This window comes from Ovis aries, chromosome 9 (assembly GCF_016772045.2).
Source record: "Ovis aries strain OAR_USU_Benz2616 breed Rambouillet chromosome 9, ARS-UI_Ramb_v3.0, whole genome shotgun sequence".
NCBI lineage: Eukaryota > Metazoa > Chordata > Mammalia > Artiodactyla > Bovidae > Ovis > Ovis aries.
The window spans coordinates 36,868,212-36,940,300 of NC_056062.1; the positions used below are offsets into that span (position 1 = coordinate 36,868,212).

At 41.6% G+C, this 72,089-nt stretch overlaps 1 protein-coding gene across 1 annotated transcript; it reads right to left on the bottom strand.

Annotated features, from left to right (window-relative positions):
• Positions 1-4,302: 4,302 nt before the first annotated feature.
• BPNT2 (3'(2'), 5'-bisphosphate nucleotidase 2) lies at positions 4,303-24,713 on the bottom strand. The gene is made up of 5 exons (XM_004011964.5): positions 24,073-24,713; positions 15,050-15,212; positions 13,890-13,985; positions 11,451-11,612; positions 4,303-10,164 (listed from the first exon to the last, which is right to left on the bottom strand). Exons 1-5 carry the CDS (start codon positions 24,457-24,459, stop codon positions 9,893-9,895), a joined length of 1,080 nt encoding a protein of 359 aa, XP_004012013.3. The 5' UTR covers positions 24,460-24,713; the 3' UTR covers positions 4,303-9,892.
• Between the last annotated feature and the right edge of the window lie 47,376 nt (positions 24,714-72,089).

Genomic DNA, 72,089 nt, shown 5'->3' on the forward strand with positions numbered 1-72,089 from the left:
AGCTTTCCTTCCAAGAAGCAAGTGTCTTTTAATTTCACGGCTGCAGTCACCATCCACAGTGATTTTAGAGCCCAAGAAAATAAAATCTGTCACTGTTTCCACTTTTCCCCTTTCTATTTGCCATGAAGTGGTGGGTCCAGATGCCATGATCTTAGTTTTAGTGTTTTAGTAGTTATTTGAGAGATGGGATAATCAACTACGATTAGAATCCCTCCAAATAGCACTTACGCTTGTCGTATATGATTAACACACATTACCTAAAGCTTGTGGAGTTCTTTTTTGGTAGAGTAGGAAGTGGTCCTTTGAGAGTTATTGTTATTTTCATAAAGTCCCAAACAGAATCACTTCTAGTTATTGTTGCATATCAATATTTAGATCATGCACCTCATGTAAGCACCTGAAAACAGGCTTCCCAGGTGGCACTAGTGGTAAAGAACCCGCCTGCCACTGCGGGAGACATGGGAGACCTGGAGTCAGTCCCTGGGTCGGGAAGATCCCACGGAGGGGGAAACGGCACCCTACTCGTTTTCTTGCCTGGGAAATCCCATGGACAGAGGAGCCTGGTGGGCTACAGTCCATGGGATGGCAAAAAGTCAAACGTGACTGAGTGACTGAGCACACTTCAGTTATTTGCTGTCTTAAACGTCTTTTCTTATATCCAGTGCATTCCAGCCTTTATTAATTTCTTTCTCCATTTAACTCAGAGACTTTTTCCCCAAAAAGTAGACCTTCAAAGTTCTTGACTTACTCAGAGATTTTTTTCCCAGGACTTCAGGACTTAACTGCTGGAATTATTAAACATTGTCTCTGAGTGAAGAGAAGACGAAAAATAGTGTTCTGGGCAAAAATAAATTTATTCTTCTCTGGCTGAAAACACTTTTTATTTCCTTTACAAGTGATGGAGCTCAAGCACAAATTTGATTGTTACTCTGCTTATTACCATATAAATAGCTTTTAAATTCAATATACCACTCAAATTCATGCAAATTTTAGAGAGGGGAGGTTCTTCCAGAAACAAAAGACTACAGTATAAAATTTCTTACATTTCACTGATGAAATAAATTATGTGCATCATAGTAGTCCTGACATTTTGATTAGGCTATATATAGCTAATCTCCAAAGTACATATTAATTCTCAAAACAGTGATCATCAATTTTAATTCATTATAACTCTCTTGATCATTTATAGTGTTAAGGGAAAAATAATGAAGAGACTACTATATCTGTACATGATGCTTTGCTGTCTCATAATTTCCTGATGTTTTATAACAACCAAATGATAAAATATTGATATCCAACAAAATAACTAAAAATAATTTAAATGGTATATCTTCCAGAAATTGTGTGCCTTCTTACACTAACTTAAAATTGTTATAAAAGTTCTTTTGTTGCTCACGATACTTATTTTCTTTAAATCAAAAGGTTCTAAAACACGCAAAGAATCAGGAAAATAATACTTATAATTAGAAGAAAAAATAAACCAGTGGAAAAGACCCAGAAGTGACAGTGTTGATGGAATTATCAGATAAAACTTTAAAAGAGACATTATGTTCGAAAATGATACATGAGTAAAATGAGGAGACAGATGGAAACTGTAAAAAATAACCATCAGGGAACTTTAGAGCTAAAAATCACACAGAATAAAAAATTCTCTGGGTAGACTTAACAATGGATTAGATACTGCAGGAGTAATAACTCTTGCAAGGGCAATAACTGCAAAGGCAACAGAAATGAAATGGGAGAAGGACTTCCCTGGTGGTCCAGTGGCTAAAACTCTACTCAACACAGGGAGCCTGGATTCGACCCCTGGTCAGAGAACTAGATCCCACATGCCACAGCCAAAGAACTTATATGCAATAACTAAGACCCAGTGCAACCAAATTAACTAATTAAAAAAGAGAGAGACAGAAATGAAATGGGAGACATGACAATATGTGGAAATTGAAGCACAGGGAGAAAAAGACTGAAAAAATAATGAACAGAATCTGTGTGGTCCTGGGCAATAGTAAACAATCTAATGTAATAGTTGTTTAGTCGCTAAGTCATGTTTTGTGACCCTGTGGACTGTAGCCCTCCAGACTCCTCTGTTCATCAGATTTCCCAGGTGAGAAAAGTAATTGCAACCTCCAGGAGACTGTAGCCCCCTTCTTGGAGGGCTGAATATGATTTGAAGAAATAATGAGCATAAATTTTTCAAAAGCATCCCATCACACATCCAAGAATTAGACCATTACACCTTATACAGGATAAAGAGAAAGACCCCACCAAGTCACATCACCATCAAACGAAATACAATTCCATGATGGAGAAAGCATGTCTTTTTTTTTTTTTTTTTTTCATGGAAAAAGCAGATTGCATATAGATTCAAACATGCTGAATCTCAGTGAAAGATAGGCATTTTGAAGTATCAGTCCAGAATCTAGGAAAGATTCAAACTGGGGGTTCGTCAGTCTGTATGCAGTGGAGAAAGATGTAGAATAAAACCTCCACCCCTCCACGATCCACTGAGATTCTCCCCGTCCACCTCCATTTTTCCCTTGAAAAACTGCCATGGCTGAGCAGAATCTTCAGGGTTGGTCTCAGAACAAGAGTCCCTTCTCCCCAGCTTGCTAGTTTTTCGGATCAAAGCAGCTTTCCCTTTTACTGACACTTGCCTCTTGAACGACTGATTTTTGAGTGGTGAGCATCTGAACCTAAGTTCAGTAACAGGCATAGCAACAGAAATACCAGAAATGACCTGTAACACTCCACGAAATGAAAATGTGCTGTGAAGATCACTAGCAACCATGAAAGCACCTGATGTTTTTTGGTTAGATGTCTTCAATTTGAAGTGGATGCCAGGGATTTACATTTCATTTCTACAGTGATTTAACCAAAAAAAGAAAAAAAGAAAATGAGGGGGAGGAGTGTTGCTAGATAAACAAAGCACACCCTTCATTCACTGTCCTTTCCTGAGCCAACCACTTACAATATTAAATGCAATTATTAAGGTATATTGACAGAATATCTAATATGAACTCAATACTACAAATGTCTGTGTAAAATCACGTGTCTCAGAATTCTAAAAAGTGTCTAGAAGTCTTTTGTTCCTTTCAGTATTCAAACAGGTATTGTCTTCCTCTTATATATAATTGTAGCCTAGTGAGACCAGCTGGGCGTGGAAGGAGTGGTAGAGAACTCCCAAACAGGCACCACTCAGAAATTCCCAGCTGCGATGGGGCTTACCCATTGGAGAGCAAGCCCAGACATCGCCCAGACCCTGCAGCTTCTGCACTCAGCTTTGTCAGATGGGAAAAGCCAATCTGCAGATCTAATATTTTTTTCAAGAAATCCTAGGGAAACTTAACAAGCAAAATTTCCAAAAAATCATACTTTTGAGAAAAGTCATGCTTTTCAGAAAAACATAAAAGCATTTTGAAGGTGTTGATTTTTTTAAGTGCAGCTATAGAAATTAAAATAATGTAACAAAAAGCAGCTAGAGAGTCAAGCAGTTTGCCAGTGATGGAATGAAGGGGCCTGCCCTCCCTCAAGCCTGATTTAATAATTTCTTTCTTCCAAAGAAACCGGATTAAAAACAAACATCTCAAAGCGGGTGGATTACATCATTTTATCACTGACAAGACTTGAGGAAAACAAGCATCCTGGTTATCTTTCTCATTAGATTTTTCCTATTACTACATTTCTACCATTTTGTTCTTCTTTAGCTCTTTCTATCCTCCCTTCACCTTACTTAAAAAAATCTTAACATAATTGAGAGTTTTGCCAGAGGTATGTTTGTCATGTACACCCATTTTCAAATAGATGATTTTTTGGCAAATGGTGACACAGAAGAGATTGTCACATAAAATTAAGCACTCAGACAGAAAGCAGGAGAGTTGTTACCAGGAGTGGGGGATGGTGTGTGCCTGTCAGTGGGTAGAGGTTTCTATTTGGGATGAACAGGTTCTTCAAATGGATAGTGATGATAGTTGTGTGTGTTAGTCGCTCAGTCATGTCTGACTCTGCGATCCCCTGGACTGTAGCCCACTAGGCTCCTCTGTCCCTGGAATTTTCCAGGCAAGAATACTGGAGTGGGTTGCCATTCCTTTCTCCAGGGGATCTTCCTGACCCAGGGATCGAACCTGCATCTCCTGCATTGAGGGCAGATTCTTTACCATCTGAGCCACTAGGGATTGTAAATGTAAACACTACTCATTGTACACTTTAAAACGGTTGAAATGGTAAATCCGTTATATATATATTTTACCACAGTCAAAACTTTTTAAAAGACGAGAAAAAAAAAAGTAAAAGCAGCACACCATCTTTCAGACAGGACCAATTTATTCAGAAAATTCAAATTTCAGTTTGGCAAAGGATATCCAGGGACAGAGTTTGGGATAATCATTTCATTCAGAGGCAGCTACATTTTCTAGAGCTAACTGGCCATGGGGTAGTATTGGAAGGCAAGAAAACAAAACTTTAAAAAATAACTTAGGGTGTGTGGGTGATAAACACAAATATCTGCAGAGGAAACCAACCAACCAAGCAGCTTACACAACTGAGGCATGAGAAACACTGATGCTAATAGAAATCCTTTATTCCATTTAGTTTGACACACATGAAGCACCTAATTTTTTCCAGATACTGGGCTAGCTGCTGGGGTCGAGGTGGAAATAAAAAAATCATCAAGATGTAATCCCTGTTCTTAAAAAGTTTACAACAACCCATGTAAAAATGAGGGCAACAAGGAAGGTACCAGAAAACTGCTCAAAAAAACTGGGAGGAGGAGGGCTTACCTCTACTTCTCAGTAGAGGCTGAAGCCAGGACCCTCTTAAATTAGGTGATGTGGGTGAGGCAGAGGTTGCATGCTGAGTAAGGAGAACTCTGGCGTTGAAGCATGTCTTGGCAACAGGAATGGTCTCGCTCCTCCCCAGCCTTCCATGTGTGAGGGAAAGGGGTATTCAAAGGTAGGCAGTTTTATTTTAACCCCTCTCATCATTAGCCCCCTATAAGAGATTGATAAGGAAGTGAAAAAGTATTTAAGAAAAAAACAACACATCCAATTTGGAAGAGACAGGACATAGACAAGATATACCATTTCATTGTTATAATGTAAACTCAACTGCTTATCCAGTAACTTAAGTAAAACCACTGAAGGGGGGGAAAAATCCCTCTGGCAGCACCACAGTTCATTATGGAAGAATGCTGTCTCTCCTGTTAAGACTATGAAGCTAGCTTTGGCTACTGCCAACAGTGGATGCAAGAGTACAAGGGACACTGAAGTCCATATTTTACACATAAATTAACGCCAATAAACAACTCCACCATAACTGAACACAGATGATGAAGACGGCTTGGAAGAGATAATTTGGGAAGAGAGGTGAAGTCTCTGAAGGCTAGCTGATCTAAAAATGACTTGGGATGCTGTATCTCCTACTTAATACAAGAGGAGCAAGTGAGTAACAGTCAACTATGTGTATAACATACATCCTCAAAAGAATTCTAATACAACATACTACTAACCGAACATCACAGTTTCTGCTTTTGCAATTTACACAAATTACCTGAATGTTAATAATTTAGGGAACCCTTACAAACACAGTATACACGTTATGATATTATGCATCACCCTTAACTTATGAAAGTTTGATTTTATATTATCTCAAAGGAAAACTAGTATTTATAAATCTCATTTTCCCACATAATTCATTACTCATTTTAAAAAATAATTTTTAAAAAAGTGGCTTTCGTCTAAGTCTTTATCAATGCTAAATTAGAATGCAAACACCTGCCTAGCTTTGATAAAATTAAAAACAAGCAAGAAAACAAGTTTTATGACCAGCACCTCCTAAAACCAAAATCCTCCTTTTGAAGCATAAAGTTCAATTCTTCTTGCCTTCTTAGTAAATGTTAATCCAAACCCTCCCCAATCTAGGAACTGTTCTGGTTGGTTACATCACAAACATACAGTATTTTTTTAACATTAAGAAATTTCTGATGTGGTATGAAAAATAAACAGCTAGCTTTTAAAATCAAAGTGACTCGGAGTTCTAGAACAAATATAATAGCACACTAAAACAGTTTAAAAGTAAAATTAAAAATTAAAATCTATCATGGTCTTATTAATTCAAATTAAAAACCAAAGGATTATGTATCATTTCAGACATATACATCAAGATGCCAGTTCTTATAAAAAAGTACTTCAGTTGTAAATGCTAGATTATGTAAAAATAACTTTATATCAATTTTATTCAACTTTAATGATTTTCCCCAACTCTAATATTAAAAACATGAAAAGAACTTAAATTTTAATGGCAAAAGTTACTGTTTTCCCCATCTACTAAAAAAAATTTGTTTTCCCTTATTAACATACAATGCCCTATTGTTAAGGCACAACTTTTTTTTAGAATAAAAGTGAAACCATCAATTTATTTTATACAACAGTTACAAGGCAGACGTTTTTAGGCATATGCTAAAAACAAATAAGTCTTAAATTAAACCAAATCATTGCTTCTATTCACAACCAATCGACACACAGCCAAGGTGAGTGAGTGGTTGTGGCTAGATTCTAAACAGTTCCCGTTTTAAACCTGCTTAAGATTGTCTCCAGAAAGCTATTTTCAAGCTGTTGTCAAGGAGAGGCAAGTCGGGTACTTTCTTTTCTGAGGAATAGGGAGGGGGTGGCATGCCAGCTTTCTTTACTTACGTTGGGCAATGGAAGACAATCATCACCTGCAAAGCCTGAGTCAAATCCGATTTCTGAATTAGACACCCTGAGACAGGGCAAGGGCTTGCCTGGCACCCCCCTTCCCCCAGGCCTTTCCTCCTCCCACTCTTTCCTCAGCCACCGCCAGGACTCAATCTGCACAATATTGAAAGGAAGCACCCAGCAAACAGGAAGAATCTGCTTTAACTGCTACTTAAAGCACACAAACCACATGAAGCTTGTTACTTCATTATATGGCCATAAACAACTCAATATTTAGAATCAAAGGAAAACACTAAAATTGGGGAAAGGGGACAACTGAATAACAAAGATAAATAGGACCCGTCTTGTAGGTCCTTACGATCCCAACTGAAGCAGGGATCAATTATGAAAACTAATAGAGATAGCAAGCTTTCTCCAGCAGGTAACGCGCTTGTATTTTCTGCACTTTCATTCTTTGAAGGACGGGTCAGAAAGGCTTAAGACAGAAGCCTTGGGTTATTCTTGACAGTTACTCTGTGGTTTTAAAGGTGACTTTCCTTTACTTTTTGAGGAGTCTTTGAAAAGTAATAGTCAACTTGGGCTCTGTCAGTATTAATCTCTCCCACTGGAATTCTAGTCTCAGTTCTGCCCTAAGATTTCAGCAGCCAATCACAGAGACACAGGTCTATGAGAGAATTTCAGGGTTAAGTGTTGGGGAAGGGTATATTGGTTAACAAAGAGAAGCAGAAATAAGATAACATATATTAACAAGTTAGGGAGACATGGAACAAGGTGGAGAGAAAAAGGGGCAGAGGAAGGCGACAGCTGATGGATCTTAAGGTTATTGGTGCTATTTTTACTAACTGATGCAGAAAACTCAATTTTAATGGAAAACTGTCCTCTAAATAAGGGCAAAGACGAGGGAAAGGGAGATCAGGTGTTGGGTAGGTGAGAGTCACTAAGAGTAAACATTTTAGAAATACTTGTATTTATGGGAGATATCATCTGTCTCACACAAGGTTTTCTCACTGGTGTGTCCTGGCACAATGTCCTACATAAATAAAATAAATACTGTTCTTTGAACTTACATTAGTTCTGTAATGTATACTGACTTTTAGAAACAAAACGTTTTAAAATGAACTTCTTATAAAAGCACTTAAAACCATTAGTACTATGCTATACTCAACAAATCGCAAAAATAATGCATTTGTCAGCCAGCATCCTAGTTTTTGCACGTGACACAAGCTCTCCACAAAGTCATTATCTATGTGTGGCTTAATAAAATTAAAAACTAAGGCCAAAACACCATGCCTGCTAATATGAACTAGTCCCATTTCCTAATACGCTAGTCTCTTTCCCCGAAGTTTGACACATCACAATTAGAACACACACTTATACCACAGGACTCTGGAAATAGCATATGCTTCTGCCATCTCTCCTGAGGAAAAAGATTTCTTCATCTCATTGCAAAGTAAAAAGATGAAGCCTCTAAAACTTGGCTCAGAATTCCTAAAAGTCCTGGTTAAATACCAGGTATTTCAACTACTAAAACTTGTAATGAATTCTGATGAATAAAACCCTAGCTATTGAGGCCCACTGCCCTGCAGGACTAAAGACTGGGTAAAGGTAATGTGTGTGTCACACTCGGGCCAATTCCCCAACGAGGAGTGAGGACCTCAGACAGCATAATCTGCAAGCCTAAAGTTGTAAGCACATTCCACCAGGTGAGGACGCCTGCCCTGCCTTCGGTCAAGTTTATCTCCAAGACAAGAAAATAAACGGAAAATTGATCAAGGGTTAAAAACTGATCTAGGGTTAAAGAGAGAGAGAGAGAGAGAAGAAGAAAAAAGGAAGCCATGAAACCCTAAGAAATCCCTCTCCTTATCAGTGTGTTATGGAACAAAATCATGGCAAGGTCATGTGAAATGATGGTACTGTTGAGGTGAAGTTTCTGATCACGCTGAGAGAAATCAAGACATCGCAATGAGAGATGGCTCACAAAACAAAGCTTGAATTACAGTGATACTGCAAATATGTCACAACCTTTTCCAATCAGATTGTGCACACCTGAATAGGAAAAAAATTCATCAAAAAGTTCAATCTTCATTTTTTTAACCCAAAGGGAAATACAAAGTATCTCAGGTTACTACTTTGAGAGCTTGGTTAGATTAGATCCATTTATTAATGGCAAAAGCCACCTTAACTCACTCTTGATAATGAGGGAATCTCTACAGACACGGCAAATTTTTTAAAAAGTACTAAAACAAGGTTTTTAAAAATAATGAAGGCTGGTTCAATTCATGTAACTTCAAATAACTTTCAGTTAATAACAGAATAACATTATATTTTCATAATGCCTTATAGCATATTTTACCCCTAATGAGAAAAAGTACCAAAATTCTAACGTTAAACCCTGAAACCTTAATCTAAACCTCAGACGTTAAAGATTAAATGCGGGTCAGGAGGGAAAGGACAGAACCATGCGCCATCCACAGGGCAAGTGAAACTGATCAGCAAGATGGCAGAAATGTTGAACCCATAGGTACAAACACACGTCTCTTTATAAAAACAAACCAAAACAAAACAGAATATACACACACACAGAAATTACAATGCAACCGTCATATTCTCTACTAGCTGGTGAACCTGTTATTAAAATTTCAAAGAAAAAAAAATTTGAGCTTTTTCTATTTTAATCCATAAGAAATATTCAGTAACAGAGAATCTGTTGCATATTAATGAATTTGCAGCTTCTTGTGCTTTCTATCTGAATTGGGGGAAAAACCCCCAATTATTTTATTTTCAATGAGATACAACTGTATAGTAGTATTAAATACCTACATAAAACAATCCTTTCTTCAGCCCAATTCTATATGAAAGTATTAACAAACTGAAGATTCATGATACTGTGTGAAAATGGTGACTCATAACAATGTAGACTCAGCTATAGATTTTAATTCACAAATATATATATATGCGCCTTGTGTATGACAACCGTACGAAAATAGTCTCAAAAATAAAGACAATACTTGAGACATGAAGCAACCCATTCTCCCTGATCCTGCATCCTATTACAGGGAAAAGAAGTCTCAGATGCTTCATAAATACTTTACAAAGTTCGGGATGGCCTAAACCATGCATAGTCTCCACTGCTACTTTGAAGCCTCAGCACGTCAGGCCGACCGTTCAGCTCTGGGGGGGCTGTGACCTGTCGTCATCTTGGCTTACTTATGTCCTGTCTTCTCCAGATCCGGGAGCTTTCTGACCAGAGCCTGGTGGTTCATCCTGATGCTGGCCAGGAGCCCCCCTTCAATGCCGTCAGAACCAGTATAGCTAATTTCTTCACCACTCAGGGTGGTCATGTGCCCCCCGAGGGCTTTCAAGATGGCGTTGCCAGCACAGATATCCCACTTTTTGATGTATGTCACATGGATATATAGGTCAGCTTTTTCTTGACTCTTATCAGGCACATCCAAGAGTGCTAAAACTTTATAACCTGCAAGATAAACACAGGATTTAGGTTATTATCTGGAAGAGAGGAAGAAAGGCTCGTACTGTCTTGAGGATGTTGTTGACACCAGCACAGGGTATGCAGGAGCTCTCTACACTACCTCTGCAGCTGCTAAGTCTAAACTTATTTTTAAAAGTAGTTTTTTTAAAGTCACAGTACAGATGTTAAACCCAAATGATCAAAACATACCGTAAAGTATGCAAAGTAGTTTATTAATAAGCTATTCTCAAGTATAAATAAACATACACCTATACTTTTTAAAATTTAAATCTACTTTGTGGTTGGCTTCTGAGGTGATACCTTCAATATGAGCTGTTTGCTATGGACTATACACTGAAGCTAAACACCCCCAGGTCTCCCTGGAGTGTCTAGGAAGAATGGATTAGAAAGGAGAAAGCACAAGATAATGTTACTACCCTAAGTCTTTTGTGTAATGAGGCAGAATTTTAAAAATAAAATAATAAAACAAACTCAGAAGAAACTGGGTCAAAAACCTATTTTATCCTATTCCTATTGGGAATTTTGCATATCACCTTTCCTGATCAACCTGACAGTCTATAAAAAAAAACAATGAAACCATGTTTAGAAAAACATGTATAGGTCAGCAGTAAACTAAAACTGTTAGGCTTAAAAGTTAAAAGCATTACTTTTCTATTACTGTGCTGAAAAAGGTTTTCAAACACAAATGTTTCCTACTATGTTTCGCAATTTATTTGAATTAGAACACTTCTGTCATAGCAAACAGCATTCAAAACAGAGTGGGCTAATCCAGGTATGGCCTGGTTTCACACAGCCCTAAAGCTATGGGTGTTTTCTGTATTTTTCAAGAGTGGCTAAAAAAAAAATCTAGTAACAGCAGCCATTAGCCGTTCTAATAACATTAAACGATGGCTCCTGCCAGCCCCTGCTCGATACAGGGTTGTGATGGCTGGATCCTTCTTTCCCTCCTTGCGATGGTTACAGCTATACTAACAGCACAATCACTTCAAAGTCAGATCACATACAACAACCACTGGTGTCAGGAAAAGACCTGCATATATTCCAGGATCAGAAACCACTGCTGTGAGACTGTTTCCATTGTGAGACTGTACCCAGGAGGCAGGTGTGCCCGAAATCCCGCTCTCGAAATAACCAAGTAGGAGACCAAGCCTGTCCTAAAAGCCCCAGTGTCCACTCCCACTTCTTCCCAAGGACCGGATACCAATGAGCCTCCTGACGTGGGCATGGCCACGCAGGGCACAGGGTAGGGCCCACACGGAGCAGGAACATACCAGCACCACCCGCTGGGATGATCGTAGTCTGGTTTCCGAAAGTCTGAAGAGCAACCTGTTTGACCATTCCTGAATGTGAGCGAGACACGACAATCCTTGGGGTCTTCTCATTGTAAGAAGTGCGGGCTTTCACATTTGCCCCACCGTCTACCATCGCCCAGGCTGGAAAGCAAATGTAATAGCCAGTAATGGCACCAAGGCTTTTTAAAACCAACATACCAGGGGTGACTGGAAAACAATTCTTCCCAAGAATTCTTTTATCTCCAAACAGGGAGCTTTGGTTTTCGGAGTACAAGGGTCATATGTTTATTTTTTACAAGAGGCCATATTCAGAACTACAAGGGGCGATGCAACCCAGCCCAACCAGAAAAGCGACTAGCAGGTCCTTGCTGAGGAACATCCCGGCTCCAGAGCTCCCTGCAGGGCCACTGTGGGGTCTTCACTGGCCCACACTGAAATTCAACTTCCCCACCTCCTGCCCTCCCTCCCACAAATCTGACTCCAAGAGCTTTCTCCAGTAAACATCCTGCAGATAATAATCACAAGAAAATAATAATCAGAAGAACCCAAAGGGCAGGATCTTCCGTGATAAGTGACCTGATCTCAACGAGTCAACGTCATGGGGAAAAAGGGGACTGGAGGCTGATCTAACTTAACATAAGTGACCTAACAATCAAAAGAAATGCTTGTCACTTGACTGGACTGTGGTCTCAGTTAACAGGTTGTAAAATCCACTTCTTGAACAACTGGGGGAAATGTGACTATTGGATAAAATTGTTAATTTTATTATTAACAGTACTGTTCTTGTTTAGAAATATGTTCTTTTTAGAGATGAATACTGAAATATATGTAGTAGAAGGTCATGATCTTTGTGATCATCTCTAAAATACATAGAAAATGAATGAATAAATAAAAGCAAATTTTTAAAAATATCATCAACTGTTAAATCTAAAGTACATGAAAAGTCATTATCACTTTTTGAAATTATTCATAATAAAAGTGAAATAAGAAAAGAGAAACAAAAAAATCCTCTAAATTCTTTTTAGAAATGATCAAAAAACACATGATTGTATCAAGAAGTGAATTTGCAATGCTGTATCTCTAGAGGTCAGTATTGTGTAAGAGAATAAAGAGAGTACATCTCAGTAGATAATACCAGAATAATTTTAGATAAGAATTACTAATTTAATACTAAAAATATATATTTCAGATCACATAAACTCAATGCATTCAATCATAACATTTATATGGACAAAATTATTTCAAACACCTTAAAACATAGTTAGGTATTTAAATAAACATATGTGAATGATGATGATAAGGTAGTAGTGATAAGCTAAAAGAACAGTTAACAGAATGTGTTCAACACTCGATCTGTAAGATGCCAATAGAAAGTCCGGTAGGAAATAACAAGTGGCTGGTACTTTGCTCCAAAGACTTCAGACACTACAACTTCTTTCTACTAGCTACAGATTTCCACTGAGTGGATCGACTGTGTCCACGTTTATACATCACTTCAGTAAAATGTGTACTATTCAAGCATCTCTTACTTCTAAGAATGTCACTCAATGAATTAATTCTAATTGAATCTGGTAAGATTTTGATCAGCTCTGTTCTAACTGCTGCCAGCAATAATAATACCTAGCTTCCACTATAGTCAAGTATAGCTACATTCTAGTAAATACATAATACTTGGCAGTTTGTACTCAACAACATCAATATGCAGTCTGGATCTGAACATCACTCCCCAAAGAGGGCACAAGCCAAACAAACCTTTGATGATCCAGGAAAGGAAGGTCACTCGCACCTAATTAAGAGCATATTGATTCTTTTGCACTGTTTGCTGACTAGTAAAAGCACCTTATATTACTAAGCCTATGGTTGGGGGTGGAGGTGGGGTATAGATTATATATTTTGATGGAATAAAGGTTTTTAAAAAATTGACATTTTATTATCCCCATTCTCCCTCCTAACATGAACAGATATGGAAACCAGGACGTATCTGCCTCTCTGGTATCAATTTGCTCTGCGTTTTCTTTATTGTAGTTCTAATTCTCTTTGGGCTAAGGCCACTTCACAGAAGATCCCAGAATGCACATGACCTCACGTGAAAGAGCCCAAGACCGTATCCCCAGCAACAGCATGATGGAAACAGAGAGGACCGCAGCTGCTGGGCATCCACACCCAACTGCATTCCCTACACACTAAGGATCACTTGTCTTCATTTAACAGTTTCCATCCTCTAAACAAGTTCAGAAAGCTATGCTTTGTCATACGTTACTAGTACCAACACTAAAATCCTCACTGTATCCAGTGAAGGGTGAGGTGGGGCTGACTCTAATAATTGTTGAATCACAGTTGAAATTTCCACAGGACCGTCAATAATACAGGAAATGATTTAATAACATTAATTTTTAGAAACTTTAGTATATTTCTTACCTGTATATTCAGAAAATGGTTTATGTATTACTCCTAGCACAGGTTTACCATTTACAGCCACACACACCATAGTAGTAACATACTTCCGAAGATCCTCTACAAGAAAAAAAAAAACCAACCATCCAATAACAACAATTATTAAAATAATGTTAGGATTGAATATGAAAATTGAGTCTCAAGCACTCAAAAAAGACCCAAGGGGTGTACTCACTAAGTATTGTCACAATTATATCAGCAAATCAATTTCAGTCCAGGAAAAACCATTTATAAAGGAACTTCTCAATAGTCCATGCTTCTATTATCTATTTCTGCAAACTTTTGTTTTAGAATTTGTTACTACTAGATACACACGTCTAGTGCCTTCTCCCTGTTCTCCGAATAGTTATCCACTGAGTGTCTATTTTGGGTCAATTTCCGTGCTTAAGCACAAGAATACAAAGGAGAAAAAAAGAAGAAGCCCCCACACTCAGAGAATGTACCATTTAGTTGGACAAATACATAACCCATCAATTTTTACATACCAAGAGAATAAAGAAAAGACAGAAATTATATAACCTCTGGGTAAGATATAAGGCCTGAAGAAAATCCACAGAAATGAAACAGGAGCTAGAACTGGATGAGAAGGACAGAAATAGGAGGTGGGGGAAGTAACTGATCTTGCCACTTACTTTCCCTGGGTGCCTAGGATTTACTATTTTTAATTCTAGGACTAGATGTGTATGCAATAAAATCTAAATTCCCAACATCACAAGTCAATCATGTATTGTTTATATAAATAAATACCTCAACAATGCACACCTCAATATACAAATCAATATATAAATATGCACTTCAATAAACAGGTGTCCAACAGAAACCATTTTGTTGTTGTGACTGCCAGAAACTTCCCTTCACTGAAGAATAGTGACACAGTGAGCCACGGTCACTGAGAGGAGGATGCCATGATACAGCGGTCAGAAAAGGTTGACAATAACTAACTGATCCACTCCAGGAGTTTCAGAGCACAGTGCTTTAATCCAGCTCTCTTAAATCTAACTGGACAAGTTGTGTCCATCTGGAAAAAATATTCACCACCAGGAATATAGCACCTGCCCTTGTTCTGGTTCTCTAATACATAAAGGCAATATCTAGTCTGAGATCAATTTTAATTGAAAAGTCACCAGTGTATTCCTGTGTGGCATCCAGTGGGTCAATCCAGACCGTGACGCTCTCTGCTGGCACCTCCTGGGGAGTGGCTATTTCCTTTAGGATGTCCTCAGGAATCTTCCGATCCCATAAGATCACCTCTTGATCAGCTGCATCCACATGTTCCTCTGTATTGATCTGCATCAATGGTTGAGAATGGTTGACAGTTTAAAAGGTTTTAAAGAAAAAAAAATCACTACCTGGAAAAAGCACAATAGAGAAAAACAATTTAGATAAAATCCCCCAAATTGAAAGCAGATAAATTAGTACTTTTATTTCAAGGAAATTCTTTGCCAATGAAAATATATAAGAAATCCCAGATATGTCGTCTTCCAGTGCTTTCCAACTGAATATTCGAACTTAGCTTGTTGTGTAAGCAGGACAGAGAATCTAGAAAAATACAGAAAGAAACTAAGCATCAAAGAAACAAGCTATTTAAAGCTTAAAGATATTTAGGGAAAGAAATACATTAAAAAATGTGACAATGGACTGACAATATTATGGAAAACTGAACACAACAGTTAGAGAAAAGTGATAATGGATTTAAAAATAGGCCTTCAAAACAATGATAAAGACATCAATTCTCCCATCTGCAAACTGTAGATTTAAAGCAACTTCAATCAAAATCCCTAAAAGTTTTCGTTTTTTTCAATCTCGTCTTAGAAATGGAACAAGCCACCTGGGGAAGGACAGAAAAAAAAAGAAAAAATATATATGTATGTAAACGTCATGGTTGGGTGACTTTCCTTGACATATTTTGGCTTTTTCCCCAGCGTCACTGAGGTATAATTGACAAAACTGAATGTATTTAAAGTGCACAGCACGACGAGATGATATACGTGCACACTGTGGAGTAAGTACCACAATTAATTAATGTATCTACCACTTTATATATTTCCTTTTTTTATTTTGTGGTGAAAACACATAAGATCTACTCTTAAAGCAAGTTTCATGTATATAATACAGTAATGTAAAACCACAGTCACCTTGCTGTACATTAGATCCTCAGAACTTACTCATCTTAGTTATAAATGAAAGTTCATACACCTGACCAACATCTCACCTTTCACCCCTTTCCCTGGAATATGGTAACCACCATTCTACTGTTTCTACAAGTTTGACTTAAAAAAAAAAAGATTCCACATATAAGTGATACCATATAGTGTTTTTCTTTGTCTGGTATATTTCTCTTAGCATAACACCTTCCAAGTCCATCTATGTTGTCCCAAATGGCAGGATGTCCTTCTGTTTAAAGCCTGAATAACACTCCATTTTACATGTATCATTTTTTTTTCTTTTTCATGTATCATATTTTTAAAAAATTAATTTATACATAGATGGACACTTACCTTGGCCTAGCTAAAGGTTTGTCAATTTTACTTTTTGAAAAAACCCAGAAGTCTGTATTGCTGGGAGTGCTCATAGGCCACTTCGGGGATTTAGAGGTGGAGGGGGCTGCAGGTAAGGAGTCAGTGGCTGTGGCAAGCTTCCTGACGGCATTTATGAAGAGGTTAATAGCAGCCCTCTGATGAGTTCTGAGTCCTGACTTAGGTGCTCCCATGACCCTTCCAACCCTCAGACATGCAGACCACCTCAGTAATCCAGGTGAGGCGAGAAACAATGAGGCCTCCTCAACAGTTTGCCAGGTGTACATGCACACACTCTTGTGGGTGGAATCAGTCTGAGGGGTCTCACCTGGCACTGAGCTGTACTACCTTGACAGAGGGGCAACGCAAGAAAAGTCAAAATATTCCTCTGACTCTCCTCAATGCACTTTTGGAGTTTTTTTGCCCCAGCAGTGTGTTGAAACATCTCTGCTGTACTCCCGGACTTCCATAAAGGAACTCTTGTCCCTGGGAGACTGCCAAAATCAATAAATCAATGTTCTGTGAGGGACTGACAGCAGAGAATTCCACTTCTGCCACCCTGCAGATGTTACCAGAAAGCATTTTGGCTACACAGTTCAGTTCAGTTCAGTTCAGTCGCTCAGTCGTGTCCGACTCTTTGCGACCCCATGAATTGCAGCATGCCAGGCCTCCCTGTCCATCACCAACTCCCGGAGTTCACCGAAACTCATGTCCATTAAGTCGGTGATGCCATCCAGCCATCTCATCCTCGGTCGTCCCCTTCTCCTCCTGCCCCCAATCCCTCCCAGCATCAGAGTCTTTTCCAATGAGTCAACTCTTCGCATGAGGTGGCCCAAGTATCAGAGTTTCAGCTTTAGCATCAGTCCTTCCAAAGAACATCCAGGACTGATCTCCTTCAGAATGGACTGGTTGGATCTCCTGGCAGTCCAAGGGACTCTCAAGTCTTCTCCAACACCACAGTTCAAAAGAATCAATTCTTTGGTGCTCAGCTTTCTTTACAGTTGAACTCTCACATTCATACATGGCTACTGGAAAAACCATAGCCTTGACTAGATGGACCTTTGTTGGCAAAGTAATGTCTCTGCTTTCGAATATGCTATCTAGATTGGTCATAACTTTCCTTCCAAGGAGTAAGTGTCTTTTAATTTCATGGCTGCAGTCACCACCTGCAGTGTTTTGGAGCCCACATCTTAATGCCAACGCTAGGCCACCTTGGATGATGCAAAAACCACAGAATAAACTTAAAACAACAGATGTGACTCTGGGAAAAGAGAAGCAGTTCGTGTCTTAATCACTACTTTTGTTGTTGTTCAGTGCTCAGTCATGTCCAACTATTTTCGACTCCATGGACTGCAGCACCCCAGGCTTCCCTATCCTTCACCATCTCCCGGAACTTGCTCAAACTCATGTCCATTGAGTCAGTGATGTCATCCAACCATTTCATCCTCTGTCAACCCCTTCTCCTCCTGCCTTCAATCTTTCCCAGCATCTTGATCACTACAGTTTCACAAAAATAGTAGTGCCAAGTCTGAGTGGCAACCACTGTGCCTTATGATTAAGATCTCTGCCTAGAGTTCATCAGCTTCTTCATATTCTTTCAACTGACTATGTGCTAAAAATTTACATAAGTGTGCTTGACAAAATCTTCACTGAGAGTCAGGTTAGGGAGAAACAGAGTAAGTGAGTAAAAGCACAATTACCTGACCTGCTTTTGCACAAGAGCTATTTGTTACCTGCTACTACCATGACACACCAACAAATTTAAGAAACCACTCCCACCATTGTAAACGGCCTTACCAACTCAAACCCTTTCCAGGCTCCACCAGCTAGTTAAGCCCTAGAAATTCTACCTCCCAATTCTAAATAACGGTCATTGTGCTTCCCTGGTGGCTCATATGGTAAAGTGTTTGCTCGCAATGCAGGAGACCTGGGTTCGATCCCTGGGTTGAGAAGATCCCCTGGAGAAGGAAATGGCAACCCATTCCAGTATTCTTGCCTGGAGAATCCCACGGACAAAGGACCCTGGCAGTCTACAGTCCATTGCGTCGCAAAGAGTCGGACACAACTGAGTGACTTCACTTTCTCTCTATAGTAAGAAAATTCTAGTTTGAACCCTCTGTCTCTCACTTGGATTTCAAAAATAGCCTCGACTGCTCTTGCCTCCAACTGTGCATTCACTGATGCATTCATTCATTCAATAATGATTTAATGACTACATATCCTAAACTGCTTTGGGCAATGGGATATAATAATGAACAAAACAGACCAATTATTGCCTTTAAGAGGCTTTCCTTCTCAACCAGGCAACCTGCTGTCTTCCTAAATCAGATGGTGTTGCTCCCTGCTAAAACCTTCCAATGACACTCACAATGACCTTTGCATAACGGCTGCCAAGGGCTGCTGACCTGAGTCTGAGGACTGCAGGGGAAACACTGACCGGAACTGCCCACTCTGGCCAGACACCAATGTAACCATTTGCATGAGTTATTTTACAACAGTAGGTCCCATGAGGAACAGGAAACTAACAAGCCTCCATCAACTGAAGAATCTGGGAAAGGTTAAAAGGAAATGCCACATGTCTTACCAACTTCCCAGGATCTCAGGGTCCTGATTTCTTATTCTTCAATTCCCTGGTGAGGGCTAAGACACAGGCAGTAGTGATGAGAGTAGAAAGTGGATGGATTCTTGCTGGAATCCATCTTGGTTGAGTAATGCCTGCGCCACCAGGAAGGACCCTGAGCCAGAATGATTGGACAGAGACAATCCAGAAAGTAGTCTCATCACCATAAAACCCAAGACTGTGAGATATGCGGCAGACCAGTACTCCTTAGTTTCTTTAACCTCTTGCTCTCCACCTGGGTGGCACCCTTCCCAATAAAGTCTCTTGCTTTGTCAGCCAAAAAAAAAAAAAAAAAAAAAACAAAACAAAAACCCACACCTTCCAAAGGTTTCTCATTACATAGAGATAAAATCCAGACTCTTAAAAGTACATCCAGGATGATATGGCTCCAGTACCCTTACTCTATTTGTCCCTTATTTACTCCATCCCAGACTCACTTGTCTTCAGGGAATTGTACCTGTACTCTCCTGTTCATACACCCTTCCTCAAACCTCTGCATGGTGGCCTGCCTGCTTGTCATCGTTCAGTTCTGGGCCCACATGAAAGTGCCTCAGAGTGGCCTTCCCTGACAAACACGGCCAGAGCAGGACCCCACCCCACAATGCCAGCACTCTTCCCAAGTGATCTTATTTATTCTTTCTTCAAAGCCCTTGTTAGTATCTGAAATCAACATGTTTGCACATTTGTCATCTACCTTGACCCACTAGAACGTAAGTTCTGTAAGTTTAAGGTCAGCTTCCTTCATTACTACAGCTCTGTTCTCACTGCCCAAACCAGGGCCTGGCACAGCAGATGCTAAATAAATACTTCGTGATTGACAGGACTAGTTTTCATCAATGTAGTTTCATTTCTTCCCTGTAAACTTTCTACTCAATCTACTCTCATCACCCATTACTGGCTGGGTCTCAGTCTTCACTAGGGAACTGGAGAATAAGAAATCAAGACCCTAAAATACAGTAAATGCCATTCATATGACAGTTCAGTTACTCTGAGACCAAAGAAACTTTGGGTCAATGCCTTAAGAAGGTAGTATTTACCGTATTTCTCCACAAATCATTACATCCTAATAAGCGTTTAGATACAATGCTTCACACTGTGCTTTCAGTAGGCATTCAACAACTATTTTCTAAATGGATACACAGGGTTCTCCAGCTGTCTTTTTTCTCCTTCCATCCGACAGAAGCCTTTTACTGTCAACTGCTACCTCTCAAATATATTCCTACAAATAATTAAACATACTCCTGTGTCTCACACCTTAAAAACAAACATGAAACAAAAATCCATAAAACCTGCTCTTGGCTTGAATGGAACACTCTAGCCAAGTTGCTTAGAGCCCAACTTCTTGTCTTTACTTAGTGTCTCTATTCTCTATTTCCTTACTTCCTATCTTCTTCTGCTTCCTTACCATCAAGCCATCAAGAGAACTTTCACAGAATTTACTATGACCTACAAAAAGAACCATTATTAGGAGTATGTGGTCTATCATCACACTGCCTGAGTTCATTCCAGCTCCTCATTTTACTCGGTAGGTGACTTACCTAGGCTAGTCACTTCATCTTTCTGAGCTGCAGTTACCTTATTGCTAAAAGTGGATGATAAACATATCTCGCTATTAGGTTTTTTGGGTGAATCAATTAAATACTCGGGGTAGTGCTTAACCCAGAGCAAGCACTTAATAAAAGCCGGCTGCTATTACTCTTACTAAATGACTGTTTTCAGTTTTTTGTGATCCTCGGTCCCCAGGCCCTGATCTTCCCTTCCACACTTCTCAAGTCTGTCCTCCTTTTCCAGCAATTACTCCTGCTGAGAGAGAAGAGTCTAGCTCTCATCTCTGAGGTCAAGGATAGTACAGACCCAAGCTAGGAGTATCATGCTTTATCATCAAATAAATCACTGCCAAAAAGTTTTGACAAGTCAAGGACAGTTGCTGCTGCTAAGTCACTTCAGTCGTGTCTGACTCTGTGCGACCCCATAGACAGCAGCCCACCAGGCTCCCCCGTCCCTGGGATTCTCCAGGCAAGAACACCGGAGTGGGTTGCCATTTCCTTCTCCAATGCATTAAAGTGAAAAGTGAAAGTGAAGTCACTCAGCTGCGTCCGACTCTTGGTGACCCCATGGACTGCAGCCTACCAGGCTCCTCCATCTATGGGATTTTCCATGTAAGAGTACTGGAGTGGAGTGCCACCCTGTACTTTAAACCAAAACTATAAAGCTAAATGTGCTCCGTGGCTGCAAATCCATTCCAAAAAAACTATCTTCAGCCTTCATTTTCATCATTATCCAGAAGGATACAATGAGAGACAATGCCACATAAATGGCTGCAGTTATTTTTATTTCTACACTGAAATCAGAATTGCCAGTGAGTTTAGGAAGAGGAGAAAGGCTGCCATGAGGACTCTCCCAAGATCCCAAACGAGAAAGGCTAAAGACCAAAAGGAATCAAGAGGTCCTAGGTCAAACTTTTGAGTTTTCTTAGATTGTGCACTGCTTTAGAGTGGGGATTCTCAACCTGAACACCAACTGAAAATCAGGCCAGATCATTCTTTATGAAGGGGGAATGTCCCCTGCATTCACGAGACTTTTCCCTCTACCTACTAGATGACTCCAGAGTGCTGCCTCCCGTTGTGACAACCTCAAATCTCCAGACACTGCTACATGTCCCCTTGGGACAAAAATGTCCCCAGTTCAGAGTAAGCGACATCTGCAGTATCTTGTTACTAAGGAGTGAACAGTAGACAGGAGGGCTCAAGCCTCTGACTCCATTTGTACAGGGCATCAGGATAAAAAGAGGATCTGTGGCTTCTCAATGCTAATTTTCACCACCTAAACTAAGTGGTATTCAACTTAAGATCTTCACTGAAAAATTTCAGACGAGGCTTCAAAAATAACTCGACATTTAAGACTGTACTTCTGGGTACTGAAGGAAGAGAAAGAAGAAAGGAAAGAATCTAGGACTGAGTCACTACCTAGACATCTACATCTGGTCTCTAGTCTAACATACTGACAAAAGGAGACAGCTCATCATGATACCATCCTACTCTGATTTCGTCTAAATGAACATAACTTCCTCTATTCCAATCACCAACCGAGTAGAACACAAAAGAAGGACCTGTAAACATTCAATCACAAGAAAACAAAGCTATTTTACATAAAGGCAGACTTCAACATCTGTAAAAAGCTTAGTTTTTCTGTTTAACAAAATGCAGCTCATCACTCTTGGCAGCAATTCCCTTAGCGTTTGTTAATAAGAGAGAAAACAAATGCAGAATCCTGTGGAAGTTACCCACAGGATAAAAGTTTTGTTAGAGGTGGGGTGGGATGGAATTCACATTTGAACATACATGTACATATGGCTATACATTTTCAATATTTAAGAATATTTTTGTACTGACCTTTCTTAAAAAAAGTCAACTCTACTGTTTTATTTCACTATTATTGCTTTCAAACTTTTACAATTTTACATTTTCCCAAGGAGATCATAGTTTAGGTTCTAAATGGCCTCCCTAAGGTAGTTCTAAAGGTACTTCATATAAACTGTGAAGCGGAGTGTCATGAGTCTCAGGGCTCCCATTTGGAAGGTGGGCAAAATAAATTTTACTTCTTAAAGTTGCTGTGAGGACCAAGTCAAGTCTTATGTAGCAAGGACTATACTAGCTAAAATAGTAATCAATCAATGATTACTATTACTGTTGTTATAACTGTTTACACCAACTTTTCTGAAACTCCTGTTTTCCCCACAAACTCTAAACACCATGTGCTTCTGATATGAAATGAAAAAGAAATTTTACAAGCACATCTTATATCAAGATGCAAACACAAGGTAAGTATCATTTGTGATGGTAAAGTGCCAAAGGACAAAAGAAAAACATGAAACATTCTGTTTTGTTAGAGAACTATCATGTCAATTACATCTGGTATGCAGCAGCTCATGATATGAAAGCCAAAGTTCCTTCCAGCTACAAAAAGAAAGTTTAAAAAGGAAAGGAAAAAAAGAAGAAGAAAGAAAGAAAAAGGAATAACAGGAAAGACTGGAGAGAGGGTTATACAAGATAATTCTACAATGACAATACTCTCTTACAAGAACAACAGTAAAAGGTCAGATCTTCCCCCAAAGCGGTGGTTTACATTTCACTGTTTATCTAATTAATGAAATTCAACTGCAAACAATTTTTCTTCCCCTTGCCAAAACCCACTGTTAGGTGAGTTAGGAAGTACACTCAGGAAGTACCACTACACTATGTGAGCTCTTCCTTTGGATTGTAATACATTTTTAAGTTTTATGCATTCAGCAGCAGCTGCCCTGAAATGATGAAGTTTAAAGGTATTAACAACAAATCCGAAATGTCTGGATTTCCCTAAGAAAATGTCAATTTCTTCCCCAAGAAACGTTCTTCAATTCTCATTCTTTGGAGTAAATATGGGCTAGAAGGGTGAAGTCAAGTTGCTGAGAATCATACTCCCAAACACTTCCTTGAAGGGCCCCTTAAATATATGCCATCAAGATGGTCCCGATGAGTCCACAGCTAAGGTAAACCGTGGTCACACCAGTCACAAATGCCCTGCATGCTAACAGCTCTGCAGCAAGTCAGACGTCTACAGTTCCAGGTCTTCAGCTGGCTCCTGACAGGTCCACCAGAAAACGTGTATCGACCCTTCCAACAACTAAACGCAATAAAGATAGAGGGCCTCGGTGATTCTAGCCAAAAGAGCCGGGGGCAGGGAGTGAAGTTAACTTTGTTAGCCTTCGAATATCAGGGATTCCAGACCCCAGAGCTCCAGATCCCCGGTGCCCAGAGGACGCGCACACCAGAGGAGGAGCCAGAAGGGCCGAGCCGACGACCCGCGACCTCCCCCAGCTCTTCCACCAACTCTTCAGTGTGACCTTGAATACCTCAACTTGTGCGTCTCCATCCCCAGATCCGCCCAATCGGAGCCAGAGCCCGACCGCCCCGGGCTGTCGGAGAGGTCCAGGCGTCCCGGCCCGCGCCCACCCGGCCCGCCCGGCGCCCACCTGCACGCTGGGGAAGGCGGTCTTGAGCAGGTAGAACATCTTGCGGTTGGACAACACGTCCCCACTGGTCATCTTGTCGTCCGCCCCTTCGCGCGTCTTCCCCTTGGACTTCTCGTGGAGGACGTTGCTCTCGCGTACGCGCCGCACCTCCTCGCCGCCGCGCACCGCCGCCAGCACCGACACGGCCAGCATCTCGCGCAGGTCCACCGTGCCCCCGTCGGCCGAGGCCGCGGGCCCCGCCGCCCCGCCGCCCGGCTCGCCGCCCAGGCCGAAGAGGCTGAAGCGGCCGGCCAGGAAGCCCGAGTAGAGGTGGTAGAGCACGCCGAGCCCCAGCAGGCAGAACACGGCCACCCCCAGCGGGGACAGGCGGATGCCCATAGGCGCCATGGCGGGAGGCCGGGCGCTCGGGGCGGTGGCCCTCACAGGCCTCCCCGCGCTCCCGAACCGGGCGCCGCGCGGTCTATACCGGCGCCAGCTCCCCGGAGCCCGCGCGCCCCATCGCTCCCTCCCGGGAAAGACCGAGCCGCGTGGAGAAACCCCCCGCGGCCGTTCCGAGGGCCCGACTCCCCCGGGACAGCTCACTCCCCTCTGCTTAGCCGGCCGGCGGGTCTAGCTTCCACGTTAGCCAACGGCCGCGAGGTGAAAGGGGAGCGTGGGTGTGTATCCGGGTTACGCGAGGTGGGGGGCGGGGGCGCGGGGCGGGGCGAGTCAGGCTCCTCCCTCGGGGGGCGGGGTGGCCGGCCGGGTGACTGGGAGGCGCTGGACCGCTCCGCCTGCGTTGCTCTGGTCCGTCGGCGGTGTTGGGTTTTCAAATCTGCGGGGATGTGGCGGAATTACTGCCCAAGCACAGAAGGATGCCGAGTGCCTTGTGGAAATTCAAATTAAATCTCTCCTTGAACGACACTGTATGGCCGAAATAGAGTCCTAGGGACAGTCTAAACTTCCCTGATTATTGAGGAAAAGGGGACACAACGAGGCGTTTAAAGTCTATGCCTTTTTCGTCGACGCGTGTGCAGACAGAGCCTGTAGCTTTAAATCGCCTCTCGGCGCTCTTACTGACAGAGCTGGGATTGGGCGGGAATTAGAGTAAGTTTATTTGACTTTATTCTGTTGGCACCCCTGTCTGAACGCATATGCATTTGTATTTGTCTGTATGTATAGATTTTCCCCTGTACCTTCACCTGCCAGAATGAGCCATCCTCTGTGCAAGTGAAGAACTTACCTTGGTTCTGGGCTTTCACTGTGTGAGAATACACTCCCGGCTTCCCTCATTGCCAAGTCCACTTTACCCACACCTTCCTCCCAAAGGCTGAGAGGGGAGAGAAATTGCCTGCGAGACTCCACTTGATGTAAAGATTGTCCCAGGACGGTCAGTCTATAATATGTAATCTTTGAATCAATGTAAGCCCTTTATATGTACTTACAGAAGCGTTTAAAAGGAGTGACTGCCTTCTGCTATGCTAGAGGTTTTAGCCATAAAAACAAGTGTTCACTAAATTTAAATAAGTATTATAATAAGCGTTAATGTTTATCTTCCATCCTAACAGTGAACATTAACGTCAGCAGTATTACTATAAATGTTAGAATATTTATTTAAAATCAACTTAAAATGTAGCCGGTTTTACTGTTTATAGCCAAAACTCATTGGGTTTAAATGAGCTTGAATATTAACGACCTTAAAAACCGCAGGTATACAGGATGAATTATGAACATCAGTTGCTGGGCAAGTCATTAGAGACAGGCAGACTTTTTCACTTCCTTAGAGTTTAGGGTATCTATAGAATTTGCATGTGGTTAACGCAGATACAATAAAGGAAGACCATAGATTGGTTTCCTTGCTTAAAAATAATCACAGCACAAAATAAGGTACAAATACAAATCAGTGTAGTAACAGCCCCTGGAGTGCTGACAGCACGAAATCTCAAGGAACTGGCACTGTCCTGGTCAGCTTTGGAGAGCAACTTCACAATTAAGCAAAGCTGCTTTCCAAAGAAATCTGAAAGGGAAGGTCACAGGGTAAATATGGTTACCAAATCCAGGGATAAATACAAAGACTAGGCTTGAAGTGAAGGCTTAATTAACTTCAACAGAACCATCCCATGAGATCAGCAAAAGATAGGAGTTGGCCGTAGTTATGAAATATTAAAAGCATTGTGGTAAAGTCTGGCTGAGGTTTGTAAAAATAATCAGCAGTATATTCCAAGGATATTGGAAAGCAATATTGGGCTATGCTCACTGGCATTATACAAAGCCTCAGTGAGACACAGAGAGAGTTACTAAAAGCTCTGAGGCATTTATACTGCAGGAAGGGTGTTTAAGAATTGAGACAGAAGATGCCAAGGCACTTGCACAGAATGAGACTATGTTTAAAGATCATAGTTCCAAGTGTTCTAGTATTCAGGTGACAATCTATAACAGCTAATAGGTATTGATAAACGGTAGCATGTAATCATTAAGAGAAACTATGACAAGAAGAGCAATTTAACTAGTTATGATGTTTGGGACAGTGATGTTGTCTTGGAACCTTCATAGGGATTTGATTAAAAGAAACTTGCATTTTCAGTTAACAAGTTGCTAGAAGCTTTGTTGTTGTTTTAGTCACTCAGTTGTGTTGACTCTTTGCAACCCCATGGACAGTAGCCTATCAGGCTTCTCTGTCCATAGGATTTCCCACGAAAGAATACTGGAGTGGGTTGCCATGCCCTCTTCCAAGGGATCTTCCCAATCCAGAGATCGAATCCATGTCTCCTGTGTAGGTTCTTTATCACTGAGTCACCAGGGAAGCCTGCTGGAAGCGTCTTTGAAGCATATAATCTTCACATATGAAAATTATATGAAAGTAAATATAAAATGATAGGTTTTTGAATTGAGGTGAACTGATCTTTCAAAAATAATCTTCTATAGGGGTTAAAAATGATGAGGACTGCCTAATGTTTCTTCTGTATAAGTGTTAATAGCAATGAGAATTGACAAATAGCAGAAACTTCTTTGACCACCTTCCATGTAACTGGCTTGCTTGACCCTGCTCTCTATTCTCCTTGTGCCCAAACCTAGTAAGGGTATGTATTCTTGGGGTACCTGCTCCTTTTCACTCCCTCTAGTAAAACTTTATATACATCATGCGCTTTGTTTATTTCAACCCCGTTTTGCCACTGTGATTATTATTATGAATACATGTAAGTTAAATATCATGTAAAACAATCAAATGTGAGTATAAAGCTGAAAGCATTAAATGTCCTGATTAAGATGAGTCACCCAAAAGAAAAATTGCCATCAAATTAAGTGTTGGAGCAAAAACTGATTGTGAAGAAAAAGAATTGTGTAAGTTCAAACACATGCTGAAGTCAGATTGCTCAACTTTAAAGAAACCAAGTTGGCCATTCTGTAGATGGTGCTTTACCCATAGAGTTGACACTGCAACAAGTTAATAGCAAAGAAAAGTCCTGCCTTATACTATAAGACCAATGATTATATATTTACATCTTCTAAGTGCCTAAGGGACTTCTGGTAGCTCAGAGGTAAAGAATCTCCCTCCCAGGGCAGGAGACGTGGGTTCGATCCCTGGGAAGCCTCCCTGGAGAAAGAAATGGCAGCCTGCTCCAGTATTCTTGCTTGGGAAATCCCATGGACAGAGGAGCCTGGCAGGCTACAGTCTATGGGGTTGCAAAAGAGTCAGACATGACTTAACAACTTAACAACAACAACAAAGTACCTAAGATATCTAGTCTGTTCTATAATTCCCTGCTTTGAGTTTTCTCAATTAAGTGACTCACTCTGATGACATCAGACATGGACCTTTCCTGAACACCTGGGTGGTTTTGCTCCCTTCCTACAAGAACCACCTCTCCTTCTGTTCTGCATCATGTGTGAAAAGTCAGACCCACTTACAGAACATTGTTAAGATCTTAAGTGATTATGAAGATATTCTGGTTTGTCTGAATGACTCCTGACCCCAAAATTTACCTTAGAGAAACATAACGTGTTTGTGATAAATCTCTTCCAGGTAGTTTCCTTGTATTTTCCTCTTTTATTTTTTGTATAAAAGTAAATTTTAGAGGGACAGTTAAATTAACTAAAGGTTCAGGGTAATTGAATCCTAAGTAAAATTAGTTTTTTTCTACTTACTGAGAAAGCAAAACAATGAACTGATGGCATTTCTTCATGTTTAAGTATTAAAATTCCAAAAAGAGTATTATTTGTATATGCCTCCCTTAAATGATTTAATATGATAAAACAATACTTCTGTTTTTTAATACATCCAGTTACATGATGTTTGCTTCTGCCACCGAAGTTCTCTCCTTGGTAAATCATACTATTCTTGGGACAGTGTCTTTCATATGTTAAGGCTATATATGGCCTGTGTCTAATACATGATTTATGTCCATTATTAAAATTTATTTTCACCAGGATTTAGAGACACTCCACTCAGTGAATAAATTTCCCACTTAATATAAAGTAATATGTTTGCATTGTAGCCCTTACTGTGGCCCTGATCTTAGCAATAATAGTTAAGACTTATTTAAAATAGAGGCAGTCCTGGAGGTATGTACAATAGAAAACTGGATATAATTTCTACCCTTTGAAATTATAATCATGATAATCCATATGATCAACATGAAGCTGGGTACCCATCTTACATACCATTGTATCTGTTGGCTTAATTCAGATCTTCTGCATGGTTGAACTCAGTAAGTATTTATGAAACTGGATTTTTAACAAAATTTTGTCCGTTGTATAAACTGTTTCTTTAAATATGAATCTAACAAGTACATTAAAGACCCAACATTCATTTCATCTGTTCAAAACATTTGTTTCACAAGAATAAAAGTGAACTGAAATAAATATTAACTGTGGAGCTGTTGAGATGTCAAATATTTGTTCATTTGTGTGCGTGTTCTTTATTAAATCCAATGCTTGGCAAAGTATCAATTCAGTTCATAATGTAAAATTTCCCACATTATATTTTATTCTGTAAGTAGGCCGAACTCATATCACACATTTTGTCCATTATCCACCCAAAACCCAAGGTAACCTATTTTCTTAAAACTCCATTTAGTTAAAAAATATAGTGTAGTATTTGAAATGTTTTAGTTTGTAAAAAATAATATTTGAATGTGTTCATCAATCATGCTTAGAATATATAGTCTATCAAGCTGTATTTATAACTTTTTACAGAAGAATCCCAGCATACTACATATTGCTGTTGCACAGACTGTGTATAATTCAAGCCAAGTCATGTCACCCAAAATGAAAGAACTCAATAATTTAATATCTTAGCCAATGTGTTTTAAACTTTTTGTCAATGAAACACATAAAAAATTTTTTCGAATTATAGATATATCAAAGAGAGCCTCAGTAAACAGTGCTTAACCTATGACCTGAAATTTTTATCCATTCTTTTTGTTTGTTTGTTTGCACTGGGTCTTCATTGCTGTGCGAGCTTTTGCTAGTCCTGGCAAGTGGGGGCGACTTTCTAGTTGTGGTGCGTGGGCTTCTTCTTGTGGTGACTTCTCTTGTGGAGCACAGGCTCTAGAGCCCAGGCTTCAGTCATTGTGGCACATGGGCTTAGTTGCCCTGCAGCATGTCGAATCTTCCTGGACCAGGGATCGAACCCGTGTCCTCTGCATTGCCAGGCAGATTCCCATCCACTATACCACCAGGGAAGTCGCTTCCATGGTTTTAAGCCCTCTAAATAGATTTCATGATTCTGTTCCCTGGTCACTCTTGGGAGATAGTTTTCTGTAAGTCTCTGTGTTTTCTGTTTGTCTTTCCTTGGACATATTGATTCACTTTTCAAAGATGTTATCTTTACAAGGATTATTGTACAGCAGAGAGCCTGCAAAGACAGAGATGGAATCTCCCTCCAGAGAGAAGGACAATTTGTTTCCTGTGAAAGTGTTAGTCGCTCAGTCGTGTCCAACTCTTTATGACCCTATGGACAGTAGCCTGCCAACCTCCTCTGTCCATGGAATTCTCCAGGCAAGAATACTGGAGTGGGTTGTCATTCCTTCTCCAGGGGACCTTCCTGATCCAGGGATAGAACTGAGGTCTCCTGCATTGCAGGCAGATTCTTTACCATTTGAGCCACCAGGGAAGCCCTTTTCCCCTGTACATTATAGTAAAAATAACTGCAGGCAGGCTTACTGGCAATTTTAAGAGAGTCAGGGTCCCTAAGTTCAAAGTTCATCTCCTGTAATACAAGCTACTGTGGGTACAGGGGTCTTGATGCTGTGTCACCTTGTGGGAATTGGGGCTTGAGAAATAAGTGGGAATGCTGCCACTCTGAATGCTGCCACTGCTTTGTCCCTGAGCCAGGAATCTCATGTCTTCTGCCAGCTTCTGTGAAACTAGTAGGCTAGCTTACTAGCTGCCAGTAGAGTGAAATCCCAGACCTTTCCCCACTTCTGACAGTCATTATCTCCATATTGTCCATTAAGTCATAAATTTTCACAACTTGATTTCTTCACCTTAGTTCCAAAGAAAATAGAAAATGCATTTTTCTGCAGCACAGACTTATAAATAATACTGGATTCTGTTACAAAGTGTCTTCCAGAAGCACTTATTTATTTTTATTTTTTTAGCAGAGCTATGGCTCTTGCTCATCTGTCATCACCCTCGAGCTTCATTCACCCAGGCTGTCCTCAAAGCTTTCATAGTTAGAAAAGACAAGACACACCCAGACTGCTCTAGGTAATAGGGTTTAACAAGAATATCTGCAGTCAAGAAGACGCTCAGCAGCTGAGAGTCATTCTGTGTCTCAGTGCTTCTAAAACTGGATCAGCAGATCGAGTACTCCGAGGATGACTCATAATCGTGTAGTCATGTAGAATACAAAGCTCCAGTGACCCAGTTTTTCTTGCTTGCATCATGTTGACACCAGCATAAAGAGGTCCCTCATACTAACAGCATTTTTCATGCCAAGTTACTTTTCATGCTAAGTTCTGGATGTACCTATGGGGGTGCACCTGGCACTAGTCAAGTCATTTCAGCCAGGGATAGTAAGGTTACTTTCATTTGACAACCCCATGCTTGACAGAAACCATAGCTACTTGAAAAAGAACTGCCTAATGTTGCTTCCCTTTGCAGAGAGCCATGGACCACTCTAGCTATCATGGCCCAGGTATTACAGTCCTTCAAGTAACATTCTGTAACATCCTTATACCTCGTTACTGAACATCTGCCAGGTGGACATCCAACCAGAGAATTCTAGGAGTTAAAATGCTAGAAAGATAATTTAGCTCCATCTTCTGGTTTTAAGGCTTCCATGGTGTCTTAGATGGTAAAGACTCTGCCTACAGTGCAGGAGACCCGGGTTTGACCCCTGGGTTAGATCCGTGTGTCTAGAAGATCCCCTGGAAAAGGAAAATGCAACCCAATCTAGTATTCTTGCTTGGAGAATCCCATGAACAGAGGGCTGCAGTCTATGGGGTTGCGAAGAGTCTAACGTGACTGAGTGACTAGACTAACACTTTTACTTTCTTTGGTTTTATGGGTGAATAAACAGTTCTTCCAAAGCCAAGCCAGATTAAAAGCCTTGGCCTCCTACTTCTTCTTCAGCATGATTGACACAGAATGCCTGGATGTGGGTAACATTACTGTCCTTGGAAAGGCTGCAGGAGGGTCTAACACTCAAACACAGAACCTGGGTTTTTCGCTCCCTCCCTAGTGTCTGTCCCATGACTTGGCAGGATCTCCCTCTGCCCCACCCCATGTCTTTAAGAATGTAATTAAATCACTTTAGATTTGCATATAATCTGATTCAGATGGCACTTAAATTTTTTTCTCATTTCTTGAGTGCTTCTGAATGATACCACTTAATTTTAAATATTTTCTGATTTCTACAATGAGTCACTCATTACCATGAACAACCCTGAAAAACAAATTCTCAGGTTTTATACTCTGCGTGTTCTTCAAGCTTGATGTCAGCTATCATAGTGCCTAGGAGATCCCCTTGAACTTCATGCTTGGTGCACCTGCTTTCTTAGCAAATGGGCATCTCGGTCATGTATTTCATCACATCATCGCTCCCTGGACTTCCTCCCCACTGGACTGTGAGCTCCTTGTGGGCAAGACCATTCTGGATTGGTGTCCTGGAACCCAGCACTGCACTTGAGCATGCTCAATAAATGATTTATTATTCATTCTGTTCACCCCTCTCCCACATTTACACAGTCACTGCTTACCCTCAGATTCCTCACTGGGCCTCAATCTTTTTTAAACTAATTAATTAAAATATGTTTATTTATTTGGCTGTGCTGGGTCTTCGTTGTGGCCTCTGGGATCTTTAGCTGTGGCATGTGGGACCTTAGTTCCCCAACCAGGGATTGAAACCAGGCACCTTGTATTGAGAATGGAGTCTTAACCACTGGACTGCCAGGAAGTTTCCCTTGTTCTTTACTTCTTATCTCTTCTTCTTCCCATAGGTTAATAGAGTTAATGGTAGCCATCTTTCTGGTACAACACTTTATCCAAATCTAGCCAAAATATAATAGGAAGTGAGGTAGGGAGTAGAGTTTACTGCCTTTAGTTTCAAGTCTGCATCTCTTTCTCTTTAATTTCAGACTTCTTTTAGCCTCTAAAGAGATGGCAGTTACAGCTTTGGAAACAAAAAGCAAACTTATCTTTGATATACATGGAGCAAGTTGTGGCCCCAAATAAGTGAGTGAAAGGTAGACAGACTTTTCAGGATTCCTGATTCTCTAGGATCAGTTCAGTTCAGTTGCTCAGTCCTATCTGACTCTTTGCAACCCCATGGACTGCAGTACACCAGGCCTCCCTGTCCATTACCAACTCCCAGAATTTACTCAAACTCATATCCATTGAGTTGGTGATGCCATCCAACCATCTCATCCTCCATCATCCTATTCTTCTCCCGCCTTCAATCTTTCTCAGCATCAGGGTCTTTTCAAATGAGTCAGTTCTTCGCATCAGGTGGCCAGAGTATTAGAGTTTCAGCTTTAGCATCAGTCTTTCCAATGAATATTCAGGATTGATTTCCTTTAGGATGGACTGGTTAGATCTCCTTGCAGTCCAAGGGACTCTCAAGAGTCTTCTCCAACACCACAGTTCAAAAGCATCAGTTCCTAGGTGCTCAGCTTTCTTTATAGTCCAACTCTCACAAAAACCTTAGCTTTACCTAGACGGACCTTTGTTGGCAAAGTAATGTCTCTGCTTTTTAATATGCTGTCTAGGTTGGTCATAGCTTTTCTTCCAAGGAGTAAGCATCTTTTAATTTCATGGCTACAGTCACCATCTGCAGTGATTTTGGAGCCCAAAATAAAAAAGTCTGTCACTGTTTCCACTGTTTCCCCATCTATTTTTCATGAAGTGGTGGGACCAGATGCCATGATCTTAGTTTTCTGTATGTTGAATTTTAAGACAACTTTTTCACTCTCCTCTTTCACTTTCATCTAGAGGCTCTTTAGTTCTTCTTGGCTTTTTGCCATAAGGGTGGTGTTATCTGCATATCTCAAGTTATTGATATTTTTCCAGGCAATCTTGATTCTAGCTTGTGCTTCATCCAGCCCAGCATTTCTCATGATATACTCTGCATAGAAGTTAAATAAGCAGGGTGACAGTATACAGCCTTGAGGTACTCCTTTTCTGATTTGGAACCAGTCTGTATTTTCAGGATACTAATCAGGAAATTACCAGCAAAATACAATGACTGTAGATAAAGAAAAAGAAGCCCTAGGGGATGTTTAAGTAGCCAAGCTCTTGGAATGCTCACAGGCAGGAGCAGGGCTAACAGGAGGAAGCTGACAGCAAGAGGCCAGGAGGGAACACCCTAGGTGACTGAAGAGTTCTCTTGTGGGAGTGGTTACCTGGGTCTGTGTTGTTTAGTCCCTCAGTCATGTCCAACTCTTTTGTGACCCCAGGCTCCTCTGTCTGTGGGATTTCCCATGCAAGAATACTGGAGTGGGCTGCCATTTCCTTCTCCAGAGGATCTTCCCAACCCAGGGCTTGAACCTGTGTCTCCTGCTTATCAGGCATCTCCTGCTTTGGCAGGCAGGTTCTTACCACTGAGCCACCTGGGAAGCCTGTTGTTGACTAAATGTGCTTTAAATTAAATCCACTTGTCTTATTTATTGGGATGATTATGTGAATGAAAATAGTGCCTGCCGTATTGGTAAACAAAGGGTGTTGTAGCCATCAGGGCATCACATTACGGCAGCCCAGTGGTAAGCCCTGCTGGGTCTTAGGATGGAGGTAGGATCCCTGCCTCCTCCATCCAGTAGTCTGCCCCTCAACCACTCCGGATGGTGCCCCTTGAGGAGATTCAGGATGAGAAAGCACAGGATGCTGGCCCCAGATAGCTGAGGTGCATCTCAAAGAATGATTTCAGTGAGCCCAGACTCTTGTGTTTTCCCAAACACAGTGTGAAAGTGTTAGTTGCTCAGTCGTGTCCAACTCTTGCAACCCCATCCGTGGACTTTAGCCCACCAGGCTTCTCTGTCCATGGGATTCTCCAGGCAAGAATACTGAAGTGGGTAGCCATTCCCTTCTCCAGGGGATCTTCCCAGTTGAAACTGGGTGTCGGCATTGCAGGCAGATTCTTTACCATCTGAGCTGATAGAAAAGTGCTTAATTCCTTAACATGAGATGTCTGGTTTTCTTTAATTAACAGTAATCTTTAGATGTTCCAACTACCTGGTCTTTGCTGCAAAAACTCCTGTATTTCTGGGCTTCCTCCACCCACCCACCCCCGCCCCCCTCCCCACCTCACACACCACCTTGACTCTTGTGAGGAGTCTCCAAGTTATCTGAGATACTGAATCTGGGCCTTGAAGTCTTCAGACTTTTTGGGGAATAAAACGTAACCCTTAACTCTTATGTTGTGTTTTTTTTTCTTTTTTAGTCAACAGTTCTTGAAGCCTTCTAACCTCATCTTCCTTTCTGACTTCCTCAAGACCTGGCCAGATCAGCAGTGATTGATGACTGACTGACTATATGATTCCCAGTGTCTGGAGAGAAAGAGTGGGTAGTGCCCGACTGCATTGACCATATGCAATAGGAGGTGAGATGTAAGTTTTCTCCCTGTCTCAGAGTTTTGGCTGAGATTCCAGGGCTGAGAACAATTGGAATGAAGAGCCCAGAGGGTCTCAAGAAAGATGCCAGTCAGAGCATCCCCCTAGACCTACTGTCAGGGTCCCTGGGGGATCAGACTGATCCACCCTTTCATCTGGACCAGGAGCACAATCAGAGGATTAGATAGTGAGGATTCCTTTATAGCTTCTTGCTGGACACTGTCTTTACCACCACGTTCTCTGCCTCAGACAGAATGATAAGGGTTTGGATGGAACTGTTTGGAGAAAAGAACTTTGAGCCCTAGGGTGTGGATCCCAAGGAGGAGAAAAGTCTAAAGATGAGAGCTGAGACTTCCCTGGCGGTCTAATGATTAAGACTTTGTCTTCCAATGCAGGGGGTGTGGGTTCCCATGCCGGGTCAGGGAGAAAATGAAGACTTTAAAAATGGTCCACATAAAAACAAATCTTAAAAATAATATAAGTGAAAAGTGAAAAGATAGGAGGTTGGTGATGAGACCAGAACCAAGAGAGGGGCCTGCATGGATGGGCCAGGACTCGAGTCAGGCAGGCAAAGGCCAGCTTTCTGCCACAGACCATGTGTTTGCCCAGAAAGTGGTCAGGCCAGTGCTCTCTTGAGATGAGACTGCCCACAGTGACCAGGACAGAGGGCCTCTGGGAGGTCAAGCTTCCTCATCGGGGCTGGAGAGCATGTCACCCTCAGCAGGGAATGCACTGATTGAAGGTCCTCAGTTAGGGTGATAGGGGAGATAAGAAACTTCAGAAAACCCACAGAAGTGCCCCAGGAGAGACCGAGTCAGAACCTGGCTTCTATCCCCCAGAGATGCAACACACACACACACACACACACACACACACACACACACACACACACACACACACGACAGCATCAAACACACATACCTCTCTAGGCCGCTGCGTCACTCACACCACGCACACACACGCACACACACATCCCCTTCTCTAGGCCACTACTCTTCCTCCTGAGAATGAAGGCCACCTGAGTCCCAGATAGGGGAGCCGGCCTGATGTGAGGGAGGTTAACAGCATGCAAGAGGAACTTCCTTAAAGTGGCACTGACCTATATACGCTCCCATGTGTGAAACAGATGGCTAGCGGGAAGCTGCTGTACAACACAGGGAACTCAGCTCAGGGCTCTGTGACGACCTAGAGGGGCGGGATGGGAGGGGGAACAGAGGCTCAAGAGAGCGGGGATATATATGTATATAATTATAACTGATTCGTGCTGTTGTATGGCAGAGACCACTACAACACCATAAAACAATTATCCTCCAATTAAAAAATTTTTTAAATGAGAAAATTTCCTATCTCTGTTAGGAAAAAAAGAGGCACTTCCTTGAATGCACATTTTCTAGTTTATCCACATACTGAGGAGCTCTGGCTGGCATGCATTTCAAACATATTTTAAAATGTTTAAATCTATAGGTTGACATGTGCACCGTTTTATTTACACGGATAGGGACTATGTGGAGAACAGGAAGAAAGGTAAAACAGAGAGGGAGAGGGGTAGAAGAGAGGGAGACTGAAGTGGGGAGGTAGGTGTAAGTTACAGCTCATGTTTGAGGTCTCAGCTAATGGCTCAGTCTCACTGTATATTATGGTGAGGGCTTCCCAGGTGGTTCAGTGGGAAACAATCCACCTGCAATGCAGGAGACATGGATTCGAAACCTGGGCCACGAAGATCCTGTGGAGAAGGTAATAGCAACTCAGTCCAGTATTCTTGCCTGGAGAAAATCCTACGGACAGGGAAGCCTGGCAGGCTACCATCTGTGTGGTTGCGAAGGGGAGGACACAGCTGAAGCGACTTAGTACTCAGCCCTAGCATATTATTATGATGCTTCTCAGTGGGCCTGTTCCATATGATGGTAACAAGGCAGGCAGGATCCAACAGTAATCTTTACCAAAGTCAGTTATTTGTGGACCCGGTTTTGCAATTTTTAAATGCAACTGCTTCGATATATCCAAGTATTTAAGCTGGATCCTGGAAGGCATTTCAAGAGGCACCCCAAGTTCACCCACAACACCAGGACTCCATAGAAGAAATGTGGTGCCCATGGCTGGAAAAAGAAGTACATCAGCCTAACAGGTCCAGGGCACTGAGAAAAGTCAAAATATTTTGATTTTTTAAAAAAAACAATGCAGAAAATCCAGGACCTTTTAATCTTTCTTCTGGGTGGTCCACTACTGAGTATAAGATTAATAAACACAAAAGAGGATAATCTTGACTCAAATGAAGCACTTGGTTAGCATATAAACCTCCCATGTGGAGAAAGATTTTGTCTCCTTCATGCCCAGGAGACATGCCTTTCCAAGATTTCTCTCCTCTTCATTTTAGTTGTTGGGGTATTCATGCATTTCTCATAAATAAACTGCTAGAATTTTCAGGTGGCTTTGCTGTTGTTGTTCAGTCCCCAAGTCATGTCCAACTCCTTGCAACCCCAGGGAAGAAGCATGCCAGGCTTCCCTGTCCTTCACAGGTGGCTTCACCTATTTATCAGATGTATTTATTCTCAATATAGGACATAATTTTGATGCCATGTTCTCTCTGGCAAATTGGCTTCTAGTAACATCAGTACATGGGAGGCTCTGTATGGGAAGGACATTCCTCAGAGATCAGGATTAACCCAGAGATTTATTTCTTTCAGGGTCATTGATGCAGAAAGAGAAGCTGGTTTAAGTCCAGACAATGTGCTTTAAACACAACACATCTTCAGAGAGCTTGCACCTTCAGTCTAGGAGATCAGAGTGGCTTGGATCCAGGTGACCACCTGGTGGTAACATAGAAGGGGTTACACAGTGAACAGGAATATCAACTGCATGATCTTGAATGACCCTGTGATTTACAACTGGGCCCAATACATTCAGTCTATTGATTTTCCTCAGTTCAGTTCAGTTCATTTCAGTCGCTCAGTCATGTCCAACTCTTTGCGACCCCATGAACCGCAGCATGCCAGGCCTCCCTGTCCACCACCAACTCCCAGAGTCCACTCAAACCCATGTTCATCGAGCTGGTGATGCCATCCAACCATCTCATCCTCTGTCATCCCCTTCTCCTCCTGCCCCCAATCCCTCCCAGCATCAGAGTCTTTTCCAGTGAGTCAGCTCTTTGCATGAGGTGGCCAAAGTATTGGAGTTTCAGCCTCAAAACAGTCCTTCCAATGAACACCCAGGACTGATCTCCTTTAGGGTGGACTGGTTGGATTTCCTTGCATTTCAAGGGACTCTCAAGAGTCTTCTCCAATACCACAGTTCAAAAGCATCAATTCTTCAGCGCTCAGCTTTCTTTGTAGTCCGACTCTTACATCCATACATGACCACTGGAAAAACCATAGCCTTGACTAGACACCAAAAGATGACTTTCCAATTCAAGGGGCGTTATATGTACAAATACACGTGTGTGTGTATATATATATATATATATATATATATATATATGAATGGTGATGGAATACTTCACAATATTCCCAGATTGGTTGTTAGAAATGCCCTTATTCTTTTTGAAAACGATTTATTTACATATTTTTAATTTGGGGGACACTGCACTGGGTCTTTGACGTTGCATGGGCTTTCTCTAGTTTCTGTGCACAGACTTCTCACTGTGGTGGCTTCACCTATTGCAGAGCATGGGCTCTAGATGTCTGGGCTTCAGTAGTTGCTACATGTGGGCTCCACAGTTGCGACTCCTAGAGTCTAGAACACAGGCTCAGGAGTTGTGGCCATTGCACTTAGTTGCCCTACAGCAGGTTGGATCTTGCCGGACCAGACCAGGGACTGAACCCATGACCCCTGCATTGGCAAGCAGATTCTTATCCCCTGAGTCACCAGGGAAGCTCGAAATACTCTTATTCTTGAAGCTGATATCTTTTGTATTAAATTTGAGTGAACTAAAAGCTCTTCAAGTACAGATGAGAAAAGCATCTCAAAGTAGGCAGGTAATAGTTAATGGTATCATTTACTTGACATAATATTAATGTATTATCATGCCAGTTGGGTGTTGCTTAAGGGTCATCACCTTGGAGTCAAAACTCTTGAAAGTAGACCAAATAATTTTCACTGAAAGCTCATGAACCACTTTATGAACCACATACACACTTCTTAAATCACAAAGATACGGTTAAATGTGAATTGATTAATGAGCTCCACGAATCTGCTCCCAGAATTCTTAAGTACTGCTCATAAAAAGCTTAGTGTTATGCTGGGAGCATGAGGCACTCTGGAGAGTTGATTCTTGTGTTTCTCATGGAGCGTAGAGCTTTTGACATATTATGCTAGCAAGGCTGGTGCTGTGGTTCAGATGGGTTTTTAATTAAACCTAACAGAGAAAACAAGAATGTTGGATGGAAGAAACAATCACTGAATAATGAAATTTGTGGTAGAAAAATCATAAACTCCACTTCATGCTTGAACTGGGTGGAAAACATTAACAAGTACATTTATAATCAGCTTCAATGACTATAAAACCTCTCTGTATAGAATAAAAGAGATTAGCAAAGCCAAGAAAATTTATCATTTATAATAAGAGACATAAATGGATGTAACTGAGCCTACATGCAGCTATCAAAAGATAATAATTCTAGCTACTGATATGTGAACAGTTCATCTTCCTTTCCTCTGTATCTTGAATTAATCTGGTATTGTACAGGGAGTGTTAGGTACCCAAGTCTAATACTGCTAAAATTTGACTTTCTTATGGGAGAGTATTTCTTCTATCTTTTCCTATATACAAATGTCACAGCAGAGACACTTCATGCTTATCACACACTCAGATCCAGCCTTCCACGTCTCCTTTGCAGTTGCAATGGTACCATGAGTTGACTCTGGCAAATGGGGAGTAGAAGGAAGTGAGCTATTCCACCTTCCTGGTTTTTATTATTATAAATACCTAAAGACATTTTTTTTTAATTTATGTATCTGTTTGGCTGAGCTTGATTTCAGTGGCAGCACTCAGGATCTTCATTGCTGCATGATGGCTCTTAATTGAGGAATGTGAAGTCTAGTTCTCTGACCAGGGATCACACCCAGGACCCCTGCATTGGGAATGCAGAGTCTTAGCTGTTGGACCACCAGTAAAGTCTCTCTTCCTGGCCTTTAAAGTGTCAGAAAGCCCTGTGCCTTCTCTGCCACTTTCCCTTCCATGTGGGTTGGCTTGGCCACGGTTGAGGAGATAGAGCTGCAGGTACAATCAGCCTGGATCCTAGTGTCACTGTTTAGAAGTGGCTTCCCTACACTAGAGCTTCCCTGGTGGCTCAGATGGTAAAGAATCCTCATGCAATGTGGGAGACCTGGGTTCGATCCCTGGGTTGGGAAGATCCCCTGGAAGAGAGCATGGCAACCCAGTCCAGGATTCTTGCCTGGAGAATCCCCATGGACAGAGGAACCTGGTGGGTTCCATGGGGTCACAAAGAGTTGGACATGACTGAGCTACTAAGCGCAGCACACAGAGCACTGCAGAGCTAAGGGGCTCCCAGTGAACTGCAAGTGAGCAAAACTTTACATGCTAATCTCCTGCGGTTTCTGTAGATTTGCTATTATAAATTCTTGGGGAAGTATCCCTTGACTGATAATGTAAACAAAAGTCCCAAGAATCCCTAATTATTTTATTGGTCAGAATTTTAGAAAATTCTTTCTGCAACTGAGGGTTCTGCATTAACCATCTCCTTTTTTTTTTTTTTTCACTATAGAGCTTCCTTGGTGGCTCAGTGACTTTTATGTACATCTCATGGTTGTCAACAAGCCAGTCCCATCCAGATAACTTTTCACCATCCTCAATGGGGATGTCTCCCACCTTGGTAGGGGCCACAACCAAGACAAGTTTTGTTTGCCTCATGCTGGGCACCAGGTAGGGAGCGTTAGGGAAAGAAAGCGATGCAATGTCATCTGGCAAGGGAACTCTACTGCAGAAATACATAAGCGTATGCTCAGTCCCTCTAGCAAGCCATGCAGAGGACGCAGATACCCAGACACAGCTGCACGCACCCTGGCCATGGGAACCTGGCAACAGGACCTAGGAAAGCCCTAGTGCAGCTCCATAAAAATATCAGCATTCCTTATCAAAACCTACCATGGTGCTCTACACATTTTAGCTGAATACTTTCATTGAGGGAGTACTGTTTAACCCAGAGCCCTGTAAATTGATTGTGACTGAAGCCATGAAATTAAAAGACGCTTTCTCCTTGAAAGAAAAGCTATGACAAGCCTATGGAAGTGTTAGTCACTCAGTCGTGTCCAACTCTTTGTGATCCCATGGGCTGTAGCCCACCAGGCTCCTCTGTCATGGAATTCTCCAGGCAAGAGTACTGGAGTGGGTTGCTATTCCCTTCTCCAGGGTATCTTCCTGACTCAGGGATGGAACATGGGTCTCCCACATAGCAGGTAGATTCTTTACCCTCTGAGCCACCAGGGAAGCCCATGACAAACACAAACAGTGTATTAAAAAGCAGAGACATTACTTTGCTGACAGAGGTCCTTATAATCAAAGTTTGTTTTTTCCAGGAGTCATGTATGGATGTGAGAGTTGGACCATAAAGAAGGCTGAGCATCAAAGAATTGATACTCTTGAACTGTGGTGCTGGAGAAGACTCTGGAGAGTCCCTTGGATTACAAGAAGACCAGACCAGTCAATCCTAAAGGAAATCAACCCTGAATATTCATCAGAAGGACTGATGCTGAAGCTGAAGGACCAATACTTTGGCCACCTGATGCGAAGAGTCAACTCATTGGAAAAGACCCTGATGCTGGGAAAGATTGAGAGCAGGAGGAGAAGGGAATGGCAGAGGAGGAGATGGTTAGATAGCATCACTGACTCAATGGACATCAATTTGAGCAAATTTCAGGAGAGAGTGAAGGACAGAGAAGCCTGGTGTGCTGTAATCCATATCCTCCAACAAAAAAGAGAAGAAGAAATAAATACCAAATGTGAAAAAAAAAATCGGACACAATCGAACAACAGCAAACATTTGCCAGAGAGCCATGGAAGGTGAGCTGTTTTAAAAGGAAAGCATTTATGTTGTATGTAAAACACAATGGGATATGAGGCCAGGATGGTAAACGCCCCCAAAATCTGTGGTTCAGAGTTGAAGGAACCAGAGAAATAAACTCAGACTAGTAGACATTCTCATCAAGTATTCTGAGACCTGTCAAGGTCTCAGAAAGTAGATTCAGCTCCAGGGAATAGAGCTTGGTCTAAATGCTGTGCGTGCCAAGGAAGTCATTTTCAGCTCAGTCTAAGGAAAAGCCTCACACTGATATAGGTTGTCTCAGGGAATGACATTTTCCTCACCGTGGGAAGAATTTAAATAGGGGCAGAAAGACTTAACCACACAGGTGGTTGAACTGGATAAATACTAAGATTCCCTAGGAGTGGAAGCGAGATAAGTGCAAAATAAGTGTTTATGTGGACTCAAGTTAATACCTGTGATATTTCTGTTCACATAATTAATATGTTCTCCATCTGTGTCTTGATAAACAGGAGAGGTTCTTTCTGTTTGAATCTGCTTAATCTGCTGACAGATGGCTTTGTTGACAATGACACTATTTGTCTCTGACACTGTTTCCACACATTCTAACCATGCAGACACAGTGTTTGCTATGACATCAAAATGAAAGAGTCTCTGGTCCATCCCTTCTGTGGCAATAACAATCCTTCATCATAGGCAATAAAGAGGGCAGAGTGCCAAAGAATTGATCTTCCAAACTATGGTGCTGCAGAAGACTCTTTAGAGTCCCTTGGATAGCAAGGAGATCAAACCAGTCAATCCTAAAGGAAATCAGTACTGAATACTCATTGGAGGGACTGATGCTGAAGCTGAAGCTCCAGTACTTTGGTTACCTAATTCAAAGAGCCAGCTCATTGAAAAAGACCCTGATGCTGGGAAAGATTGAAGGCAGAAGAAGAGGGTAACAGAGGAGGAGATGGCTGCATGGCATCATCGATGACAATGGACACAAACTTGGGCAAACTCCAAGAGATGGTGAGGGACAGGGAAGGCTGGCATGCCACAGTCTATGGGGTCACAAAGAGTAAGACACGGCTGGGTGACTGAGCAACAGCAATCATAGGCAATCATAGACGCAGAAAATAGAAAGCAATTTCTGGGCGCCAGTCACTGTGCTAAGCACTTTGCCTGTGGTGCTCTGTTTAATTTGCACTATAATCTATGTAGTCAGGACTGTATGACCCCATTTTACAGATAAGGACACTGAGACAGAGCCTCATGAGGTTTACTGAAAGCCACACAACTTAAGTACCAAAGCAGAATTTGGATCCTGGGCAGTCCGAGTTTTAAGCCAGTGCTTTTATCAAAGACACATTTAAAAAGGCAGAATCAAATGTAGAGGAAAAAAAATCCAGCAAGTGGTTAAGAACACATGAAATATAGTCATTTCCCCAAGGTGGAAGGAGAAAAGATCCATGTATTTTTCCTTGAAGATCAAAATAACCCAAGCACTATTTTTTCATTTCAGTAAATTGTGATGCTAATGCAGGTTATTTTAGGAGACAAAGTATTTCACAATAAAGACAATGAATGGAAATATTTTTTTAAAAACTGTGTTTTGCTGAGCTCTTTGAACTCAATTGCTCAGGAAACAAACAAGTTTGAAAAATTGAAGATTTCAGTTTACAGATGATGGTTAAAATTTCATACACTGCATGCCTGTGGAAAATATTTTTCATGTTGAAGGTTTTCAGTCATCTGATAGGATCATGCTACAGTTATGTAATATTTTAGGGTCCTTCAAAGCTGGGCGTGTTGTGGCTCTGTTTCTAGACAGAGGACTCAAGGGTCCACCCAGACAGATCTCATGGGTGGCATCCTTATCCCTCCAGGCTCAGCAATACGATTGTTAATTCTTGGATGGACCTTCTTGTCACAAGTAGATGGTGCAGGTCTGCTATTAATAAAAGTGGATTTAAAAACAAAACTGATAATGCTACTTTTCCACTGTGAAAAAGTCATTAAAGAAAGCTGGCTTGAAAAGGGGCACAATTTTCCATGAACTTAACATTTTCAAAAACATTGAAAAGATATTAGGTCCAGCTGGTTTCTACTTGGGGCCAGAAAGTAAATAGTTTAGGCTTTGCAGGGTCCTGGACAGTCTTGTTGTGACACTTTAACTCCATCACTGTAATGTGCGAGCAGCTGGGCAAGACAAAACCAAACGAGGGGGTTGTATGATGACAAAACTTTGTGCTGTTGTTTAGTCACTAAGTTGTGTCTGACTCTTTGTGACCCCAGGGACTGTAGCCCGCTGGGCTCCTCTGTTCATGGGATTTCCCAGGCAAGAATACTGGAGTGGGTTGCCATTTCCTTCTCCAGGGAATCTTCCCGACCCAGGGATCAAACCCATATCTCTTGCATTGGCAGGCCGATTCTTTACCACTGAGCTATCTGGGAAGCCCAACAAAACTTATGAACAATGCAATTGCTATTGTTGTTATTCAGCCACTAAGTCGTGTCTGACTGTTTGTGACTCCATAGACCAGCTCTCCAGACTTCCCTATCCTTCACCGTCTCCCAGAGCTTGCTCAAATTCATGTCCATTGAGTTGGTGATGCCATCCAACCATCTCATCTTCTGTCGTCCCCTTCTCCAGTGTCACAAAATAGCATACTTTCCTTTGATTTTTTTTCAATCATTTAAACATGTAAGACTCACCCTTAGCACACAGGCCACACAAAAGCAGGCAGAGGGCTGGCTGTGATCCATGGGCTGGGGTTTTCTGATCCTAGCTTAGCCTGACTTCGGCTCAGCTATATCTCGTAAAAGGAGCCCAGCCCTTGAGAGCCCATAGGTGAGGCTGGTGAGACGGCTCCTGGAACAGCTGCTTCTCTTCCTCCTGCATCCCTTCTTTCCTTTTGTACTTCCCAAAGAATACTGGCTTGCAGCAGGAGAGTTTAATATACACAGCATGTGCCAACTGCTTTGATAATTATAAATACTTACCAATGAAGGGGGCACTAGTGAAAGTGTTTGATCCTTGGGTTAGGAAGATTCCCTGGAGAAGGAAATGCAACCCACTCCAGTATTCTTGCCTGGGAAATCCCATGGACAGAGGAGCCTGGCAGGCTACAGTCCGTGCAAAGAGTCAGACTGAAGTGACCAAGTACACATGCAATGAGGAAAGTCCATTTCTTTCTGCTGTATCCTCAGTGCCTAAGGTGTGTTTCAGCATGCGATAAGTGCTATGTTTTGCTTGTTGGATGAAAAAAAGGAATGCATATGTGCTGTGTCCAGGGTAACTCACCTTTTAATGCCAGCCAGGTGTTTGCACTCACTCCTGTCTACCTGCCAGCCCCAGGCTCCTCAGGTTTGGGCTTGGGTTTTTGTTTTTATAGGAAGTGTGTGCGAACTTCTGAGCTAGAGACGGTTTCTTGTCAAGGTCTCCTTCTTGCTAGCGGCCTGTATGTGTTTTCTGAAACTTCTCTCTGTGTTCTCAGCCTCTTGTTTCATTCTGGTCCTGTCTGTCTTGCTCTCATTCCCCAGGTTGTAGTCCTCTTGCTGCTGTTTCTGACCCTTTCAGCCTGGCAGATGACTGGACTGGTCTTTGTATGCCTGGCTGGCCTGACCTTTACGACCAGAAGAATTATATTCCAATTAAAAAGTAAATAAAGAAAAGTAAATAAAATACCTGGAGGGCAATATAGATGGCAATATTCAGAACTGAATACCAGCCCCACCCATCAGGTTTTCTCTGCTTACCAGCCTTCTCAGTTCACTGCCTTGAAATCAAGAATCTCCTAGTCTTCAAGCCCAGGTTCTTACCTGGGAATTTTCTGTGGAAAGCCTGCAGCAAACCAGACTGCCTTCTCTGGATGCACTTTGAAAACTAAGTGCTACGATGGTTTGGATGGTTGTAATAATATCTGTTTACTTCAGATACCTGTAGAGAATGATGAGGGTGGGAAATACAAGTAGAGTGGGGAAAGTAAAATAAAAAATGTGATGATGGCACCATGGATGACAGTCCTTGCATAACACTGGAAAGAAAGTGTGGGGATGGGCCAGAGCCGCACTTTCACTTCTCTCTAGGGCTCCTTCAAGAGCTTTCCAGACCTTAGTGACCAACATCTCAGATCTTGATAACAAAGGAAAACCACCTGATTCTTGTACTGTAGGAGGATTCTGCCAGTGCTCTGCCTTGAAGGAATGAAAGTTGAAGCTGTTACAATGAGACAAAGGACACAACAGATGATATAAACTATGAGGTGTCACGGATTTCAGTTTGTTTGACAGAGACCACTAGAAACTCTATACTGCAAGGATGATGTCTTACATGTTGCAGTGGCTGTAAAATGCAGTTTTACCAAAACGTTGTATTTAATGGAAAAGGATTGTATAAAGCTTCCATTTTAAAATATAAATTTAAATTTTTGTTGTTGTTGTTTAGTCTCTAAGCTGTGTTTGACTCTTTTGTGATCCCATAGACTGTAGCCTTCCAGGCTCCTCTGTCTGTGGGATTTCCTAGGCAAGAATACTGGAGTAGGTTGCCATTTCGTCTTCCAGGGGAATCTTCCCAACCCAGGGATTGAACCCACATCTCCTGCATTGGCAGGCAGGTTAAACTTTAAATAAGCTAAAGATGAGTAAAACTAAAACCTCATTTTCTCAGTTGCTCTAACCATATTTCAAGTGCTTGATAACCGCAAGAGACGTGCTCACTAAATAGAGACACATTTCAGTGTGATTTACATCTCCTCACTGATCTCATGCTGTGTATGAATGAGCTAAATTTGAAGCACCAAGGAAGGAAAATCTTACTCATGACATAGGAAAATTTTCTATTTCTTTAATTTTGGATCTATGTGAAATGATGGATGCTTATGGGACTTCTTGTGGTAACCATTTCATGGTGGATGTCAGCCAAATTGTAATGCTGTACATCCTAAACTTATGCAACTGTAATAAACTAGAAGAAAAAAAGATACAGGAAAAAAGTCAGTAAGAAACAAACAAGTACCTATGACCTAGAATTAATAAAAGCTGGCATTTGGAAAAAGAGGCACAGATTCTAAATAAATTGACATGTATGAATACATCTGCAATTTTTTAACATATAACTGTATTTATCGGTTAATTTATTTATGGCTGTGCTGGGTCTTCGTTACTCCGAGGGCTTTTCCCGAGTTGCGATGAGTGGGGACTACTCTTCCTTGTGGTGTTCGGGCTTCTCACTGCCGTGGCTTTTCTTGTTTCGGAGCACAGGCTTTAAGGCGCCCGGGCTTCAGTAGTTGCAGCACGTGCGCTCGGTAGCTGCAGTTCCCGGGATCCAGAGCACAGGCTCGGTAGTTGCGGTGCGCAGGCTTAGTTGCTCTGCAGCACATGGGATGTGGGATCTTCCCAGACCAGGGATCAAACCCGCGTCTCCTACATTGACATGTGGATTCTTTACCCCTGAGCTAGCAGGAAAGCCCTACATCTATAGTTTTGATGAATGTTTTCCTTCCTGGATATTTATGCGGTCAGGTTGCTTGTCCTCTTGTGTAATTGAAGAAGGAAAGTATGTAATCGTATTCATGCAGGCTTCACCTGGCCTCGACTTTATCCCTATAAAATGCTGCTGCCTCTGGAAATGAGGAAGAGAACTCCAGGTTGTTCTAGTTTGAGCTTTTTCTAACTTAAAGTTTTAAATGTTCACATTTCTGCCACTTAGCCCACCAACACAAGTGCACATCCCAGGGAGTATTAAGAACAAATAATTTTGACAAGACCTCTTCAATCGTTTTTTAACCAAAGTCTTCACAATTTAATCTTGGAAATACAGATGTAAGTGATTGGACTAGATATGACTTTACCAGCACTGATTGTGCAGAATTTGTTGTGGATTGTTCTTGGCAGATATTTTTAGGCTAAATCTGTTTCTTAGAAAAACACATGGAGGTGCTCCCTTCTTGTTTCGTCTACACAATTTTTGTTAACGTTAATGTGACACTACATAAAAATCGAGTAAACGCAAAATGCCAGCTAGTAGCTGATAGCAGTACAGACAGTAATTTACGTAAGTAGAATTTACATGAATTCTTTCTGCCACCTTCCAGCAAATAGAGCCATAAAGCATTCAGTTGTTGACGCAGTTTAACTCATTGAGGGAAATCAGTTTACCACAAAGGGGGCTGTTTTCTTTCCCATCTTTTGAGACTGAAGAGGGCTCTACACCACTCTTAAGAAAGGAAGTGATTCCTTTTTAAAAGTCTTGTATCTTGAAATGCAACAAATAAGGCATTTTGCAGATGGTAAAAGGCTCTCGGAGGATCACGACACCTTTGGAAGTATAATGCTCTGTTCATCACCAACCACTTAGGAAGTGAGATGAGGAAAGTCAAGTGCACTGAGAAACTGTCTTGTAACCAGTCCCTGGTTTCTTTGTAAAAAGTTTCTTTATCCTCATCCACACCATTGTTAAAAGTCTAAAACGAAAGGCTTATCAGCATAAATCAATACCTTCTGTGAAAAACACAGAGACCTTCCTATTTTGATAGTAGGAATCTTCTCAAATCAGAGAAATAGGCCAGAATTATGGAAACATGCAATTTTTCTTTAATGGCAGCTCAATATTGTCAGCTGTATCTCTACAACTTTAGGTTTTTTAAATTTAGTAATCTCTGGTAATGATTTCAATAATAAAATGTAATCTTTTCTTCATTATTACAGGTGTTATAATTTAAAGTATTTCAGATTTGTTTTTATTAGACATGCCAAGTCATTCAGTTGTGTCTGACTCTATGTGACTTCACGGACTGTACCCTGCTAGGCTCCTCTGTCTGTGGGATTTCCCAGACAAGAATACTGAAATGAGTTGCCATTTCCTTCTTCAGGGGATCTTCCCAGCCCAGAGACTGAACCCACATCTCTTGGATTTCCAGTATTGCAGGCAGATTCTTTACCCGTTGAGCCAACCCAGACATATATCTCTCCTCTATTCAAAGCATGACTATCATATAGGTCATATGGACTTATAAGCTGGGTGAATTTAGGCTATGTTTACATTAGATCTATGTGATATATAATGAAATTTAAAGATGGAACCCTAACCATTCACTATAGTAGATTTGACTTTGTATTCATGTAATGCAGAAAAATTCAAAGTATTTACACCATTTGATTCACTCTGTCTTAGGATTAGTTGTGATGTTGCTTAATTTCACATTCTGAATATCGTGGTTGTGGCTTCATCTCTTAGTTTTGTCTCCCCCAGGCCAGACTTTATATGAGCTGGAACTCTTGGGTTTGCTACTGTAGACCTAAATATGAGGGTAGAACGAAGCAGGTCTGAAATTGTCAAAGGCTGAGTTTATTTGAGACTAGCAGAGCAATTGCTTTTCAGGACGTGCAAGCGGTAGCAAGCCACAGGCGAGTCTGTTGAGGTTTGGGGTAGGTTGTATTTATGGGCAGGGAACAGAAAGAAGGGTCAGTTAGAGTCTGTTAAAATCAAAACCACACAGAGACCAGCTTTGAAAATTTTCTGAGCAGACAGACCCAGTCCAGTCATACAAACAAAGCTCAATTCAGCTTATTTTGAGAGACCAACCCTACCTGGGTCATTTCTTGTTTATGCCTCTGGAGACCAGAAACAAACTTTCCCAAAGTTGATAGGGGGCAACCCCTGACCAACTCCATGGCATTTAAGAAAATGCCAGTATTGTCAATTGTCTATAAAGCAGGCATTTACAGGAAATCAGTCTCTCGGTCCTTTTTTTTCCCCAGGAGGCACATTCATGAGATTTTCCGTTTTATATCCCCTGGTTCCATTTTATACAGAAATTCTTTTACCATACCCACCACCATCGTCTTCAGTTTCGAATATATACTGGCCTCCCCGCTTCTGCTCTTACTCATTTATAATCTGATGTCCACATGACTTTCCACTTAACTCATAACAAAATCCCAAATCGTGCCCTGACCTGTAAGGCTTGCGTGATCTGGCTCCTGCCTGATTCTTCAAACTTAACTCCTTATGTTTTCTCTTTGCTAACTAGTTCCAGACACCATATTTCCTGACTGCTGGTCACGTGAACCATGCTTGTATAATCTGTTTTTTCAGAATATTTTCTGTTCACTCTGCCAGGGAGAATACTCTTTCTGCAGACCTCCCTTCACCTGCTCTTCATGTAATTTGTGTCTGTTTTTAGGTGTTAGGTCAAGAAACGTGCAGCGGTCCTGTGGTTGAAATGGCACCTCTCACCCCAGTTTCTATGTTCTCACTCTGCCGTATTCTTCACGTCAATTATCGCTACCTGACATTATATACAATGCTTATTTGTTGTACATGTATTATATGTGTTTGTTTCCTAGCATGCAAGCTCTATAAGGGCTCTAAGTACTTCATAAGTACATTTTACTGTTGTGTTTCCATCGAATAAAACAGTGTGTACCTGGGGAGGAAGTTGGGAATGAGAGAAATAGATGAGGGAGAGGAAGAGGAACAAACTGCCAGTTACTAAATAAATGAGTTATGGGTATAAAATGTACAGTGTGGGGAACAGAGCCAATAACTATGTATGTATACAAATAATCTTTGGTGACAGATAGTAACTAGGCCTATCAAAGTGACTGTAACATGTAGAGACGTGTCAAGTCACAACACTGTGCACCCAGTCACAGTGCTGTCGACCAGTTAGACCTCAAAATAGACAAACTCATAGAAAAAGAGACCAGAGTTGTGGTTACCAGAGGCAAGGGGTTGCGTGGGGGACTGGATGAAGGTGGTCGAAACGTATAAACTTCCAGTTACAAGATAGATGAGCACTAGGGATGTGATGTAAAACATGATAAATGCAGTTAACACAGCTAAACATTATATACGAAAGGTGTTAAGAAAGTAAATTCTAAGAGGTCTCATCACAAGGAAACAAATTTTATTTTTCTTTTATTTTGTTTATATTTATTTTGTATCCATATGAAATGATGGGTGTTTGCCAGACTTCGAGTAATCATTTCATGATGAGTGTAAGTCAAGCCATCAGATTGTATGCCTTAGATGTATGTAGTGTGTTCATGCAGGCCTGCTCAGTCATGTCTGACTCTTTGCAACCCCGTGGACTGTAGTTCACCAGGCTCCTTTGTCCATGAGATTCTCCAGGCAAGAATACTGGAGTGGGTTGCCATGTCCACCTCCAGGGAACCTTCCTGACCCAGGGATCGAATCCAAGTCTCTCAAGCCTCCTACACTGGCAGGCAGGTTCTTCACCAGTAGTGCCACCTGGGAAGCCCCCACATCTAGGAGAGTAATCCACAAATCTACAAATTAATATCGCCCTCAGTTTTCCTGTCACGTGGACCAAAAAAGCTCATATTCTACCCTTGGATGGGTACATTTGTTGCCATACAGAATAGCATGTAGTCCTGGGCATTCAGGTACTATAATGGCTGCAGCACTGATGATAGCATGCAAAGATGCCTCAGTGACAGGACAGAACAATGGTGTGGCTGTTACCATTGTCACTAAGCGATAAAGCTGTGGTTATTGAATACTGCCACTGCGCAAATCTAACATGTACTAAAGTGCACCAACAGTTATTTAATTATGAAGTTTCACATTAGTGTTACAATGAAAGTAAGTCATAGGAAGAAAAAGTCACCCTTTGGATGAAGTAAGAGGTTTTAATTAGATGTTCACTTACAGGAGATTTGTGTCAGTGGCTGGGGATTTAAAATGAACGAAACATGATCCCTTCTAAAAGTGATTGCAGCTAAGGACAATGCCCCTTTGATAGAAGTGTGACAATTCACAAATAACATTTTGCTTTTTGTGAGATAGTTGGCTTTTTGTGAGATATTTCAGTAACGAAATATCAATTATTGATCATCCTTGCAAAGGGGCTTCCCAGGTGGCTCAGCCATAAAGAATCCAACTGCCAATGCAGGAGACATGGGTTTGATCCCTGGGTCGGTCAGGATCCCTTGGAGGAGGAAATGGCAACCCACTCCAGTATTCTTGCCTGGGAAATCCCATGGACGGAGGAGACTGGTGGGCTACAGTTTATAGTATCACAAAGAGTCCAACATGACTGAGTGACTGAGCACACATACATGAAAACTTACAAGGACTCAGCAAAGAAATAATTTATAAAATCCAATTCTACCTACAGGGGAATTGTACCAAAAGAACAATTACTGCAAATCACACCATTTCAGTTTTGGATCTTCAGAATGCAATTATAACCGAATTTCCACATTGTTAAAACCTGAATTTCCATCTATCATAACAATTTATGTAATTGTTATGGATATTTTTACTCCCAAAGCACAGATTTTGCAACAGAAATGGAAAGAAACTTTATATCACCTCATGATGCTACACTTAGTAGTGCAGTAGAGAAGGCGATGGCAGCCCACTCCAGCACTCTTGCCTGGAAAATCCCATGGACGGAGGAGCCTGGAACACTGCAGTCCATGGGGTCGCTAAGAATCAGACACGACTGAGCGATTTCACTTTCACTTTTCACTTTCATGCATTGGAGAAGGAAATGGCAACTCACTCCAGTGTTCTTGCCTGGAGAATCCCAGGGACGGGGAAGCCTGGTGGGCTGCTGTCTCTGGGATCCTACAGAGTCAGACACGACTGAAGCGACTTAGCAGCAGCAGCAGCAGCAGTGTTAGTCACTCAGTCGTGTCCGACTCTTTGGCACCCCATGGTCTGTAGCCCGCCAGGCTCCTCTGTCCATGGAATTCTCCAGGCAAGAACACTTGAGTGGGTTGCCATTTCCTTCTCCAATGCATGAAAGTGAAAAGTGAAAGTGAAGTTGCTCAGTCGTGTCCTACTCTTAGCGAACCCATGGACTGCAGCCTACCAGGCTCCTCCATCCATGGGATTTTCCAGGCAAGAGTACTGGAGTGGGGTGCCATTGCCTTCTCCTACCTAACTCTAAATACCATCAAATGATTTCCTGCATGGATTTCCCAGGAAAGTTCTTACATCATGTGTCCTGCCAGGTAAGAAACATGCTGTGCTTAGTCACTCAGTTGTGTCTGATTCTTTTTGACCCCATGGACTGTAGCCTGCCAGGTTCTTCTGTCCACGGGGATTCTTTAGGCAAGAATACTGGAATGGGTTGCCCTCCTCCAAGAGATCTTCCCAACCAAGTCATCAAATCCAGGTCTCCCACTTTGCAGGTGGATTCACTGCATTCTGAGCCACCAAGGAAGCCCCAGTAAGAAACATAACCAGTTGAATAAGTTTTTGCTTTTTTTTTTTTGAAGTCATAGCTTCATAGTTTGCTGGTAAGAGTGTCATCATATTAGCTAATAGAGGTACAAAATCTATAGGTTCTATTCAATTTTACAGAACTTGCTAGAGGGTTGCAATAGAGCGAGAAAAGAGGCTACATCTGTAGCAACTGGGTTAAAACCTCCTGAAGCTGCACAATAAGCTAGTTGTTATTGGAAAGCGCCTTTTAAATATGTTCTATATTTATGTGGTACAAGAATAGACAACTATTTTTAGATTTCTTAATAGTTTTAGACTGACAATTTTTCTTCTCTTTGAAAAATTTTCTGAGGCCAATGCCTGAACTTGAAATAACTCAAATACTGTTTTTAGTGGCATGAAAAGGCTTCTAGTAAATTTGCAAATATCTAAGCCAGAGCTTTGGTTCTGATTAGTAAACATGTGGCTACTCATTTCTTGCATGGAAAGATGTAATCTATAAGCACCAGAAGTACCATGTAAATACTTGGTAAGAATTTAGAAGAAAAAGCATAATATTTTTACCTTGCTATCCCATAGAAGTAACTTTGGAAACATGCTAAGTATAGCATTTGGCTGGATCTAGTGCTGTAAGTAATAAGAGTGAGGTGTGTAGGGCTAATTAGCTTAGTTTCAGATCCTTTGTGCTTCAAATTCTCTTCTGCAAAATACACACATAGTCTCTGGAATTACTCCAGAGGGTGGGACTCTCGATTCAGAGAGCAGCTCTGCTTGTTCTATTTTAAACACTGACATTCCCCATACAATTGGGTGAAAAATTTAAAGAAAAATGTAAGCCACTGTTTTTACCATTAAATACCTAGGACTTGGTGAAGTGAAACCCGGGGTAGAATGGAGTGTTCACCTCAGTTTGGAGCAGCCTGCACTTTAAAAGTATTAATAGTCTGGTTCTCCTCTTAAGTAATGCTAATCTCTAGAAAGATAATCTTGGTGTTTAATGAAGTTTCTTTATGCAGCTTGGATGCTTGGTTGGAACGCAAACATTCATAGCCCCTATGGTAATATTTCCTTTCTCACTCTCTTGGAGTCTCACTCTGCACACAGGAAGTAATCAGTCAAAACTCTAGGATAATGCAGATATTGGGGTCTGGTTTTAAGCAGAGTCCCCTTTCTTTTGAGACTCTCTATGCAAATTTCTGTCACGTGAGTCTCCCTAATGGATGGTTACCAATCCCCCCAGTTGAAGAAGACCTCTAGGAGCTTCTCTGGTAGTCCAGTGGTTAAGAATTTGCCTGCCAATGCAGGGGACGTAGGTTTGATCCCTAGTGCCACAGAGCTACTAAGCTTGTGTGCCACAACTGCTGAGCCTGTGCTCTAGAGCCTGGGAACTACAACTACTGAAGCCTGCATGCTCTAGAGCCTGTGCTCTATAACAAGAGAAGCCACTGCAATGAGAAGCCTGTGCCCTGCAACTAGAGAGTAACTCCCAATCTCCATAGCTAGAGAAAGTCCATGCAGCAAGGAGGATCCAGTGCAGACGAAAAAAGCGGGGGGAGTGGGGTGGGGTGGGGGGAAGACCTCAGGACTCACTCTGCATTGCAAGACCCTGAAAGTTAGTGCTCCTTAAATTTCACCCTCTGCAGCTCAATAATTCACCCTTGTCCTAGCTCTACCCCCATGCAGGGCTACACTAAATGAGCACAGCCAGACAGCACAAATGACTGATAGTAAGCTTCACTTTATTTGTTCTTTTCTTTGGTGTCGCTTGAGCTCCCTGTTGTTCAATGTCTGAAAAGTATTTCTTTTTAAGACTTTTCATCCAGATTCTTAATTGTTTAAGGCATGGATGTGAATCTGGCTCCTGTTCTTGCATTTTGGCCACAGTGGAAATCCCCTCAGTTCAGTTCAGTTCGGTCACTCGGTCCTGTCCAACTCTACGACCTCATGGACAGCAGCACGCCAGGCCTCTCTGTCTATCACCAACTCCCCCAGTTGACTCAAACTCAATTCCATTGAGTCAGTGATGCCATACAACCAGCTCATCCTCTGTCGTCCCCTTCTCCTCTGCCCTCAATCTTTCCCAGCATCAGGGTCTTTTCAAATGAGTCAGCTCTTCTCATTAGGTGGCTAGAGTATTGGAGTTTCAGCTTCAATATCAGTCCTTCCAATGAACACTCAGGACTGATCTCCTGATAAGAACTCCTTGCTGTCCAAGGGAATCTCAAGAGTCTTCTCCAACACCATAGTTCAAAAGCATCAATTCTTCAGTGCTCAGCTTTCTTTACAGTTGAACTCACATCCATACATGGCTACTGGAAAAACCATAGCCTTGACTAGATGGACCTTTGTTGGCAAAGTAATGTCTCTGCTTTTTAATATGCTATCTAGGCTAGTCACAACTTTCCTGCCAAGCAGTAAGCATCTTTTAATTTCATGGCTGCAGTCACATCTGCACTGATTTTGGAGCCCCAAAAAGTCTACCACTATTTCCACTGTTTCCCCATCTATTTGCCATGAAGTGATGGGACCGGATGACATGATCTTCGTTTTCTGAATGTTGAGCTTTAAGCCAACTTTTTCACTCTCCTCTTTCACTTTCAACAAGGAGCTCTTTAGTTTTTCTTCGCTTTCTGCCATAATGGTGGTGTCATTTGCATACTTGAGGTTATTGATATTTCTCCCAGAATTCTTGATTCCAGCTTGTGCTTCATCCAGCCCAGCGTTTCTCATGATCTACTCTGCATAGAAGTTAAATAAGCAGGGTGACAATATACAGCCTTGACATACTCCTTCTCCTATTTGGAACCAGTCTGTTGTTCTATGTCCAATTCTAACTGTTGCTTCCTGACCTGCATACAGATTTCTCAAGAGGCAGGTTAGGTGATCTGGTATTCTCAACTCTTTCAGAATTTTCCGCAGTTTATTGTGATCCATACAGTCAAAGACTTTGGCATAGTCAATAAAGCAGAAGTAGATATTTTTCTGGAACTCTCTTGCTTTTTCGATGATCCAATGGATGTTGGCAATCTCTGGTTCCTCTGCCTTTTCTAAAACCAGCTTGAACATCTGGAAGTTCATGGTTCATGTATTGCTGAAGCCTGGCTTGGAGAATTTTGAGCATTATTTTACTAGCATGTGAGATGAGTGCAACTGTGCAGAAGTTTGAGCATTCTTTGGCATTGCCTTTCTTTGGGATTGCAATGAAAACAGACCTTTTCCAGTCCTGTGGCCACTGCTGAGTTTTCCAAATTTGCTGGCATATTGAGTGCAGAACTCTCACAGCATCATCTTTTAGGATTTGAAATAGCTTAACTGGAATTCCATCACCTCCACTAGCTCTGCTCATAATGATGCTTCCTAAGGCCCACTTGACTTTGCATTCTAGAATGTCTGGCTCTAGGTGAGTGATCATATCATTGTGATTATCTGGGTCATGAAGATCTTTTTTGTACAGTTTTTCTGTGTATTCTTTCCTCCTCTTCTTAATATCTTCTGCTTCTGTTAGGTCCATACCATTTTGTCTTTTATTGAGCCCATCTTTGCATGAAATGTTCCCTTGGCATCTCTAATTTTCTTGAAGAGATCTCTAGTCTTTCCCATTTTATAGTTTTCCTCTGTTTCTTTGCACTGATCATTGAGGAAGGCTTTCTTATCTCTCCTTGCTATTCTTTGGGACCCTGCATTCAAATGGGTATATCTTTCCTTTTCTCATTTGCCTTTCACGTCTCTTCTTTTCACAGCTATTTGTAAGGCCTCCCCAGACAGCCATTTTTCTTTTTTGCATTTCTTTTTTTGGGGATGGTCTTGATCCCTGTCTCCTGTATAATGTATCAGATCTAGTCCCTTAAATCTATTTCTCACTTCCAGTGTATAATCCTAAGGGATTTGATTTAGGTCATAACTGGATGGTCTAGTGGTTTTCCCTACTTTTTGCAATTTAAGTTTCAATTTGGCAATAAGGAGCTCATGATCTGAGCCACAGTCAGCTTCTTGTTTTTGCTGACTGTGTAGAGCTTCCCCATTTTTGTGCAAAGAATATAATCAATCTGATTTCAGTGTTGAGCATCTGGTGATGTCCATGTGTAGAATCTTCTCTTGTGTTTTTGGAAGAGGGTGTTTGCTATGACCAGTGCATTCTCTTTGCAAAACTCTATTAGCCTTTTCCCTGCTTCATTCCGTACTCCAAGGCCAAATTTGCCTGTTACTCCAGATGTTTCTTGACTTTCTACTTTTGCATTCCATTCCCATATAATGAAAAGGACATCTTTTTTGGGTGTTAGTTCTAAAAGGTCTTATAGGTCTTCATAGAACTGTTCCACTTCAACTTCTTCAGCATTACTCGTCAGGGCATAGTCTAGGATTACTGTGATATTGAATGGTTTGCCTTGGAAATGAACAAAGATCATTCTGTCATTTTTGAGATTGTATCCAAGTACTGCATTTCGGACTCTTGGTGGCTATGATGGCTACTCCATTCCTTCTGAAGTATCTTGCCCACGGTAGTAGATATAATGGTCACCTGAGTTAAATTCACCCATTCCAGTCCATTTTAGTTTGCTGATTCCTAAAATGTTGATGTTCACTCTTGCCATCTCCTATTTGACCACTTCCAATTTGCCTTGATTCATGGCCTAACATTCCAGGTTCCTATGCCATATTGCTCTTTATAGCATCAGACCTTGCTTCCACCACCAGTCACATCCACAACTGGGTGTTGTTTTTGCTTTGTCTCCATCCCTTCATTCTTTCTGGAGTTATTTCTCCACTGATCTCCAGTAGCATATTGGGCACCTACTAAGCTGGGGAATTCATCTTTCAGTGTCCTATCTTTTTCCCCTTTCATATTGTTCATGGAGTTCTCAAGCCAAGAATACTGAAGTGGTTTACCATTCCCTTCTCCAGTGGACCATATTTTGTCAGAACTCTCCACAATGACCTGCCTGTCTTGGGTGGCCCTACATGACATGGCTCATAGTTTCATTGAGTTAGACAAGGCTGTGGTCCATGTGATTATATTGGTTAGAAAATCCCCTGAACCCTCTTAAAAATTGGAATGACTGGCTTAAAGATTTGGCAAATGATGTTTAAAAATCCCTAGAAACAAAATACAAGAAAAATCAAAGCAAAACCCACTAATTATTAAAAAGATATGTTGTTCATACTCATCCTCATTCAGTGATATGTGAATTTCCTTCCTAAACTCTTAATGTGTTTAAAATATATTTAGGTTTTAGCACAGTGAAACTGTTTGCAGACTTCTGCCTTTCAGACCTAACTGTAGGAGAATAAATATGTTATTTTAAGCATATAAAATATGTATGTATATGTAGTAGCAAAGACATAATTCTATGTATTTTACAGTGTTATTTAATGTAAATCTCACAGTAATGATAAAATAGCTCATATGTATGCATTCTTTGTGGCTTCCCTTGTGGCTCAGACAGTAAAGAGTCTGCGGGCAATGCAGGAGACCCGGGTTCAATCTCTGGGTCAGGAAGATCTCCTGGAAGAGGAAATAGCAACCCACTCCAGTAATCTTGCCTGGAAAATCCCATGGATGGAGGAGCCTGGTGGGCTACAGTCCATGGGTTCTCAAAGAGTCAGACACGACTGAGCAACTTCACTTTCACTTTCTTTCATGCATTCTTTTATGACTTCAATCAATATTCACTTATGATGTTTCCTGCAATTCTAATATAAAGCTTACAAGATACAAAGTGTGTCACTACACTTAGAAGACAGGAGTGTTAATTCCAAATCATTATCACACTAAACAAATGCAAATATTTAAATAGCTCTAAAGTCCTCCTGGCTCATGTAAGTTACTCTGTAGTGTATGTGTCTGTGTGTCTGTGTGTCTGTGTTAGTCTCTCAGTCATGTCTGACTCTTTGTGACCCCATGGACTGTAGCCCGCCAGGCTCCTCTGTCCATGGTATTCTCCAGGCAAGAACACTGGAGTGGGTTGCCATTTCCTTCTCCAGGCGATCTTCCTGACTCAGGGATTGAACCCAGGTCTCCAGCATTGCAGGCAGATTCTTTACCATCTGGGTAGAAGCTGCAAATAATAGTGAAAACCAGTTAGAATGAAAGAGGAAACCTAGAGTTTGCCCCTAAATAATACTTGAGCATCTACTTGTCTATGGGTTTCAACACTTTTCAAATGTAAATAAAGGGTGTGAAAGTAGATGAGACTTGATAGGGAAAACCAAAAGGAGCAGTTGTCCCCCAGCTTGATTCATCTTTTCCAGTTTTAGGTTAGAAAAGCATAATAAACATAAAAATTATAGCTTTTAATTAGATACTTGCTCTATGTCCACCCCTGTGCCACGTACCTATCATAGAATTTAATCTTCACATCTGTGTTTGTGGTACATATAATTATTAACCACTTTTACAGATGTGCAAATGGCAGCTTAGCGAGATTAAGAACCTCACTTAAGTTTATGGAGTTAATAAGTGACTCAACCTGCATGAGATCTAACTTGAAGTTCTTACTTTCAAGCCCATACTGTTCATTATAACACTACTTCAGAAAAGAAATCCTGTTTATGCCCACATCATGTTGAGACAAAGGTTCTTCACTTTTTCCTTTGCCACATCCCCGGTTCAATCATTGGAGGCTTTCTCATAAAACTTGTATAATATTACCCAAGCAACATGAAGTAGACTTTAAAACTACCTCATATAAACTTTGGTGCATGCATGCTAAGTCACTTCAGTCGTATCTGACTCTTTGCAACCCAATGGACGGCAGCCTGCCAGGTTCCTCTGTCCATGTGATTCTCCAAGCAAGAGTACTGGAGTGGGTTGCTGTACCCTCCTCCAAGTATAAATCTTGGAGAAGTAACCAAATAAAAAACATAAAGATGTATATCATAAATTTGAAAAGAAGAAAGTGACTTTTGGTTCCAGTAATTTCTAAAAAACCTGGCCATGCCCTAACCCCTGTGTCTTAAAGCCCTGAATATGTTGAATAAAATATAACAATAATGTATAATGTATATCTCAGATAGTAGGAGTCAATGGAAATACACAGGTGCCAGAAGTAAAGAACAGAAACTAGATTATGGATTTCTATCAAAATATCAAATAAACATGGACTCCTGGCTCTTTCTCCCAAAGTCAAACCAGAAGAAATGATAAAAAGGAAAGAGAAGAGGATTTGAGAAATTTAAACCAAAAAGGAAGGCTAAGGTCAGTCTGGACTTGTGTGTATGAGAGGCAAAGTTCAGAAGAAAGCTTTGCAATACCGTGGCTTCTTCCTGACTTGTCTTGGAGCAATCATTTCATTGCTCCCCACTTTCAGGAGAGAAACTGTGGACAAGCTCATGGAATACTAATACAGCTGCGCTAAGTCACATATTCAGTGGCCATATCAGACCTCTATTCCTCCAAACCCCAGAAAGGACAGATTAAACTCATGAGACCACCTTCTCTTGAATTTTCTTCCTAACTCATTGTCTTGGAAAGGCCACAATAGGAATGGCCAAACAGCGGTTCCCTGGTGCTGGGGTCTCCTTGCCCTGGGACTCCTCTACTCTTCTCTCCTCACACTCATTGGGCCCCACCTCCTTTCCTTCTCAAGAAACCCTGCTGGACATAGTACTTTATGCATCCATCGGAATGCGACTTCTTGAGCTCAAATATCTAAACTCAGATGAATTCAAATATTATAAAAGAAAAAGGACCGAACTACATGTAATACTCAAAGCAGAATGTTGATGAATTAAAATAAATTATTATCAATATACCTGAGGCCTTAAAAAAGGAATTAGCAATAGGAATGATTTCTCCCTGGACTATAGCCCACCAGGCTCCTCTGTCCACAGGATTCTCCAGGTAAGAACACTGGAGTGGGTTGCTGTTCCCTTCTCCAGGGGATCTTCCCAATGCAGGGATCAAACCTGCATCTCCCGCACTGGCAGGCAAATTCTTTACCTTCTGAGCCACTAGGGAAGCCTGATCTTCACATTACATATTTCCTATTACTTTCTTCCAGGTCAAGCCAACTGTTTAGAAGTGACATTAAATTCTGCTTATGGCTCAATTTTTTCACTTGACACATTGTGTACTCCATTGTATGGAAGCTTAAATTTAGGTTATCGGTTTGTATGCTCTTCAAAGTAAGCTAAAAAGTAAGCCATGGAGTAATAATACAGTCGCTCAAAGCCCCATATTCAGTGGCCATATCAGACCTCTGTTCCTCTAACCACTCTCTCCAAACCCCCAGAAAGGAGATATTAAACTCACGAGACCACCTTCTCACATGCTAGTAAAGTAATTCTCAAAATTCTCCAAGCCAGGCTTCAATGATACATGAACCGTGAAATTCCAGACGTTCAAGCTGGTTTTAGAAAAGACAGAGGAACCAGAGATTAAATTGCCAACATCTGCTGGATCATCAAAAAAGCCAGAGAGTTCCAGAAAAACATCTATGTCTGTACTTTATTGACTGTACCAAAGCCTTTGACTGTGTGGATCACAATAAACTGTGGAAAATTCTGAAAGAGTTGAGAATACCAGACCACCTGACTTGCTGATTGAGAAATCTGTATGCAGGTCAGGAAGCAACAGTTAGAACTGGACATGGAACAACAGACTGGTTCCAAATAGGAGAAGGAGTACGTCAAGGCTGTATACTGTCACCCTGCTTATTTAACTTCTATGCAGAGTAGATCACGAGAAATGCTGGGCTGGATGAAGCACAAGCTGGAATCAAGATTTCCAGGAGAAATATCAGTAACCTCAGGTATGCAGATGACACCACCCTTATGGTAGAAAGCGAAGAACTAAAGAGCCTCTTGTCAAAAGTGAAAGAGGAGAGTGAAAAAGTTGGCTTAAAGCTCAGTATTCAGAAAACGAAGATCATGTCATCTGGTCCCATCACTTCATGGCAAATAGATGGGGAAACAGTGGAAATGGTGGCAGACTTTATTTTTCTGGGCTCCAAAATCAGTGCAGATGGTGACTGCAGCCATGAAATTAAAAGACACTTACTCCTAGAAAGAAAACTTATGACCAACCTAGACAGCATATTAAAAAGCAGAGATGTTATTTTGCCAACAAAGGTCCATCTAGTCAAGGCTATGGTTTTTCCAGTAGCCATGTATGGATGTGAGAGTTCAACTGTAAAGAAAGCTGAGCACCAAAGAATTGATGTTTTGAACTGTGGTGTTGGAGAAGACTCTTGACAGTCCCCTGGACTGCAAGGAGATCCAACCAGTCCATCCTAAAGGAGATCAGTCCTGGGTGTTCATTGGAAGGACTGATGCTGAACCTGAAACTCCAATACCTTGGCCACCTGATGCAAAGAGCTGACTCATTTTAAAAGACCCTGATGCTGAGAAAGATTGAAGGTAGGAGGAGAAGGGAATGACAGAGGATGAGCTGGTTGGATGGCATCACTGACTCAATGGGCATGAGTTTGAGTGAGCTCCAGGAGTTGGTGATAGACAGGGAGGCATGGCGTGCTGCAGTCCAAGGGGTAACAAGGAGTCGGACATGACTAAGTGACTGAACTGAACTGAATCAAATTGAGTAGTAGAAAATTTCCCAAAGGATGAGTAAGTCTTCAACAAAAGAGTCCCAGATTTTTTCTGTCAACCCTTTTCTTGGTTGACGATCCTGTCACTACAGTTGCTGTTCTTGTTCAGTGGCTAAGTCATGTCTGACTCTTTGCAACCCCATGGACTGCAGCACGCCAGGCTTCCCTGTCCTTCACTATCTCCTGGAGTTTGCGTAAACTCATGTCCATGTCATGAGTTCACTTGAAAGAGCTTCATCAACTTTTATGTGTGGAATCAAGAAGCCTATACAAAGATGTGAAGAATTGTGAATAAATGAGAATGCAGTGATGTACACAAGCCTGTTTCTTTTGTCCACAAACACTAACAAATTTGCCCAGACTGTTTTCTCCAATTCAAAACAAACTATTTTAATTAACAGAGCACTGAACTTTTCTTAGCTAGTAGCAATGATTTGTGCATGTTTAGTCACAAAGTCATGTCCAACTCTTTGCAAACCCATGGACTGTAGCCCACTAGGCCCCTCTGTCATGGAATTTCCAAGGCAAGAATACTGGATTGGGTTGTCATTTCCCCCTGCAGGGGATCTTCCCCACCCATGGATTCAACGTGTGTCTCCTATGTCTCCTGCATTGGCAGGCGGGTTCTTTAACACTGAGCCAGTAGCAATGACTTACTCTCCCTTAATTTATGCAGTCCCATTTCTACTTTTCTTTTTTATTCTCATTCTCACTTATTTTGAAGTCAGTTTGGAAACTCCACACAATAAACCTTAGCAAGTAAGTCTTATGCCATTGGTCGATTGCAGTGACTTATTTAAATCTCTCGGCACTAAATGCTATCTGTGAATCAATGTTCCTAACTCTACTTCAGTACTCTGTTCACTGAATGACACTGCTTTTTCTCGGTATTTTTAAAATAAGAGTTTTTGCTCTTAGATCTACATGTTCTTGTGAAATCCATCTAGCTAAGTGAGCATAGACTTCCAGATTTTATAGTGTCCATGCAGGGTCTTAAGACTAGAGGATGATTCTCACCTCTGGTTGAACATTAAAATCATCCAAGGGAAGTTAAAAATATCTCAGTGTTCAAACTTTCTATTAACTGAAACCAAACACCTTCTTTTTAAATTTATTTTTAATCAGAGGATAATTACAATGCCATACTGGTTTTTGTCATACAACAATATGAATCGGCCATAAATATCATATGCCCCTTCCTCTTGAACCTCTCTCCCACCTCCTGCCCCACTCCACCCCTCTAGGTTGTCACAGAGCACTGGATTGAGCTCCCTGTTTCATACAGCAACTTCCCATTAGCTATAGATTTTATGTGTGAATCCAAACATCTTGCAGAGAACATGGAGCTAGCCTTTCTAGAAGACACCCTAGAAGATTCTCTTGCACAATGAAGGTTAAGAACGGCTGCCATAGACAGTATCTGAATTTGGCAAAGGCAAGGCTCAGATGGTAAAGAATCTGCCTGCAATGGGGGAGATCCAGGTTCCATCCCTGGGTCAGGAAGATTCCCTGGAGAAGAGAATGGCAACCCACTCCAGTATTCTTGCCCGGAGAATCCTGTGGACAGAGGAGCCTGGTGGGCTATAGTCTATGGGGTAGCAAAGAGTCAGACTCTGAGCAACTTAAAAAAAAAAAAGTCTATGTACAGTCAGCTATTGCTACCAGCAGAGGGCCTGCTCTGTCTTACACAAAAGCTCCAAGAACATGACTGATGTAGAGCTCAGCTCTCCATCAGAGTCCTGTTCTGACATCATGGGAAAGAGAACTAAACTGCCTTCTAACCATAAACCCGCAGGAGCCACTCCACAGAGCATGATCCCAAACCTCTATTACAGTCATTTCACTGGGAAGTTGTAGATTTTCACTTTGAAAGCCATCGATTGTACCCGCCAATTTTAGGGGAAGGCCCTCAAAAGAAAACTGATGGCTAATTTAGTGCTTTTCAAAGGCTGAAAGCTAACCAAAACTAGCAGGCTTCATTTTTTTTTTTTCTTAACAAATACGTGCATTCATGGATCTTTTTCTAATCAACTTTAATGTGTGCCTTGTCTCCAAAATGGAAACAGTGACAGACTTTATTTGCTTGGACTCCAAAATCACTGCATATGTTGACTGCAGCCATGAAACTAAAAGACACTTGCTCCTTGGAAGAAAAGCTATGACCAACCTAGACAGCATACTAAGAAGTAGAGACATTACTTTGCCAACAAAGGTCCATCTAGTCAAAGCTTTGGTTTTCCCAGTAGTCATGTATGGATGTGAGAGTTGGACTATAAAGAAAGCTGAGCACCAAAGAATTGATGCTTTTGAACTGTGATGTTGGAGAAGACTCTTGAGAGTCCCCTGGACTGCACGGAGATCAAACCAGTTAATCGTAAAGGAAATCAGTCCTGAATATTCATTGGAAGGACTGATGCTGAAGCTGAAACTCCAGTACTTTGGCCACCTGATGTGAAGAACTGACTCACTGGAAAAGACCCTGATGCTGGGAAAGATTGAAGGCAGGAGGAGAAGGGGATGACAGAAGATGAGATAGTAGGATGGCATCACAGACTCGATGGACGTGAGTCTGAACAAGTTCTGGGAGTTGGTGATGGGCAGAGAGGCCTTGTGTGCTGCAGTTCAAGGGGTCACAAAGAGTCAGACACAACTGAGCGACTGAACTGACTGTCTCCAAAAAACATGTAAAGCAAATGAGTCTAGAAGTTTAATGTTGGCCTATGGTCACTTCTGACTGTTGTTGTTTAGTTGCTATGTGACTCAGTGGTAAAGAATCTGTTTGCCAATGCAGGAGACAAGGGTTTGATCCCTGTGTCAGGAAAATCCCCTAGAGAAGGAAATGGCATCACACTCCAGTATTCTCGCCTGGGAAATCCCAAGGACGGAAGAGCTTGGTGGGCTACAAAGAGTCAGACACAACTGAGTGATTGAGCATACTCATCCAACTATCTGTGACCCCATGGACTATAGCCTGCCAGGCTCCTCTGCCCATGGGATTTCCCAGGCAAGAATACTGGAATGGGTTGCCATTTCCTTCTCCAAGGGTTCTTCCCAACCCAGACATCGAGACTGTGTCTTCTCCTACATTGACAGGCAGATTCTTTATCACTGAGCCACCTGGCGAGCCCCATCACTTCTGATACTTTTCTCATTTGTATCTGTGGGACAGAAGTGATTGAGTTACTACATAGAGAGGTCAATGCCATTGAAAGAAGAATTTATGACTTACATTTCCTGAGACAAGGGGGCATGCCATGCCCGTGGGACCAGAGGGGATGCACGAACCAGTTCTGATGAGGAGCAGAAGAAGTGAGGGGAGAGCTAGACCAGAGCTTTTATTGGGATTTCTTTTTTTAAATTTTTATTGAAGTATAGCTGCTTTACAATGTTACATTAGTTTCTGCTGAACAGAAATTTATTGGGATTTCCATGGAAAAGGTAAGGCAGGGCAGAGTTAACAGGTGAGGACTCCCTTGTTGGAATAGTTATGGCAGGCTTTGGGCTGTAGATGTGGTTGCCTGGCACTTCAGCCTGGGGTGATTTAAGGCAGAGGATATATTGGTTTGGTGTGTGAGTGTCTGTGGAGGAAGCGGTTAGCAGCATGGATTTCAGGTTAGTTGTTGGGTGAGTTGCTAAGTCATGTCTGACTCTTTGGCGACCCCATAGACTGTAGCCCACCAGGCTCCTCTGTCCATGGGGGTTCTCCAGACAAGAATACTGGACTGGGTTGCCATGCCCTTCTCCAGAGGATCTTCCCGACCTGAGATCTAACCCCCATCTCTTGGGTCTCCTGCATTGGCAGATGGGTTCTTTACCACTAGTTAAAGAAGAAGATTGGTTAGTTTGCATATAAGAGGTGAGCTCTTACCTGGGTCACTTTTCTGCCTCTCAGAATTGGCTGGTCCTGGGAGGGCAGTCTTTCCCAGTATTTTTAAAATGTCAATCACCACAAGATATAGGGTCTTTTCCAGTGAGTTGGCTCTTCGCATCAGGTGGCCAAAGTATTGGAGCTTATCAGTACTTTCAGTGAATATTCAGGGTTGGTTTTTTTTTTTTTTTGGATTGACTAAAACATCATCGATTTATTGGTCCATAATTAGAAACAAACAAAGAATAGGAAAATATATCTTTCTTCTTCCTAGAACAGAAAATCTTCATAAAATAGCTGGAATCTTTAACCTACTAAATCTTTTCAATTAAAAATATCTTTTTTCCCCTTGATTCTATGCTCAGCTATGTCCAGAAAATCTCTAGAAGCAGAATTTCCAGGCAATATTTTCACTGAATATTTTTGTTTTGTATTTAATTATCTCTGGACCTGGGAAATGAAAGCATGTTATAAGGAAAGTCAGTTATGATCAAATACTAAAAAATCTGAGGAAACATGAAAAAGTGATGAAAGGAAAGAGTGTAGTTTTTTTTATGTCTATGTTTTGCGGATCAGAATTACAATACAAAGTTACTTGGAATAAAAATATATATCGACAGAAAATAAAGTTTGCTATGGAAAGGACACTTGCATCCTCAGTGAGTCCAGCTTTAACATTTAAAGTTGAAGAGACTCGAGGAATAATGTAGTTTTTTTTAAAAAATTGTTTTATTGATGGGATTCAGATACTTCCTCTTTAGCCACTAGCGTGTGTGTGTGAGTGTGTGTGTGTGTGTGTGTGTGTGTGTGTGAGCCTGAAGGACTGAGAAGTCCACCAGTAGGGGGCGCTGTAGATAAACTCTGTTCCTAGTTCAGGCAGAACCTGTTCACCGTCTTTGTCCCACCAACCTGCTGGGTCCTAAGTTTGTATGGCCTGTCTAAATTCAAAACAAAGATGTTTCTACTTTCTCAGGGTCTGGAAATGACCATTTCAGGCTCAAACTTGCCTTTTACAGCCTCACCTTAATGAAGATGCTATTAGAAACTCATTGAATTATTTTTCCATTTATATTTAAGCCATACTTATCTTTATAAAGATAAAGAATCTGCCTGCAATGCAGGAGACACAGGTTTGATCCCTGGGTGGGGAATGTTGCCTGGAGGAGGAAATGGCAACCCGCTGGAGAATTCTTGCCTGGAGAATTCCATGGACAGAGGAGCCTGGTGGGCTACAGTCTTTGGGACTGCAAAGAGTTGGACATGGCTGAGCAGCTAACACTTTCACGTCCACACTTTATAAACATCAAAGAGGAAATTTGCTCTCTAAGCGTTTAATATTTCACTTTGCCAGAGAATTAAAGGAAGAGTTTTATTGATTTAAAGACAGTGAATGTAGGTTTTAATTAACTTAATTTGCTTAATATTTTTGCTACATTTATTTAAATTTTATTATTATCCTGAGGGTGAGGCACAAGGTTAGAATGTGAGTGGGGACAAATGAAATTAAAAGAGGTCTTTGTTTCAGTGTAGTTTTGGGGGTTTTCTGCTTGTGTTTTGTTTTTCCCCGCTTTTGGCAGAGTTCAGTCTTTGCTTCAGGCTCCCTGAGTAGGAGACTTTCCAACCCCACAGTGCTGCTCGCTGGGGTGGCTTTGCTGTGGTCTGTGGGATTCTTCGGGAGTTCTGTGGAGGCTGTGACATGCCTCATTACTGTGGTGGGAGTGTTGTGTGTAGGTGGTCAATGTTCTCTGCTATTTAGCGTTGGGAACCGAGGGAACTAGAATACCATATACTGCAGGCACTTTTTGTGGATGACTCACATTCTAAATGACTGCTTTTTAATGCCACAGTTTAAATAATACTGACATGTTGTAGGAACATAAAACAAACCCAACTTCAGGTTACAGTTAGATCATGCATGCCTATTTTGGGTCCCTTCAGTTGAGGATTGTATACAGCCCAATAGGGTGCAGTTGGGGAAGCGCGCTATAAACTGTGTTCCACAAGCATTTACTGAGATTTACTCTGTGTTGGAAATTTCACTAAACACTGGTGGCTTAGTTACGAGAAATCATAATCCTTATTTTCAATAAAGAATGTAGTCTGTGCCGATATCATGTAAAAAGTAAATGCCATGTAGCATACTATTTGTATACTGACCAGAAATAAAATGCAGAATATAGTCAAACATCCAAAAAGAATGGCTGACATTTGCGGCAACATGAACAGACCTAGAGAGTGTCATACTGAGTGAAGTAAGTCAGAGAAGGAAAGATAGCCTATGACATCCCTTATATGCGGACTCTAAAAAGAAATGATACAAATGAACTTATTCACAAAACAGAAGCAGACTCACAGACTTCGAGAAGGAATTTGTGGTTGCCAGGATGGAAGGATAGGGGGAAGGGATAGTTAGGGAGTTCGGGATCGATGTGTATACCCTGCTGTGTCTAAAATGGATAACCAACAACGACCTACTGTATAGCACAGGGAACTCTGCTCAGTGTTCTGTGGCAGCCTGGAGGGGAGGGAAGTTTGGGGAAGATTGGATACATATATAATATATGTATCACTGAGTCCCTTTGCTGTTCACCTGAGACTATCACGACCTTGTTAATTAGCTATACTCCAACATAAAATAAAAGGGTTTTTTTTTTTAAAGAATGGTTGAAGAAACTTTTGAGCTTAAAAATCTTGTCTAGAATTAATTAGAAATACGTATCAGTAGTTTAGAATGCAACGTGTCAGTAAAAATGAACATCATCAAAGAAACAAGAGCCAAAGAAGATTATGGCAGGCACTGTGCTGAGGCATTCCACACACTATTTAATTCCATCAGAGAGTCAAGGTCTATTCTGGGCTTTGCAGATCTGGATGAGGAGGTGAAGCAAGATGATAGAAAAGCTCTGGATGATTCAATGTTATTTCTAGAATGAAAGGAACAAAAGGATACAACTGAAATGATCAAATATTTCAACTAAATTTTACTTCAGGCAAATATAGATAGGAATAAGGGTAAGACAAGAAAAAGAAACCACAAGGCCAGAAAGTTAAAAATAACTCTGACTTTGATTTTTTGGCGTTTATTTTCTGAGGGGAAGGGCAGCCATGCAGATCGTAAGATCTTCGTTCCCTAACCCTAGGGATCAAGCCTGTGCCTTCAGCAGTGAAAGCAGCAAGTTCTAACCGCTGGATCACAGGCGGTTGGTGTTCAGTCGCCAAGTCATGGCTGACTCTTTGAAACCCCATGGACTGCAGCACGCCAGCCTTCCCTGTCTTTCACTATCTCCCAGGGTTGCTCAAACTCATGTCCATTGAGTCAGTGATGCCATCCAACCATCTCATTCTCTGTTGCCCCCTTCTCCTCCTGCCCTCAATCTTTCCCAGCATTAGGGGCTCTTCACACCAGGTGACCAAAGTATTTTAGTTTCAGCTTCAGCATCAGTCCTTCCAATGAATATCCAGGACTGATTTCTTTTAGGATTGACTGGTTTGATCTTCTTACAGCCCAAGAGTCTCTCAAGAGTCTTCTCCAACACCACAATTGAAAAGAATCAATTCTTCAGCAATCAGCCTTCTTTCTGGTCCAACTCTCATATCCATACATGACGATTGGAAAAAGGGAGTATAGTGCCCTCATTCCTGGGTGGCCTGGTGGTTCTGTGGTGTAGAATTAATATACAAAAGATGTGGTGAGCCTTTGTTATCACTGACCCTACAGATAAGGCACTAGAGTAGCTTTCTATTGTGAATAACTTGCCACATGTTTAGCATCTTGAAACCCCCATCCCTTATCTCTGGGTCAGGAGTCCAGGCACCACTTGACTGGGACCAAACCTGCAGTTGAGGGGTTGGCCACACTGCTGTTCTTACCAGGAGCTCAGGGGCTCTTCCAGGATCATTCAGGTGCTGGCAGAATTCATTCCCTTGTGGCTGTACCCTTGAGGCTGGCAGCCCAGAGGCAGCCCCTCTCCAGAGCAGTTCACAGCCAGGCCATTTGCTTTCTTCCCTGAAGCCAGCAGGAGAGCATTGCTCTGACAGTTCACCTTCTAAAAGCTCCTCCCACCCTGTTAGGTCCACCTAGGACGATACCACTTTTGATGAACTCGGTCAGCTTATAAGTAACTAAATCATGATGCTGACACGTCATGACAGTCACAGGCTCTGCCCACACTCAAGGGGAGGGGCCCTAAAAGGCAGATACAACCCAGAGTACGTGCGTGTGTGCACAGTCGCTCAGTCATGTCCGACTCTTTGTGATGCCCTGGCCTGCAGCCCGCCAGGCTCCTCTGTCCATGGGATTCTCCAGGCAAGAATACCGCAGCGGGTTGCCATTTCCTTCTCCAGGGGCTTTCCTGACCCAGAGATTGGTTCGAAGCTGCATCTCCTGCATACGCAGGAGGATTCTTTACTACTGAGCCACCAGGGAAGCCCCAAATAACAATTTAGAGACAGGCAAAAAAGTTAACCTTAAAGATAAATACGAGGAAACCACACAGCATTCAGTAAAAAGGGATAACAAATGAAAATTATAAGATGTTGAGAGACATAGAAGATAGAATGAGGAAACCAATATACATCAGAACATACATGTTAAGAAAGAAAAAATAAGATGAAGGAGGAGTAATACAGGTCAGAAGGCGATGGACTAATACTATGACATTTCGGTGGGAAAATTGCAGTTCAACAGCAATCTTCACTGGATTAAAACAACAGAATTTATTTAGGAATTTGGGGCTTTCTTATTGACTTCATAAAATTAGATATTCCATGACACACGTGTCTATTTTTTCTTTTCTTTAAAATTTTATTTATTCATTTCCTTATTTTTTGCTGTGCTGGGTGTCTGTTGCTGCAAGTGGATTTTCTCTAGTTGGAGCGAGTGGAGGCCGCTCTCTGGTTGCAGTGCTCCGGCGGCTTCTAGTCGTCGTGTGTGGCCTTAGTCGCCCCACAGCATGTGGGACCTTTCCGAACCCCAGTGATTAAACCACGTCCTCTGCATTGCAAGGTGGATTCTTAACCACTGGACCATCAAGGAAGCCTCTTCTTTTCAATTAAAAAAAAAAAAAGAGGCTTTGCAGTCGGCTCTAGGTAACTATGTCTATCATTAAGGACAGTGGTCACGTCTACTTAGTGTCAGCGGAGGGGGGGGGGAGGGATAGGGGTGGCAATGTGGTAGAGAAACAAGTGCTTAAACCAAGGAGTTCTGCTCCTCTGGACGGTTTATTTAGCATCTTGGATGGGAATTGAGAGTTTTCTAGAAGACAACAGCAAGTTCCGGCATCAGACAGACCTAAGTAGAAAGCTTGGTTCACCCGCGGACTTGCTCCTGGGTCTCCTGCGCTCAATAAATATTTGCTGAGAGCGTTGCTTCCTCTCGGTTTCCTGGTCTGAAAT

Coding starts and splice junctions, on each gene's coding strand:
- BPNT2 (XM_004011964.5), bottom strand. CDS start 24,459: ATGGCGCCTATGGGCATCCGCCTGTCCCCGCTGGGGGTGGCCGTGTTC. Junction 11,613..13,889: donor ACCATTTTCTGAATATACAG/GTAAGAAATATA, acceptor TTTGCTTTCCAG/CCTGGGCGATGGTAGACGGT. Junction 10,165..11,450: donor CATCCCAGCGGGTGGTGCTG/GTATGTTCCTGC, acceptor TTTATCTTGCAG/GTTATAAAGTTTTAGCACTC.